This window comes from Bubalus bubalis, chromosome 24, assembly GCF_019923935.1.
Source record: "Bubalus bubalis isolate 160015118507 breed Murrah chromosome 24, NDDB_SH_1, whole genome shotgun sequence".
Lineage (NCBI taxonomy): Eukaryota > Metazoa > Chordata > Mammalia > Artiodactyla > Bovidae > Bubalus > Bubalus bubalis.
This window is the reverse complement of record NC_059180.1, coordinates 32,899,605-32,963,003: the sequence shown is the minus strand read 5'-3', so window position 1 is coordinate 32,963,003 and position 63,399 is coordinate 32,899,605. Positions and strand designations below refer to the sequence as shown.

The 63,399-nt window shown below is 48.5% G+C and overlaps 1 protein-coding gene and 1 non-coding gene across 2 annotated transcripts; one reads left to right on the top strand and one right to left on the bottom strand.

Moving 5' to 3' along the window:
* Nucleotides 1–3,487: 3,487 nt before the first annotated feature.
* Nucleotides 3,488–49,463, bottom strand: EMP2 (epithelial membrane protein 2). Its single transcript, XM_006068149.4, has 5 exons — nucleotides 49,311–49,463; nucleotides 15,021–15,152; nucleotides 11,899–11,989; nucleotides 8,100–8,246; nucleotides 3,488–7,015 (listed from the first exon to the last, which is right to left on the bottom strand). Exons 2-5 carry the CDS (start codon nucleotides 15,096–15,098, stop codon nucleotides 6,828–6,830), a joined length of 504 nt encoding a protein of 167 aa, XP_006068211.1. The 5' UTR covers nucleotides 15,099–15,152; nucleotides 49,311–49,463; the 3' UTR covers nucleotides 3,488–6,827.
* On the top strand, nucleotides 38,289–38,361 carry TRNAE-UUC. Its single transcript has one exon. It is a non-coding gene; the product is annotated as a tRNA-Glu (tRNA).
* Nucleotides 49,464–63,399: the final 13,936 nt, after the last annotated feature.

The following is a 63,399-nucleotide window of genomic DNA, read 5'->3' as shown; positions in this document are numbered from 1 at the left end:
TTCTGTCTGCCCAGTGTCTGAGTTTCCTTCTTTTGTTGGGGGTATTCCCTTCTTTCTTAGTCTTTGTGGGCTGTAGAACTTACCTCCCACTGTAGAAACTGAAGATGCTTGATAAGCATTTCCCAGCCTCCCTTGCAGCAAGGCCATGGTCACGTGACCCAGTCTTCACCAATCAGATGCACCGTGCCCAGCTCTGAATCTAAAGCAGTCAGGGTAGCACAGATGCTTTCCGTAAGATCAAGTTCTTGGTGCAAGCAGCATCATGTTGTGGCAACATCAGTGGTTTCCTTAGAAAACTGAGTTCTGTGGAACCATCCAACGAGGTGTGGGGAGCTGGGGTGGCTACTTGACTTCCTTTTAATAGGTTTCTGATTTAACTTTTTTTTTCTATTTATTTTTTGGCCACACATGCAGCATATGGGATCTTAGTTACCCAACCAGGGATAGAACCTATCCCCCTCTGCATTGGAAGCATGGAGCCCTAACCGCTGAACCACCAGGGAAGTCCCTTCTTTTCTGTTAAGTCAGCCAAAGTCGCTGGTTCTTGCAACTCAGAACCCTGATTAAAACAGAATGTGGGTGCTATAAGCCACAGACACAGTGGTGGAGCAGAGAGCAGCTGGGACCCACTTTCCAGGCTGGGAGGCGGTGGCCCAGGCATTGCTGTTGCAAAACATTTGGTTTACACCCAGGTTTGGAAGCTTTCTGTAAAGGGCCAGCTAGTTAGGGTTTCACACTTAAGTCCATATGGTCTCTTCTGCAGCTGCTCAATTCTGCCTTTGAGAGCAGCCTGGAACAGTATGCAAATTAGTGGGCGTGGCTATGTGCCAATAATACTGTGTTTAGAAAATCAGGTGCTTGCCTGGATTTGGCCCATGAACCATGGTTTAACCCTGGTTTAAACTGTCATCTATTTCACACCAACCATGTACCTGTGATGTTGTGAGCATCAGAAAAACTTGTATAAACACATCAGGATGCTCCTGCAAGAAAAAGTCAATCTTGGGTCAAAGATGGTTCATTTAATGACAAAAATGGAAGAAAATATGGCTTTATTGAGATTCTTTCTGCCTGAGACTGGCAATCTAAATTGGTGGAGAATCCAGTGATTGGGAGATTTACAGGGATAAGCAAGTCAGATTCAAAAGCAGAGGCTGGTAAACTTTATTTGTCAAGGGCCAGATAATATTTTAGGTGTTATAGGTCACATACGGTCTCTTTTTTGCATTTTTTAAATAACTCTTTTTAAAAAAAATATTTATTTAATTTTGACTGCTCTGGGCCTTCGTTGCTGTGCGTGGTCTTTCTCTAGCTGCGGCGAGCAGGGGCTCCTCTAGCTGCAACGTGTGGGCTTCTCATTGCAGGGGCTTCTCTTGCTGTGGAGCACGGGTTCTTGAGCACACAGGCTTCAGTTAGTTGTGGCACACAGGCTTAGCTGGCCCGCAGCATGTGAAATCTTCCCGGACCAGAGATCGAAGCCTGCATTGGCAGGTGGACTCTTAACCACTGGGACCACAAGGGAAGCCCCAAATAACTCTAAGAATGAAAAAGCATTCCACATTTGAGGACCACAGAAAGGCAGGGCTTTGGCCAGCTAGCCGGTAGTTTGCTAAGCCCTGGTCAAGACTAAGGGTCTGTGGTGTGAAGGCAAAAAGCTGGGCAGAAGATAGATGGGGTGATAGGAAAAGATATGTCAGATCCTGTAGCATTCTTCATCAGACAAAGGATCAGCCTGGGGACACGGCTTGGACTGAAGGCTCTAAGAGACTGAAGCATAAGACTGAGAGGTAGGAATTCTCAGGTCCAAAGATGAAGTCCATCTCATTCATTAAGACCATAAAGCAAAACCACCCTACAATGCTGCTACTGGATCCCTGACTGTCAAAATGTGTGTGATAGTAAATTTCTGTTTTAAAAAATCCACATGAGAGCTATTAGCCTTGCATGGTCAAAGGAACTGAGAGCCTTCAACCCCCAGGGACTACTGAGACCCTTTGCACCCACAAGAAGGAGGAAAGGGCCTCCTCCCCATGCCCACCTTAGATAAGGCCTTGGAGGACTGTGGACTAGAGAGATCATCATGCTGAGTGGAACCAGACACATCCTGCATTGACACACCCCTGGTCTTACTCCCACGATGGAAGGGAGTTCTTGGAACTGGTAACCAGCAGGGAAGCCATGCGTGGATCGCTGGGCACTGATGCTTATCCCGCTCATCCATTTTCCAAACTGGATCATTTATTGTAGACCTCCTGTTCCTTTCTCCCTATTCCACACTGGGTGCCTTTAGGAGCCTGTGATGACCCTAAGTCATAGAGTCATATGGGCCACAAGGAGCCACACTGGGCCTGATGGATATCAACACATCACCAAGTGACCCTGGCGTGGTTGTGACTTCAGGGTGTGTATCTCCTGGAAAGGGGTATGGTTCATTTCATGCATGTGTAACTTTTGACTACTTTTGGCACTCCTTAGAAGGTAATGGCACCCCACTCCAGTACTCTTGCCTGGAAAATCCCATGGACGGAGGAGCCTGGTGGGCTGCAGTCCATGGGGTCGTTGGGAGTTGGACACGACTGAGCATCTTCACTTTCACTTTTCACTTTCATGCATTGGAGAAAGAAATGGCAACCCACTCCAGTGTTCTTGCCTGGAGAATCCCAGGGACGGGGGAGCCTGGTGGGCTGCCGTCTATGGGGTCGCACAGAGTTGGACACGACTGAAGTGACTTAGCATACAGAAAAGTGAAAGCTCTAGTTTAGTTTTTTTTTTTTTTTTTTGGGTGGGGGGAAGAGTGTATTTTTATGATAGTCTTGTTTTCATCATCACCCAACCCTTTAAAGCAGAAGCCTTTTAAATACAAACTGAAGAACAGGACTGGCTACATAACTTGCAGAGACCATCACAAAAGGAAAATGTGGGGCTGTTTGTCCAAATATCATTAAGAATTTTAAGTCGGTGCTAGCCCATCATTCAGAGAAGGCAATGGCACCCCACTCCAGTACTTTGCCTGGAAAATCCCATGGATGGAGGAGCCTGGTAGGCTGCAGTCCATGGGGTCGCTAAGAGTCGGACACGACTGAGCGACTTCACTTTCACTTTTCACTTTCATGCATTGGAGAAGGAAATGGCAACCCACTCCAGTGTTCTTGCCTGGAGAATCCCAGGGACGGGGGAGCCTGGTGGCTGCTGTCTATGGGGTCACACAGAGTCAGACACGACTAAAGTGACTTAGCAGCGGCAGCAGCAGCCCATCATTAACTAAGCGTGGGGCCCTTCGAGGTGTGGGCGGGCTCCTGTGTCACTGTCGGTCATTCATCCAGAAAGCTGACCCAGGAAAGCAGCAGACTGAGTGAGAAACCCTCCCTTGACCAACTTTCAGCCCCTCCCAGGCTGCTGTACAAGCCACACGTTAGGACCCTGCCACTCAACATTGCAGCTTCTCTCTCTAGACATTGGCAGCATTGGGAACACTGGAGTCTACTGCTCTGGGCAATGTGGTTTTAAACTTTATTTTTCCATGTACAGTTTCAGATTATACAAAACATAGAAAATGGACTACTTTAAAGGCACATTAAGTAGAAAGTATCTAACTACTCTTAAAATCACATTTGTCCCCAAATCAAGATTCAAACTTAACACCTTTCCCTAGCATCACCACTGCACCCCACCCCCAATATACAAAACTGTCCAACTTGCTGTATTGTAAGTAATCGTTCAACTATTAGCGAGTTTAGTAATTCCCATCCAGGCAGATTTTTAATGAGGCTACAGCATCTATTCAAGCTACCGCATTTAGTGTGCTTACATACAGGCTTGGGGGGTTAGGTTTCTTCATCACCAGTGAATACAGAGCACCCTAGGGCTTCATCCTCTTAATTAGGGATGCGCAGAGACACACAACCCATTGCAGAGAACGTGGGGCAGGGCAGGGGGAAAATGTCTCCAATTTTCCTGTATTCACATATGAGTATATACATTCACGCAGAGCAACAAATCAAGCATTCTCCAAACTTATTTGAACAGAGACCCAAAGTAATTTTAATGCGAGTAGTAAAAATGAGTTAGTCTGTCTTCATTCATAGCCCCTCAATGGAAGAATTACAGTACTTTATACAAATGTCCTAAAATATGCAAACTACAGTTCCCGCAAATGCAGCTGTCATGGGTGATACATTTGGTCCTAATACTTGCCTCTCGGATGTCTTAGCTCATCGTCTCTGTTGTCCTTGAGTAACTGATCATGAGTGCCATGTGAGGGCTGAACCTACTGATGGGTAAGAAGGCTTGAGTGCTGTCTTGCTCATGCCATCACCGCTTTTCCATCTCTCCAGGGCACATGTGTCGTGGGGGGAAAGGAAGCTCTGTTGCTTCACAAAACCTTGGCATCACAGAGGGATGTGGGCACTGGATGCTATACAGGATTAGTGGAGAGACCGGCCCGGAAAATCTATGGGTCATTTCAGATACCACTCCCGGAGCCTTTTGGAAAAGGAAATTCATTCATTGCTTGGGGATAAAGCTTTCTGATTTCTGATTCGAAGGGGTTCTGCTTGTTTCCACTGTGGCTATCAGAGAGTTACAGGCAAGCCACCCAAGCAGACAGCTTGGGGGCACTTACACCCACCTTCCTCCACAAGGTGTATGTAGCATCCCGCCAAGCCCAAGGGTGTAACCTGCTCTCCTACCCCAATCAGGACTAATGAGAGTTTTCCACTGAGGCAGGAAGTGGTCATTTGTCCTGCCTCTGGCTCCATGCCCCTCTGCAACTTTGCTGGTGGCCTCTCTGCAGGGAGAGGGGCCCTGTCTCAGGCAGGATGTCTGGACTGGCCTATATTTTCAGAGCCTTGCACAGTGCTTGGAACACAGCATTTAGTATTCTGCTGAAACCGAATGGAGGGAACGGGTAGATGGAGAGAAAACCTGATCCTGCATGAAAGAGGTATCCATGGAGACCCTGGATGACTTAAACCAGACATTTCCCCAGCTCCACAGGAAGTGGGCTGATGCTTCATTTAGCAGGAGGTCATTTACACGGCACCAGGGCTGACATGCGCAGACAGCTCCCAGGCACACCTCCCGCAGCAGGCTCACAACACGGGAGGGAAAAGGCAGCGAGGGGCAAAGGGCTTCCCCCATAGTCGCGTCCTGGGGTCCCCGTGCTGCCCGATCCTCTCAGAGCCCTAACGACTTGGAGTCCCAGGCCGCATTTACCGGGACCCTGGCAGGAGCGTCCCATGAGAGGCACCCACTGAAGTGTGAGAACCACAGCAATCTGGGGCCCTCCCGGGGCCTCATTCTCTGTCAGGACCCTGGGCCCCTCCAGGGAAGGAAGGGTTTTCCGGGTGCCAGGTGGACTGCACAGCTCCATCCGCGCCACCTGCCTCCGCTGAGCAGAGCGATATTCAGGCTGATCTAAATCCTCCGGGAGCTTTTAAACGCAGGCAGGCACGGTGCGGGTCCCCTCCCATCCCATGGACCTCTCTTCTGAATCCTTGGTTGTGTTCTCAGCAGGCTTCACTGCTGTTTGTAATTCGTTTCCCTAATCGTTTTTTGTTTTTGTTTTTGTTTTTTTCCCTAATCGGTTTTTTATTCTGTCTCCTCCGTCAGATAATGAGCCCCATGAGGAGACAGGCTGTCTGGACACGGTTTCCCCTATGCCTGGCACAAACACTTCATCACTTATGTGGACAGATGAATGAATGGTGAACGGTCCTCTCTGGCTCCAGAAGTGGGGCTTAGTAGAAGTCAGGCAGCCTTAGAAGGCAGGGCAGGAGGAGAAGGGAGAGGCCTTCTGAGTTAGGGTAGGGAGAAAGCTGTATCCTCCCCTCCCCACCCCTTGCCCCAGGGTGTTTGGCTATCAGGATGCAAGCCCTGGGACTGGACTTTGGGTGGTCCAGATGTGAGCAGCTGTAGAAGAGGCAGTGAAGAATGAGCCACTGATGGAGGCCAAGGTTCGGGCTTTCAGTGCAGTCTAGACCCACCTCCCCATCTCCACACGATGAGATCTTTAACATATATGAGGCAGTTCTGCTCACCCAGCCCTGGGACCGCTGTGGTCCTCAATTTTACGGCACCTGAGCATCACCAAGGAGCTTGTTACAAATGCAGGTTCCCAGGCCCCATCCCCGAAGATTCTGATTCTGTAGGTCTAGGAAGGGACCCGGAGAGCCTGCATTTTACAAGGTGCCCGGGGGATCACGTGTGAGCCTAAATCAGACACCCAGATTAAAGCTCACCTTCCTGAAGGCAAGCAGTTGACACCGTCAGCAAACGTGGGTGGCACTTTCTGAAGCCCGTCCATGACAGGAGGGTTGGGGCTCTGGTCTGGATGTAGACAGAACACCGGGGGGCCTATACCCGTTTCTTGTGTGGAACTTGGCTAAGCATCCAAGGAGGTTTTCTCCAGTACCCGGACCCCCTCTCCCCACCTTCCACCACTAAACACACAGAGATTCAGTACAGGAAGCTGAGGTGAGGGAGCGGGGCTCAGTGTAGCCCAAACCTAGGGGAAGATGCCCCCAAGACCTGGCTTTTTCGGAGTCTTGTCCATCCCATTATATCCCCGTGGTTATCCTGCTGAACACTTGGATTTGAGCATTGCAAGATTTTTGGCTTTGTCATGTTGAGGCTTTCGGATGGGCAGGAGTTCTGAATTCCAGCCTTCATAGTCTATTCTCTGATCTCAAGAACATAAAAACTCTTCTTTTGGCTTTTAAAGGAAACAATGTGTTTGCTAGAAAAACCACACACAAAAAAAAACTGATTATATACAAAACGGTTATGTGGATTCTGAACCGCGGTGAAAGCCACCCAGCTCCTGGACTCTATTTGCGCTTCCTCAGTATCAGATACATGAGGCCGCTGATGAAGGTGAACGCAAAGGCCACCCAGGCCAGGATGAAGGAGTAGCCGAAGCTGCCGCCCAAGGTCGGGGCATACAGTTGTTCGTTCTTCTCGTGAATGTCTTTGCGCCGGTCTGTGTAAATGGAAGCTGCGATCATGACACACAGGCCTGTTGGAAGAAAGCCAGGGCCCAAATAAATCACAGACCACAGTGTGCTACCGGGGACCCGAGGGGACTGCTGTCGGAGCTGAAGACAAATTTCAGGTTTTATTATTAGCAGGCATTTATTTTAGTCTCTTGGAAAGATTACAACTAGTATTTCGTGGCAGAATATTGCCCTGTAGCCATTCAGCTGCCCATTCTTGCTGGCTGAATCCAGTGTCGTTGGGACAGCCAGCTACCCGGCCCAGAGGGTCATAACTGCTCCAGGACATGGGTCAGCCAGGCAGGAAGTAGTCTGCTTTGCAGGACGCATATGGTCTCTATCGCAGCTACTCATCCTGTCCTGTTTACTTGTTATAGTTTATGGTTCTACATATCCCAGTTCTGGCCACAGAAAATTCTATAGTGAAAATTATTACTGTATTATCCTGAAAAGAGAGAGATGAGAGAGGAGAAAGCGGTTTTTGATGCTGTATTTTCCCTTGCTTACTGCTTTAGAAACTCTTGGTGGTGGTGGTTTATTAGGTCAGGATGAATGTCAGGAGCTGCAGCAGCCCTTTTGGGGCCATGAGGAGGCCATCACTGACACTCTGAAGATGACAGCATGGAAGGATGGAAAGAGTGGAGGGTTCCTGATGCTACTGCTGAGCTGCCAAAACAACTCTGGCACCTTCCACCTTCAAGCTATTTGTTATATTAAAAAAGTAAAGTTTTTGTGCCTGAAGTCATTGCAAATTGGATTTCTCTCTTAATTGCAGCTGAAAACATCCTTACTGAACCATCAGCATTCACAGATATTAGTGGTACAATGAGGCTAAGTACCCAGATTTTCCTTGCGGGGAGAGCTATGCCTCTCTCCTCTCTACCAAGGCAGCAACTCCTACTTACCCTACAGATCCTAGCTCAGGTTTCACATTTTTAGGACACCTTTCCTGACGCTCTAACTAAATCCAAACTCTGAAGTGCAAAAAACATCCCAGCTGCTGACCCCTCCTTTCCAATTCCTCACCTGCCCCTCTCCTCCCACCAGAATACTCATGGTTGGCTGGGAAGGGAGTGTTTATTCTGGGAAGCCCATCATTTCACTTACAGGCCATGAGCTGGATGATGGAGGTTAAAACAAATCTCTCTCCCTGCTTGAGGCGGAATAGTTGGAGCACGAAGATCAGAAAGGCGATGCAGCAGAGGATGGTGGACAGGATCATGGTGGCCTGGACCGCCTGCACCGTGGAGAAGTCTGTGGGAAAAGGGGCAAGAGTACATGACTAAGGACCACAGGCCACCTGGGCCCCTAAGGGGCATGGTGACAGCTCCAGAGCAAAGATGGAGCCAAGAGGCCGTGAGGCTTCCATTGGCACAGAATGAGCTCATGTGCAGCCGGTGAGTCATCCCGACACCCACTCTGTCCACTTGTGCAATTGACCAGATGACCCCCAATGTCCTTATCTGGAAAACGGTGCAAGAACCACCCACTCTGCAGTCTTCCTAGTCTGGGTATTGCCCCCAGATGCCTGGCTCAGTGGCAGGTTTTTGTTTTTTTTAAGTACAAACCCTCAGATCCTGAAAGATTCTGGATCAAGAGGCTGGAATGAGATGGGTTGGGTGGGGATTGGGGGTCCTGCACCTTATAAAGACCTCAAAAGGGATTCTTAGACATATGGGGCTCACGGGGCTGAGGGACCTTCTGAAAGTGCCCTGTCGATACAAAATACCCTCTAAATATAATAATGTGAGCCTTGTGATTGTTATTCAGGAAAAGGAAAGTTGAGGGTCTTTTCAGATTAGCCTTAGTGAGCAGGGCATGAAAGTTTGGGGCTTGGCACCGGGAAGTTTTAGGAGACAAGGGAGCTGGTCTTGGGTGGAGGGCATGGCATGTAGGAAAGACACAGGTGAGGCTGTGAAGAGATCAAGTGCATGCACTGGATTCACCTGTGTGGGCCTCAGTTTCCTCACCTGTAACACGGGGACAGTAAGTGCTCCACTTCAGCAGCAGGGGAAGGTGGAAGGCTCGCAGCTAAGTGAGGATTCCAGGCAGTGAGTGCATGCTCGTGCATGCTCAGTTGCTCATTTGTGTCTGACTCTTTGTGACCCCATGGACTGTAGCCGCCAGACTCCTCTTTCCATGGGATTCTCCAAGCAAGAATACTGGAGTGGGCTGCCATTTTTTTTTTCTCCAGGGGATCTTCCCAATCTAGGGATCAAACCCACATCTCCTCCACTGGCAGGAGGGTTCTTTACCAGTGGGCCACCAAGGATGCCAAGGATTCCAGGCAGTGCTGGCAGAAAGGGAGTCGTGTATACGGGCTGGCTGGTACCACCAGGATGCTACTGGTGAGGGGCATGGTGCCCAAAGCAGCAAAGGAAAACTTAAGGACAGATTTTTTTTGTTGTTCTTTTTTCAGTTTTGCTGGAAACTGACTGAAGGGAAGTATGATTTTTAAGTACTTAATCCACTATTTGGGCTTCCCTGGTGGCTCAGTGGTAAAGAACCTGCCTGTCAATGCAGGAGATGTGGGTTTGATTCCTACATCGGGAAGATCCCCTGGAGGAAAAAAAAAAAAAGTGGCAACTCACTCCAGTATTCTTGCTTGGAGAATCCCATGGACAGAGGAGCCTGGTGGGCTACAGTCCTTGGGGTTGCAAAGAGTGGGACACAACTGAGCGTGCGTGCACATGTAGGAAAAAATGAACTGTTTTAAAGCAAGTGTCATGATGCTTTTTCTATAAAGCCTACACAGTAAATATTTCAGGCTTTGTGGCTATACAGTCCCTTGTTCATTGTCTTGTTTTATTTGGCTTTTTTCTTGTTTTGGTTTTTTACAATGTATTAAAAATATAAAAAACCACCAAAAAACCACTCTTAGCTTATTGGACTGCATCTGGCTGGTGGTTTGACAACCTGTTATTCTAAAGAAAAATAAAGGAATTTCCTGGTGGTCCAGTGCTTAGGACTCTGCACTTCCACTGCAGGTGGCCTGGGTTTGATCCCTCCCTGGTCGGGGAACTAAGATCCCACAAGCTATGCTGCGTGGTCAAAAAAGATTTTTTTAATTAAAAAAATAAAAATAAAAGGGAATAACTGCACATGGGGAAGTGGTACACAAGTGACAGAAGCTTGGAAACGTTGCTTCAGAGCTCCGCCAGTGTTGCCAGCTGACCACACACCCTGGCAACGATGAGGCTCCAACAGGGAAGAGTGGCTATTTCCAGGGTCATGGCTTGGAATGGCAGAGAAACATACCCAGAGGCGGGGCGGCGTGGATGGCGTCAGGGGCTTAGAAGGCAGGCTTCTGAGCTGGTCATGTCTAGACTGGACTCCTAACTCCATCACTCACTCCTGACTTTGTGACCTTGGGTTTCTGCCCTGTGCCTCAGTCTCCCCATCCTGACACAGGGCCAGGAGACGACTTATGTGAAGGACTTAGCCCAGCGCCTCCCAGTAAACCTTCAGTAAATGACGCCTCCTTTTGGTAGTTTTGCTTTTAGTATGAATATTGCCATTGTTGCTGATGGAATGGTAAGACTTTACGCCCCAGTGAGCAAGGTCCCTTTCTCCCTAAGTAGGATTCTAAGAAAAAAACAAACACAAAAGCAGGATGCTTGTTAAGTCTGAATATCAGGTAAACAACAACAATTTATTTTAGTGTTAAGTGTGTTCCATGTAATATTTGGTACTGCTGCTGCTGCTGCTAAGTTGCCTCAGTCGTGTCCGACTCTGTGCGACCCCAGAGACAACAGCCCACCAGGCTACCCCATCCCTGGGATTCTCCAGGCAAGAACACTGGAGTGGGTTGCCATTTCCTTCTCCAATGCATGAAAGTGAAAAGTGAAAGTGAGGTCGCTCAGTCGTGTCTGATTGTAGCGACCCTATGGACTGCAGCCCACCAGGCTCCTCTGTCCATGGGATTTTCCAGGCAAGAGTATTGGAGTGGGTTGCCATTGCCTTCTCCGAATATTTGGTACTAAATTATCCTAAATTTTTCATTGTTTATCTGAGATATCAAATTCAACTGGCTGTCCAGTGTTTTATCAGCCAAAGTATCGCTTTTGTCAGTTCTGCAACAGAAAACCAAACCATTCACTCCACAGGGAAGAAGAGGGCTTGACATGTTTTTAGATGCGATTTTCTGTATTTACAAAACCCTTAATTTTTCTGAGGCTTCCCTGGTGGCTCAGTTGGTAAAGAATCCGCTTGCAAGGCAGGAGACTCAGGTTTGATCCCTGGGCTGGGAAGATCCTCTGGAGAAGGGAATGGCTACCTGCTCCAGTATCCTTGCCTGGAGAATCCCATGGACAGAGGAGCCTGGTGGGCTACAGTCCACGTGGCTGCAAGGGGCTGGACACGACTGAGCGGCTTCCACTTCACTCCGTCTTTCTCCTGCAGCTCGTGTGCCGAGGCAGCACGGCAGAGGCGTTGCTATCTCCTGCATTGACAGCTGAGGTTACTGAGAGTCCGAGCAGCGCTCAGGTGACCTGCCCCAGCGAAGGTCACACAGCTCTTAAAGGAGCCAGCTTTTGGGTTTCTGCCCACCAAGCTGCGGAGATGTGAGGAAGTGACACAAATGTCTCTGAGCTATTTAGAGGAGTGGGGAGAAGATTCTAGATGAGGGCTGGAGCTGAGAAGGGATTGAGCGAGGGAAGCTCTGCTAGGTCAAGAGAGAAGAGAAGGGTGGGGCCCAGTGTCGCTGAGGTTGGTGCCCTCTAGCCTCTGGCTCCCCCTGCTTCCTGTCCTCAGCTTATGCTGACCCTGCTCCCCCAGCTCTGGGCAGCAGCCAGGCCCCTCTGTACAGGCTGAGACGGAAGGAGGGGTGAGGGGTCAGGCCATAGGGAAGCCCTTCTCCCAAGGGGTCTTTTTCCACTCAGTGCTCTCCCATCAGCTTCACACTCACCTTCAACAGAGTCATTGAGTTCCGTACAGTTCGTGTTGTTGACACACACTCTCCAGATGTCTGCAAAAAACTCCTCTCCTACCCACCAGGCCTGGAACACGACAGGGAAACACAGGGAAAGGGTGTTTGTTCATTATGAAAACAAAGGCCTCTAGGGCTTCCCTGGTGGCTCAGTGGTAAAGAATCCACATGAAATGCAGGTCTGATCGCTGGGTCAGGAAGATCCCCTGGAGAAGGAAACGTCTACCCACTCTAGTATTCTTGCCTGGGAAGTCCCATGGACAGAGGGACCTGGCAGGCTACAGTCCGTGGGGTCACAAAGAGTCAGACACGACTGAAGTGACTGAACATGCACACACATGGCCAAAAAAATAAATGTTAAAAAATTTTTTTAACTAAATTAAATTTAAAAATTAAGAAAAAAAGAGGTTTGGGATGGGAGTGTTTGTTTCTAACAAGCTCCCAGGTGATGCCCATGCTGCTGGGGTGCTGACAGGGAAGGTCCAGGCTCTCCTAGGACTTGGGTGAGGAGGCAAGGCTCAGCTGGTGATAAGAGCAGATGGTGGTGAATTCCCCCAGAACTGCAGGGGCGAAGCTGGAGGGGAGGACAGAAAGGATAATATCTTGGGGGGGAAGCCTGTTACGAATGAAATGATCAAACAAGAGCCTCCTGCCTTCTGTGCAAATGCTTCTGTTTCTCTCTGTGTTCTTGCTGCTCTTTGCGCCCAGATGACCTTTCTTCTGGGCTTCTCAGGTGGCACTAGTGGTAAAGAACCCACCTGCCAATGCAGGAGACATAAGGGATGTGGGTTCGATCCCTGGGTTGGGAAGATCCCCTGGAGCAGGGCATGGCAACCCACTCCGGTATTCTTGCCTGGAGAATCCCCATGGACAGAGGAGCCTGACGGACTACAATCTATGGGGTTGCAGAGTCAGACAGGACTGAAGCAACTTAGCACACATGCATGCCCTTCCTTCTGCTTTCCATCCACCCTAAGACTGGAATCTCCCCAACCCACCACCAGCCATCCAGGCCACAGCTGGTCACTAAGCTCTCACTACGGGCCCCAGCGACACTGCCAAGCACAATTCCTAACACATAATAAGGATGGAGTGACTCATGGACTGGTAAAACCCCACCTGTGTCTTCTCAGTAAGGCCCATGGTAACAGAAACACCCATAGGATGAGCTGGTGCTATGGCTGATGGCTTTTCTGCCCCTAACGTTAGCGTATCCCTTTCACTCGGTCTGGGACCTTTTCAGGATCCCAAGGGCTAGATGCAAGAAATAGAAAAAGATTGTAAAAGCACGTTCAGACCATTCGGTTCACACAGAGTGGGCCCTTTGGATAATGGTAGGTTCCCAAGGCTTTAACAATGTGGCCCCTGCCCTGGCCACTCATGACAGCTCTTCCAGAACCCTCAGGAACCCAAACCCAAACCCAATCATTCATCTCCCTTGGGGCATCTAGAACCAGGGGCCTCTGGAATGCTTCAAATCCCAGCTCCGCCACTTCCTGTCCCGTAAATTCCAGCAGACGCCCTAACTGCCCTAAAGCCCAGGTCTCTCATCATAAAATGTGCCAGCAGAGGAAGGATCTCGTAGACTTGAGATGACATCACAGCAGATGATCAAAGGGCCGAGCGTAGGAGCTCCAGAGTTAGCAGCCTCTAAGTGACAGGTCTTATCCTGGTCCGTGTTGCTATTATTATTTTGATGATGCATTGACAGGAGTCAATTATATGATTATATGCAGACTGACGGGGAGGCCACTTGTACAATGCCCTTTCTGGCTTTCTGAGCAGAGTTTCTGACTCTAAATATGTCCACAGTCTGAAGCCATCAGAACTGAAGCCAGGCCTTTGGATCAGGATGTGGGCCATAGGGAACATCTGGTTAAAAGCTTCATTTTTCTGCCAGGGGGGATGTTAATCTATGCCAATATGTTATTTATCAAATGCACCCCTGCCATATGGATACTCAAAGAAAAAAATTAAATTTTTCATGGGTACGTAGTTGGAGTAGGGAGTGTTCCACTCTGCTGGGAAGGGCATGCTCAGGTAGGCTTGCAACAAGAATCCTGTTGGTAAGGAGATGTCAGAGGCAAGAGGAGAAAAGGTTACCTGGGAATGGGACACCTGCGGGATCTAGGGCAATGGTCCTCAAGCAAGGGTGACTTTGCCTCCCAGGGACATTTGGTAATGTCTGAAGACATTTTGGGGTGTCACAACTAGGGGCAGAAGTGCTGCTAAGCACCCTATGATGTGCGAAGCACCCACAACAAAGTTGTTGTTCAGTCGCTAAGCCATGCCCGATTCTTTCCAGCCCGTTGGACTGCAGCACGCCAGGCTCCCCTGCCCTTCACTGTCTCCCAGAGCTTGCTCAAAATCAGGTCCATTGGGTTGGTGATGTTGTCTAACCATTTCGTCCTCTGCCTCCCCCTTCTTCTCCTGCCTTTAATCTTTTCCAGCAACAGGGTCTTTTCCAGAGAGTCGGCTCTTTGTATCAGGTGGCCAAAGTATTGAGGTTTCGGCTTCAGCATCAGCCCTTCCAATGAATATTCAGGGTCGATTTCATTTAGGATTGACTGGTTTGATCTTCTCGGTGTCCCAAAATGACAACAGTGCTGAGAAAATGACCTGAGGAGAGCTGAATTTAAGCCACATCTGCAAAGGGCTTCCTACAGCTCAGGCATCTGTGGGGGACTCAGGGATGAGTGGAACAAGGTCCCTGCCCATCCAGACTTATATATGGGATGCTTCAAACTCCCACACTTCAGCCAAGAGTCCTCAGGCCTGGGCTGAGGAGATAGGTGTTCCTTGGTAGGGTGTAAAGTGAAAGTTGCTCAGTTGTGGCTGACTTTTATAGTCCAGGGAATTCTCCAGGCCAGAATACTGGAGTGGGTAGCCTTTCCCTTTCCTTCTCCAGGGGATCTTCCCAACCCAGGGCTCGAACCCAGGTCTCCCACATTGCAGGTGGATTCTTTACCAGCTGAGCCACCAGGGAAGCCCTTGGTAGGGAGGATAACCCCAAATTATAATCACCTTGTGGGAGTTCTCAACCCTGCTTCTATTGACTCTAGGATCCAGTTCTGGGAGGGTCAGAAGGAAAGGGAACTTACATTGTCAATGGTGGCGACGAAGAGCAAGGCTGCGGACGTGATGTGGAAGACAATGATGAAGGCCAGAAGCACCAACATTTTCACAGGGCACCGGGGGGCACAGAGCAGCTTTTAAAGCCCAGAGGATACGTGCTAAACAGGGTGAAAGAGATTCAAATTTGTCAGTGACAAAGCACTAGGAAAGTGAAAAATTAAACTTTCATGGGATTTTAGAAAAGCTTAAACAGCTCTTCCCATCTTTCCTTTGCCTGGAGACTTCACTGGACAAAGTCTGGCATGAGGAGCTGCTCTCTTTTACATCCAGAGGCCAGACATTCCTCGTGGAGGAGGAGGAGTGAGGATCAATTACAATCCCTAATTCAGAAGAGCACTGCAGTCTTCAAAGCAGCACACCGAGGGCACCAGGGCAGGAAGGAGTGCTCTGAGTGTGCTAAAATACTGTTTCGGATCCCCCACCCACCAAGCAATGCTGTGGCGGCTTCATAGCACCAGAGTAAGCTCACTGTCTCAGTATTCATTATCACAGTTCCTGCTGCCTTGCTGCGAAACAAAGCAAAAGTGATCAACTAAGGAAACATTTCCTAATGATCTGACTATAAAATTAATCCCAATGTAAGTTGGTGCAGTCACTGTGGGAAACAGTATGGAGGGTCCTTAAAAAGCTAGAGTTGCCATGTGATCCAGCAAGCCCATTCCTGGGCACACGTCTTTGTATCAAAGAGATCCAAAGAGGAAAGCAAAGAAAGAAAACATTCAAAAGAATGCTGTGAATATCAAAGGACAAAAAGCAACACTTGGGAAAACTGATGAAGTCTTTAAATTTGTAAAAAAATGACCATCATCTTGGTCAAACAACACGAAAATGTCAAGTAAAAGTGTCACATCAACTGATCCAGTTGAACGAGTGAATGCTACCAACCCTCCAAATCAATACATGATTCATTCGTCTTTCACTCCAATCATTTGTGACCAGTTACCATTGCTAAAATTTTGTAGAACATAAAATTAATTTTTAGTTTCACTTTTAAAAATACAGTCCAAATCAGACCTTGTTTTCACTATTTTATATTACAGCACCAGTTTTCAGTGGGTTGATTTTATTTCTTTAACCCTCTCTTCCTCTCCCTCCAAATACCCCATCCCCAGCCACACACACATCGTGTTCTGAACCATTTGAGAGTAGGTTGCCTATGCCATTTCTTTGAGAGAGATAAGCTTTCATCTAAATTATTTCATCTGATTGATGACTCTCATTTACAAATTTAGTGCTACTTCTGTCTTGAGTATTACTTTGGAAAAGATGTATGACTTCATAACACACTCTAATGTATTGTCCATAGATTATAAGATAAAGTCAAGCATGTATCTGCTGATACTTTTTGAGTGGACCTGTCTTTATACTTAGAAACATCTCTTAATAGTAGGCTTCTCTGGTGGCTCAGATGGTAAAGAATCTGTCTGCAATGCAGGAGACCTGTGTTTGATCCCTGCATTGGGAAGATCCCCTGGAGAAGGAAATGGCAACCCACCCCAGTATCCATGGGATCACAAAGAGTTGGACATGACTGAGTGACTCTCACTCACTCACTCTGTCTATGCCATACTTTATGTCTAAATATTTCAGTGTGCATCTCTGAAATAACAAGGCCATCGCTATACATAATCACAGCATGATAACCCCCCAATTTTACATTATATAGTACTTTTATCTCATCTACAGTCCATATTCAAATTTCTCCAATAATCTCAGTAATGGCCTTAGGTATTTTTTGGTCCAGGCCAAATCCAAGATAACGTGTTGCATTTTGTTGTCATATCTCTTTATGGTTCCTCAGCCTTGCTTGGCCTTCCTAGCACTGATATTAGAGTACTGACCATTTATTTTATAGAAAGTCTCCTTTTTTTTTTTTTTTCTAGAGGCATCAGTTCAGTTCAGTTCAGGCGCTCAGTCATGTCCAACTCTTTGCAACCCAATGAACTGCAGCACACCAGGCCTCCCTGTCCATCACCAACTCCTGGAGTCCACCCAAACCAATGTCCATTGAGTCGGTGATGCCATCCAACTATCTCATCCTCTGTCATCCCCTTCTCCTCCTGCCTTCAATCTTTCCCAGCATCAGGGTCTTGCCCAGTGAGTCAGCTCTTCCCATCAGGTGGCCAAAGTATTGGAGTTTCAGTTTCAACATCACTTCTTCTAATGAACACCCAGGACTGATCTCCTTTAGAATGGACTGGTTGCATCTCCTTGCAGTCCAAGGGACTCTCAAGAGTCTTCTCCAACACCACAGTTCAAAAGCATCAGTTCTTCGGTGCTCAGTTTCTTTATAGTCTAAAGACATAGAGTTTATTGAACCTTAAACAAGAATTTAAATATATTTCCTTTTAAAATTGATGTATAGTTGATTCACAATATTATTTGAGTTTCAAGTATGAAACACAGTGACTTGATATTTTTAGAGATTATAGTCCATTTAAAGTTATAAAATACTGGCTGTATTCCCTGAGCTGTATAATATATCCTTGCAGCATATTTATTTACTATAATTAAATTTATTTATTTTTAACTGAGGGATAATTGCTTTATAATATTGTGTTGGTTTCTGCTAAACATCAACATGAATCAGCCATAGCATTTCATGGTAAATAGATGGGGAAACAATGGAAATAGTGACAGAGTTGATTTTCTTGGGCTCCAAAATCACTGCAGATGGTGACTGCAGCCATGAAATTAAAAGACCCTTGCTCCTTGGAAGAAAAGCTACAACCAAACTAGACAGCATATTAAAAAGCAGAGACATTACTCTGGACAAAGGTCCATCTAGTCAAAGCTATGGTTTTTCCAGTAGTCATGTATGGATGTGAGAGTTGGACTATAAAGAAAGCTGAGCACCGAAGAACTGATGCTTTTGAACTGTGGTGTTGGAGAAGACTCTTGAGAGTCCCTTGGACTGCAAGGAGATCCAACCAGTCCATCCTAAAGGAAATCAGTCCTGAATATTCATTGGAAGGACTGATGCTAAAACTGAAACTCCAATACTTTGGCCACCTGATGCGAAGAACTGACTCATTAGGAAAGACCCTGATGCTGGGAAATAATGAAGGCAGGAGAAGGGGACGACAGAGGATGAGATAGTTGGATGGCATCACCAACTCGATGGACATGAGTTTGAGCAAGCTCCAGGAGTTGGTGATGGACAGGGAGGCCTGGCGTGCTGCAGTCCATGGGGTCACAAAGAGCTGGATAGGACTGAGCAACTGAACTGACCAAACTGATACCCATGTCCTCTCCTTCTTGAATGTCCCTATCACCTCTCTCCCCATCCCACCCTTCTAGGTTGTCACAGAGCCCTGGTTTGAATTTCCTGAGTCACACAGCAAATTCCCATTGGCTATCTACTTTACATAGGGTAATATATATGTTTCCATGTTACTCTCTCCATACATTCCACCCTCTCCTTCCTCCCCTCCCCACCCCCCGCCCCTGTGTCTATAAGTCTCTTCTCTATGTCTGTGTCTCCATTCAATTCAGTTCAGTTCAGTCGCTCAGTCATGTCCGACTCTTTGTGACCCCATTACTGCCCTGCAAATAGGTTCATCAGTACATGAAAGTCTCCATTTTTAAATGCTTCCTAATGATTAGATTCAGCGTGGGTTCTTTTGGCAAGAATATTACACACTCATGTGACCTTGGTGTGTTCCACCAGGAGGCATAGGATGTCAGGCTGTCCATTATTGGTGATGCTAACTTTGATCAAGAGGTTCGGGGTCACAAGATTTCTCCATTGTGCACTTTTCCTTTGCACATTCCTTTCTGGGGAGGTATGTCTTAAACTGTGATAAAATGCACATGACATTTAGTACATTCACAAGGTTGTACATCCACCACCACTGTCTCCTTCCTGAACACTTCCTCTCCTTGAAAGGAAACCCTGTACCCATTAAGGAGACACTCCCATTCCTCCCTCCACTCCGGCCCCAGCAACCATTAACCTGCTTTCTGCCTATGGATTGGCTGATTCTGGATATTTCATAAAAAATTAAACGACACAAGATTTGCCCTTTTGCGTCTGGCTTCTTTCATTTGGTAGTATTTTCTGGGTTCATCCCTGTTGTAGCACGTGTAGGGAGATATTTTGGGTCGACCTTAAGATCCAGTCTTTCATTAAAATGTCACCCCAATAGTTTGAGCATCCACTGATATTTCCGAAGTAGAATCACTTAAGTGGGCTTTTTTTGGATAAATACCAAATGATATCACTTATATGCGGAATCTAAAAGACAATGCAAATGAACAGATCTACGAAAAAGAAACAGACTCACGGACATAGAGAACAACCTTGCGGTTGCCAAGGGGTGGGGAGGGAACGATTGGGAGTTCGGGGTTGGCAGATGCAAACTATTGTATGTAGAATGGATGAACAACAAGGTCCTGCTGGATAACACAGTGAACTATATCCAGTATCCTGTGATACACCATGATGGAAAAGACGATGAAATACATAAATATACCTAACTGAATCACTTTGCTGGATAGCAGAAATTAACACATTGTAAATCAGTCCATGGGGTCGCTAAGAGTCAGACACAACTGAGCGACTTCACTTTCAGTTTTCACTTTCATGCATTGGAGAAGGAAATGGCAACCCACTCCAGTGTTCTTGCCTGGAGAATCCCAGGGACGGGGGAGCCTGGTGGGCTGCCGACTCTGGGGTCGCAGAGAGTCGGACACGACTGAAGCGACTTAGCAGCAGCAGCAGCAAATCAATTATACTTCAATAACATTTTTTAAAAAGAATAAAACAGCCTTTTTCTGACACTAACTCTCCCACTTAGAGAGCTGCACTGCACAAAACCCTCCACCCTTTCTCTGCTCACTCTCACTCACAGGATGCATTATTCCCTCATGAGACTGACCAAGGCTAGTGAGCTCACACCAGGGCCAGCTGCTCTCTGAGACCCAAGACTCATGAACAGTGATCCAGGAGCCAAGTTCCCAGCCACCATTCTGTGTATGCATCACCATTTGGAAGAACGCAGTGAACCAGCTCACAAATTCTTCCAATTCTTTCAAAAAGGACAAATTCCCCTTTGTCTAGGCCTGCGTCATTCTTAGCTGCCATCCTATGCTGCCTTTAAATAGATGCATTCCTGATTCTCACAAAAAAAGGGGCATTACCACACTGAATGCCACGTTCCTTCAATATCAGCTGCAAGGCCAAAATGCCAGCATCACAAGCAGCGCCAGTAATTCCAAGGTGATAATAGCTTTACATATAGTTCAGCTCAGATGGCATAAATACATAAGGACACATAACTAAACCTTTCTGGAACAGGAAAGAAAGACTTTAACTCTTTCCTAAAGTGTGGAATTCAAATGTTATAGGGCAAGACTTTGGATGGTGCATTGACATGGCATTACATAACAGTGAACCACATAGTAAGAAAGTCCCCATTCTAATCCTTCCAAGTCCATCAAGGAAAAAGACGCGGCTTGGTGCTGGACCATCTCTGTGGTGGTGGTTTAGTCACTAAGTCGTGTCCGACTCTTGTAATCCCATGGACTGTAGCCTGCCAGGTTCCTCTGTCCATGGGATTTTCCAGGCAAGAATACTGGAGTGGGTTGCCATTTCCTTCTCAGGGAATCATCCCAACCCAGGGATCAAACCTGGGTCTCCTGCACTGCAGCCAGAATCTTTACCAACTAAGCTACCAGGGGGAAGCCTATCTCTAACACTTAGCAATTTTCCTTTAAACACAAATAAAAAGCAGACCTTTGGACTGGCCACAGTGCATAGCTAGAATTTAACAATGTTTTTAGACTTTATTATGTTTATTTTTAAAGTTCTTTCTTTTTGTAAGAAGTAAAGATGGAGAAGCTCTATACAGTCAGCAAAAACAAGACCGGGAGCTGACTGTGGCTCAGATCATGAACTCCTTATTGCCAAATTCAGACTCAAATTGAAGAAAGTAGGGAAAACCACTAGACCATTCAGGTACCTAAATCAAATTCCTTATGATTATACAGTAGAAATGAGAAATAGATTTAAGGGCCTAGATCTGATAGATAGAGTGCCTGATGAACTATGGACTGAGGTTCGTGACATTGTACAGGAGACAGGGATCAAGACCATCCCCATGGAAAAGAAATGCAAAAAAGCAAAATGGCTGTCTGAGGAGGCCTTACAAATAGCTGTGAAAAGAAGGGAAGCAAAAAGCAAAGGAGAAAAGGAAAGATATAAGCATCTGAATGCAGAGTTCCAAAGAATAGCAAGGAGAGATAAGAAAGCCTTCCTCAGCGATCAATGCAAAGAAATAGAGGAAAACAATAGAATGGGAAAGACTAGAGATCTCTTCAAGAAAATTAGAAATACCAAGGGAACATTTCATGCAAAGATGGGCTCGATAAAGAACAGAAATGGTATGGACCTAACAGAAGCAGAAGATATTAAGAAGAGGTGGCAAGAATACACAGAAGAACTGTACAAAAAAGATTTTCACGACCAAGATAACCATTATGGTGTGATCACTCACCTAGAGCCAGACATCCTGGAATGTGAAGTCAAGTGGGCCTTAGAAAGCATCACTATGAACAAAGCTAGTGGAGGTGATGGAATTCCAGTTGAGCTATTTCAAATCCTATTTCAAAAGATGATGCTGTGAGAGTGCTGCACTCAATATGCCAGCAAATTTGGAAAACTCAGCAGTGGCCACAGGACTGGAAAAGGTCAGTTTTCATTCCAATCCCAAAGAAAGGCAATGCCAAAAAATGCTCAAACTACCACACAATTGCACTCATCTCACATGCTAGTATGGAGAAGACAATGGCACCCCACTCCAGTACTCTTGCCTGGAAAATCCCATGGACGGAGGAGCCTGGTAGGCTGCAGTCCATGGGGTGGCTAGGAGTTCGACACAACTGAGCGACTTCACTTTCACTTTTCACTTTCATGCATTGGAGAAGGAAATGGCAACCCACTCCAGTGTTCTTGCCTGGAGAATCCCAGGGACGGGGGAACCTGGTGGGCTGCCGACTCTGGGGTCGCACAGAGTCAGACACGACTGAAGCAACTTAGCAGCAGCAGCACATGCTAGTAAAGTAATGCTCAAAATTCTCCAAGCCAGACTTCAGCAATACATGAACCGTGAACTTCCAGATGTGCAAGCTGGTTTTAGGAAAGGCAGAGGAACCAGAGATCATATTGCCAACATCCACTGGATCATCAGAAAAGCAAGAGAGTTCCAGAAAAACATCTATTTCTGCTTTATTGACTATACCAAAGCCTTTGACTGGGTGGATCACAATAAACTGTGGAAAATTCTGAAAGAGATGGGAATACCAGACCACCTGACCTGCCTCTTGAGAAACCTGTATGCAGGTCAGGAGGCAACAGTTAGAACTGGACATGGAACAACAGACTGGTTCCAAATAGGAAAAGGAGTATGTCAAGGCTGTATATTGTCACCCTGCTTATTTAACTTCTATGCAGAGTACATCATGAGAAACGCTGGACTGGAAGAAACACGAGCTGGAATCAAGATTGCCAGGAGAAATATCAATAACCTCAGATATGCAGATGACACCACCCTTATGGCAGAAAGTGAAGAGGAACTCAAAAGCCTCTTGATGAAAGTGAAAGAGGAGGGTGAAAAAGTTGGCTTAAAGCTCAACATTCAGAAAACAAAGATCATGGCATCTGGTCCCATCACTTCATGGCAAATAGATGGGGAAACAGTGGAAACAGTGTCAGACTTTCCTTTTTTGGGGCTCCAAAATCACTGCAGATGGTGATTGCAGCCATGATGTGAAAAGACGCTTACTCCTTGGAAGGAAAGTTATGACCAACCTAGATAGCATATTCAAAAGCAGAGCTGTTACTTTGCCAACAAAGGTCCGTCTAGTCAAGGCTATGGTTTTTCCAGTGGTCATGTATGGATGTGAGAGTTGGACTGTGAAGAAAGCTGAGCGCCGAAGAATTGATGCTTTTGAACTGTGGTGTTGGAGAAGACTCTTGAGAGTCCCTTGGACTGCAAGGAGATCCAACCAGTCCATCCTAAAGGAGATCAGTCCTGGGTGTTCTTTGGAAGGACTGATGCTAAAGCTGAAACTCCAGTACTTTGGCCACCTCATGCAAAGAGTTGACTCATTGGAAAAGACTCTGATGCTGGGAGGGATTGGGGGCAGGAGGAGAAGGGGACGACAGAGGATGAGGTGGCTGGATGGCATCACTGACTCGATGGACATGAGTTTGAGTGAACTCTGGGAGTTGGTGATGGACAGGAAGGCCTGGCATGCTGCAATTCATGGGGTCGCAAAAAGTCGGACACGACTGAGGGACTGAACTGAACTGAACTGAATAGCATTTATAGTAGTGATAGAAAGTCACCTTTTAAAACAACTTTATTGAAGTTTTAGTGAATCATTTAAGAAAAATTATGGGGGCAAATGGATACATGTATATCTATGGCTGAGTCTCTTCGCTGTCCACCTAACATTGTCAGTCACAACACTGTCTATCGGCTATATCCCAACACAAAATTAAAAAGTTTAAAAAAAAGTTTTTTAAGAAAAATATTGTGTCGATAAAAGGGCAGGTGGTCTTCAAATGTTAGCAAAAATCCTGTAGGTGGTTCTCAAGTGCCTAGTGTCTGAGAAGCACTGCTTTAACACCTGGAAGTGATTTCAATTGTAATTCCAGACATTAGGAGTAAGCTCCTACAGAGAAGAGCAAGTTTTTACAAGAAGTTAAGTAAGGTCTTGAGACCAGTGTAAGAGAAAAGTCTAGGGGCATACGATGGTGGCTACTGATTGGCTTGAACAGTTCAGAGTCCAGGAAAATTAGGGAGAAGAGAAGTAAATGTCACCTACTTAGTTCTCCCCCGTGATGGTGTCTGGAATTCAGATCCCCAGTGAAAAACAAAACGGGGTAATCAATGACAAAACTTTCAGACCTAAGGCATGGCTTGGTAACCTCACCAGACCCTTTGGAGGCAACTATTCATACCTAGAGAAAAACCCATCAGCCATGAACAGAGACTAAAAAACGACCCTCTGCTCTTACATCTCTATACCAAAATAAGTTCCCCTTCACCACTAGCCCTGACTGAGTCTTCAAGTTCCTTTCCTTTAAGGACACACTCTCCCAGTTTCCTGTGTATCCTTCCAGAAATATTTGTTAGGTGGGAACGCTTATTCCCCACTCCTCTGGTTTCCAGTGTGGAGGGAGCTGCACCAGGGCAACACTCTTGGCCTCAGGTCCCGCCCCCACTCACTCCTTTGATTCTGATTGGAGGGTGCATCAGTGTCCCCTTTCCTGGATTGGTGGAGCTCAGCTACTGACAGGCTCCCTCACAAGGCTTTTTCTTTGTCCTTCCCCACACCTCCTCCCTAGATAATGAGTGGGTATGTCTGTCTCCCAGAGCCCCAGTTTCCCTTGGCTTCGGGATCCAGGGCTCGGGGCGGGGGGCAGGGTTGTGGAACTGAGAACCCATCCTCCAACCTCATTTTTCCTCCCTTGATAATATCCCTGGAGATCATTTTTTTTCCCGCATATGAGTCCACCTCATTCTTGCAATGGTTGCCTGGGGTTTTGTTGGGCGGTGATGCCAACATCTACTCCACTGGTTCCCCAATGATGGCTATTTAGGGCATTTCCAGACTTTTTGCTACTCCAAACTACACTGCCGTGAATATCCTTGTACTTACTTCTTGGCGTGCTTGCGTTAGTGTTTCTGAGGGTCAGATTCTTAGAAGTAGGAGTGTTAGGTCAAAGTACATTTATTTTACTTTTAATTTTCAATTCAATTCAAATTTAATTTACTGCAAGCATTACTGGACACTGTGCCAGCCTTGATCTTCAGAGGGTCTTCAAGGAGTATAAAGTACGGGACTAACTGTTCCATGAGGACCGAGTGGGTGGACAAGCGTTTTTTGAGTTAATAACATCCCTCAATTCCCCTGGAAGCGTAATTCTGGCCTATACAGACCAGCCTCTGCCGTATCCACAGCTCTCCCTCCCATGTTTCACCCCTGTTCTGTGTCTCATGGACCCTCTCTGGAGATACTGAAGAGCAGACAGCTCCATGGGCTAGATGTTGGATGAAGGTTGGCCCACCAAACCCAGGGTGGCATCAAATTTATCTTTGTCATTCACAGAAATTTATTTTCCTTTCCAAAAACATCATACTGAATGCTGATCCCTCTTGCCTCCCCTTGTCCTTGTGGGCTTCAGCGCTCGGTCAGCCGGGTCTGGTCTCAGTCCCTTGGAGCAGGGCTCCCAGGAGCACTGCGTCCCTTCCACCATCAGCTGGCTCTCTCTTGCACTGTTCAGGTCTCAAGCCAAGCATCCTCTCCCCAGGATCCTGGATCCTGATCACCCAGTAGCCACGCCCCTCCAGTATCTATCCCCTTGGTATCCATCCCATCCCCCTGGCTTATTTTCTTTCCTTTTTTAAATTTTTTAAATTATGAAAATATGATAACACATTTACAGGAGACCTGAAAATACAGAACAAAGTTACATATAGTTCCACTATATATTTGTTTGTTCTAAGTAGATAAATTAAGATTTTTAGTTGGAGTTTCAATATCGAACTCTCAGAAATTAATTGAAGAATGTACAGAGAAGTCAAAGAATCTTGTGGACCTGAAAAGCATTACGAACCAATTCAACATTAAGATTTATACAATATATACAATTTTCTTCAGAGGATCTTCACTGTCTGAAAGTATCTTATTTGTTCACTCGATTGTTATCCATTGCCCCTCTGTTCCCTGCTGTGCTCGGTGCACAGAAAGCTATTTGCTGTCATTTCTAGGAATGTAGAACTATATAAAAGCCCTGGAAAAACTCAAAGCCGTGGGTCCAGAGGCAGGAATTGCGGCCAGAAAGGGCCGTAACACACTGAGATCCCAAGGCAAGGCAGAGGCAGAAGCAGAACCAGGGAGTGTCCTGGCCCCGACTCCAACAGCCCTTCTGGCCTCAGTGGGAGACCCCTCAGAAGGCGGCCAGCAGTCTCTCAATGGTCAAAGACTATTTCCCCAAAGCCTCTGCCATTTCCAAGCACAAATTTCACCAAGTGGTCCGAAAGATGTTGTTTCTCCTTTTATGATTTCTTCAGGGATTGAGCAGGACAGTCTAGGGGCTACCTGGTTCAGGGCGTGTACCTGTCTGAAAGTGAAAGTGAAGTTGCTCAATCATGTCCGACTCTTCGTGACTCCATGGACTGTAGCCTACCAGGCTCCTCCATCCATGAGATTTTCCAGGCAAGAGTACTGGAGTGGGTTGCCATTTTCTTTTCCAGGGGATCTTCCCGACCCAGGGATGGAACCCTGGTCTCTCCTGCACTGCAGGCAGGCAGACGCTTTACCCTCTGAGCCAGTCTAAATGTAAAGGCAGACGTACAGTTGGGAGACTGTACTAGTTGAGTTTCTCAAGTTCCTGTCTAGAAGTCAAAGTCCCAATATTCGCCGAACTTCTCTTTTAAAAATATGTTTTGATCCACATAATGTGATAATTAAGCGGGGGGGAGGGGGGAGATAATAGAATCCAGGGCATATAATGAAAACCACAGTCTCTGCCCCTGCCCCAGTCCTGATCCCCGGAAGCAATCACTTCTAACCTTTTCAGCTGTTTCTTTTCCCAACAGTTCCATATGTCCAAACAATATCCATACACTTCTCTTTCCTGATTCATCTATTACAAACAATATAGACTTCCTGAGTTTTTTCATCATCATCACCCTCCTACTCCACCATCCTGATACAGTCTTGTGTGAGCGGGCTAAGTCGCTTCAGTTGTGTCCAACTCTTTGCTACCTTATGGACTGTAGCCCTCCAGGCTCTTCTGTCCATAGGAATTTTCCAGGCAAGAGTACTGGAGTGGGTTGCCATGCCCTCCTCCAGGGGATCTTCCCAACCCAGGGATCAAACCCGCGTTTCTATGTCTCCTGCTTTGGCAGGTGGGTTCTTTACCAGCAGCACCACTTGGGAAGCCAGTCTTTCCATACACCAGTAATTCTCATTTATGCTATAACCATGTAAACGTCATACATTGCAGAACCAAGTAATGTACTGTGCACCTTTTTCTTCTTTTCCCGAGCATTACTAATTGTCTTTTCCCTGCTCCCTCTGTGGCTCCATCTATGTCCCCCATTTCTTCAGTTCTTGTAAACTTCTTATCACTCCAAGACGTCTACTGCAGAACCCCAGACGGAAAGTAATGCAGGGTTTCAGTTAAGGGTCTGTGATTCGACTCCTCCTTTGCAGGATACTATCTCCAGCAGTCCCTGTCTCCCAGCTCTGTCCTCCTCTGCTCTCCGTCAGGTGCAGCCTCAACAGTTTCCACCATCACAGGACAGAGACCAGTAAATCTTCTCCTTTGTCCAGGGCACAGGATGCCAGCATCAAGGTGTGTAAGAGATAAAGCCCCCTGGGGAGGGGGTGGTGCCCAGAGGGGCATCCCACACGAAATGAGACTCCTCATGATTAAAGGTCAAGTTGCAGTTTACAATGCATATATTGCGTTGGATCTCTGGGTCAACCCTCTGAAGGTGGCAGAGCAAGGTGTCATTATCCCCATTTGACAGATGAAAGACTGAGGCTCACATAGGCGTCACATGATTTGCCAGAGTTCACAGACTCTAACCCCTCTTTTTCCAACTCCAAATCTGGGGCGTTCGCCCTCCACCCGCTTTCCTGTCTCCCGCGCTTCAGGCTTAATGAAAACACAGGCAGCGCCAAGTCATATGTTTTAAAACATTAATTTACTTGGCTGTATTGGATCTTTGTTGTGGTCCGTGGGCTTCTCTCTAGCTGCGGCGTGAGGGCTGAGCAGTTGCAGTGCACAGGGTTAGTTGCCCCATGGCCCGTGGGGTCTTAGTTCCCTGGCCAAGAATTGAACCCACATCCCCTGCATTGGATGGCAGATTCTTAACCACTGGCACCAGGGAAGTCCCCCAGGTCATCTTTGTATCCCTCCCTTTGGCTGGATTTCCCACAACCTCTGTATGAGGCAGGAGGGATTTTGGAAGGTAGTGTCTCTCTGCCCTGGCCATTAGCTAAAGTTGAGATCTGACTGTGCTAATCAAGAGAGGGCTTGATTAAAAACCATGCTTAAGTTGTCATTTGTACTAAAAATAGAGTTTCTTGCACTCTTAATCCTATTACTTCTTCAGCCCAGCTGAAGTGTGTGTTGTCTTTATTGATCTACTCTGAGATTGGTTTTGACTTTGGATAGAGCTTTTCCTTGAAGGGAATTTATTCAGACACAAGAGAATGGAGTCCATTCTGTTCTCTAAATTTATCACAGCGTGCCCCCTTCCTATCCAGAAACTCGGGTGGGGTGTCTCACCTGGATCCCCCACCTTGATTTAGGTGCTGTGTAGGAATCATGGTAAAGTAAGTTCAGACTGAAGGCCTAACTACTCCCCATTCTACAAAATAGCCATAAAAATAATCGCATAAAATAATAGAGAACACAAGATCCTAGAACTTCACATTTTTTTTAAGGAAAAAGAATCAGGAGCTGGAATAGAAGGAGCAGCAAATGTGCTTCTTTGAGCAGGAGCGAGCGTCCTCTGGGCATCACCCTGGAACGAGGGGGGCGGAGGGGAGGGGCGGCGGGAGCGGGGGTGGGCCCTGGGGGTTCTGCCCCAGCACACAGTGTGCGTGGGTCAGCGAATTTCAAGCTCTAGAGGCTGACGGTTTAAAAAGAAAAAAGGCTGATGGTTTGGGATAAGGGACGGTACTCCCAGAAATGTCCCTCCAGACCTCAGATAGCAACCAGGATACACCAAGAACAGGCAACTCCTCAATGCTTCCTAAGCAGAGGTGCCCTCCTGCTACACCTTGGACCCGGCTTTGCTTGAAATGTGTTTGGGTCTGTGTGTGTGTCTTCTGTCTCTATGTGTGTGTGTGTGTGTGTGTGTGTGTGTGTGTGTGTGTGTCTGTATTGGTGTCTGTGTGCATGTGTATTTGTGTGCATGTGTGTCTGTGTGTATGCCTCTGTGTATAGGTGTCTGTGCGTGTGTCTGTGCATTTGTCTGTCTGTGTATCTGTGTCTGTGTGTGTCTATGTGTATGTCTGTGTGTGTATGTTTCTGTATATGTGTCTGTGTATCTGTCTGTGTGTGTGTGTCCGTGTGTGTGTTTATGTGGTTCTGTGTCTCTGTGTCTGCGCCTCTGTGTGTCTCTGTCTCTGTGTGTGTGTGTCTGTGTGTGTTTATGTGCCTCTGTGTGTCTCTGTGTCTGGGTCTGGGTCTCTGTGTGTGTGCTGCACGTCCAGCACTGGGTGTGGAGAAGGTCCTGCTGCTGACTCCCTGGCCCCCCATTCCCCCCAGAAGCACCATCTTATTTGTCATTTATGGTGGGACATCACCAGCAGGGTCTTTCAGGTGAAGAGAGGCCAAGGGAGCTTCCCCAGGGCGATGTGAGTGTCCCCTCCCCTCCTCTCCTTCACAAAAACACCAGCCCCCCCGCAAGGAGCACAGCCCTGGCTGCTGCGGCTAAAGGAAGCTGCTTTGGCTTCGGTCATGACGTGCCGGGGAGCCAGAGGGTGGCGGCTTCCCGCGGGGTGAGAACACGCTGTGAGATGACCACTTGTCCACCTGATTCCAACCCCACCCTCAGGGGTTCTTCCTACCATTTACGCCACAGCCCATTCTCAGCTGAGCTGCAGCCTTTTCCCGGAATTGTAAGCAAGAGGACAGTCCTGAGGTCTAGAACTTTGCAAAACAGACCTGCGATGTTTGGTGTCTGAGGTCCCCCAGCCCAGCAGGGCTCTGCCCACAGCTCCCGCCCAGCAGGCCGGGGAAGGCCACGCAGCCAGGGGCACCCCCGGGCCCACTCTGAAGCTGGCGGTTCCCCCCTAGGCTGGCTGGAACCCAGCACCCCCAGCCCAGCTCCCCTGGCATTTAGAGGGGATGGTGGCTTTGGCCTGTTTTCAGGAAGGCAGAGGTCAGCTCAGCCTCCTGCCCTCGTATCTGGACACCAGCCAGCCTGGAATCGCCAGGCATCAGAGATGACCCGGGGATGGCGGAAGCCCTTTGTGCCCTGGCGGCCCCACTTTATGCTCACTGTGGTTGGGGTTTCTGGGCACAAAGCCAACGCTTGGCTCTGTCCAAATATGGCAACAGGCCGAGGACATTGGGATTTGGCGGTGCTCCAGGGCAGAAGCCGCTGAGGATGGTTCTGTCTGTGAAGGCCTGAGCTTTTCAATCCACTGTAATAATGATAACCATGGCATTGACAATAACGATAGCCCATATTTATTGCCTGGAATGTGACAGGCACTGTTCTAAGCTTATTTTGTACATTAACTTAGGCATTCTTCACAAAAACAGCTATGATATAGATGCTATAGTTAGGTAAAGAAAATAAGGGTCAGAGAGGTTAAGCACCTTCTAGAAGATTACAAAGCTAGCAGAGGCTGGAGCTTGGATCTGAAGACAGACAATCTGAAATCAGAGAAACCCTGTCTTGCCCACCCTAAATCTGAATTTCTCTTCCCTTTTGGGATCCAGGTATCCTCCGGCCTGATCAAGAGATCGGTCCAAAGTCCTGGGTCCACACATGGCTTTGGAGGCTGGTCCTTATTATCTGCCCTCACTCTGGGACACGCTTTGTGACACACATTGGGGACACGGAAAAGTGAAAGAAAGTGAAGTCGCTCAGTCGTGTCCGACTCTTTGTGACCCTGTGGACTGTAGCCCTCCAGGCTCCTCCGTCCATGGGATTCTCCACGCAAGAATACTGGAGTGGGTTGCCATTTCCTTCTCCAGGGGATCTTCCCGACCCAGGGATCGAACCCAGGTCTCCCTCATTGCGGGCAGATGCTTTAACCTCTGAGCCACCAGGGAAGACACGGGACACAGGAAGCAGAGCACAAAGTCACTCATGAGTCCTCCAGGCTGAAAGGCTTCCCTTCACTGCACATGGGATAAATACCTGTCAGTAAAGTGACAGCCCCATCAAAAGGATGGGCAAGGACTAGGATCCACTTTGCAGGCGAGAAGTCAAGTTGAAGGCTTCATCCCCATCATCCAGTTAGCAGGTGGCAGAGTCAGGGCTCAAACCCCAGCCTTCGGATCACTAGCCTGTCACCCATTTTTTGGGGTGCGTTGTCTCCTTTTCTGATCAGGGATTGAACCCCAGGTCCCTGGCAGTGAAGCACGGAGACCTAACCCCTGGACTGCCAGGGAATTCCCCCATTGTTTATTTTTTAATTTATGTATTTTTAATTGAGGGATAATTGCTTTACAATATTGTGTTGGTTTCTGCTATATATCAACATGAATCGGCCATAGGCGCTCTGTTGTTTTTAAAAGGAGCAGTTAATCAGGCAACCAGCATTCACGGAGTGTCCACCAATTCCCAGCTTCTAGTGACACACAGGTGAGAAAGGCGGGCTCCACAGCTCCTGGGAGCTGCCCGGTACGTAAAGGACGGGACATGTAAACAAATAGGCACGGTATGATGACCTGCGTGCTATGAGAACGCAGAGGAAGGGGTGACTAGCGCTGTGTTAGGGTGGGGGCAGCATCTGAGGCTTCATGGAAGAAGTGACAACTGGGCTGGGTCTCAGAGGCCGGGCGGCTTGCCAGACAGAGCCGTGGGGACAGGGTGTTGCAGGCAAAGGGAACAGGATGCTCTGAGGCAAAGAAGTATCACCAGAGTGAGCCTGAGAAGATCTGGGCAGGGCCCCAGGGCTGAGCCAGAACTCCACGCTGGGTGAGAAGCTCGATGGGGCTTGGGAGTTTGAGTGTTACCCTGGAGGCAGTGGGGAGATGGGGCGGGCTTTGAAGTAGGAAAGGAATAAGACCTATCTCTAGAGGAAAAACATTCCATGATCAGAAGGATGGGTGAGGAGGAGGAGAATTGGGGGAGCTGCTGGAGAAGCCCCAGTGAGAAAAGGATCGGGTCCTTGCCCACACTGCTGTATGTAAAATGGATAACCAACAAGGACCTACTCTTATGTTGTTTAATCGCTAAGTCATGTCTGACTCTTTGCAACCCATGGACTTTAGCCTAACCAGGCTCCTCTATCCATGGGATTTCCCAGGCAAAAATACTGGAGTGGGCTGCTATTTCCTTCTCCAGGGGATCTTCCCAACCCAGGGATCAAAGTCGGGTCTCCTGCATTGCAGGCAGACTCTTTACTGTCTGAGCCACCGTGGAAGTCCTGCAGGGAACTCTGCTCAATGTTATGCGGCAGCCTGGATGGGAGGGGAGCTTGGGGGAGAATGGATACATGTATATGCATGGCTGAGGCCCTTCCTTGTTCACCTAAATCTATTGTAACCCAATACAAAATTAAACGTTTTTAAAAATTAATTTATTAAGTTAAAAAGGAAATGGAGAGGGTCCAGATAAAGATAAAAACGTGATGGGTGGTGGGTCAGGCAAAGGATTCTGGGGGCTCAGAGTAGATGTGGGCTCTGCTGATGTCCTTGGCTCAGAGCAGGAGGAGCAGTTTGAAGGATGAGGGGAACAGGTCATTGGTAGTAGAAATGTCCAGTTTCCAGCCGTGGAGATGCTCCCTGGACAGTTGAAAATATGGGTAGCACCGTCACCCAGAGGGAAATAGGAGCTGGGAAAAGAAATCCCCGCATTGTAGGCTGGATGGGAGACCCAGCCACTAGTAACTGTGAAATAGCACCAGGGAGGAAGGGCCAAGAGAGGGGAGGGGAAGGGGGAAACCCAGAGCAGAGGGTGGGGTCCCAAAACCGAGAGAGTAGGAAAAAGGCATCAGCATGGAAAGTCAGCTCGCTGGCAAACCTGTAACCATTTTAGTGAAGTGAACTAAAGCCCTCCTTTATTTTCCTCCTCTTAGCACCTTCCCAGCCCACTTACGCTGTAGTTGCCATCTAGGGGTTAACTATCTCCCCGCCACAGTGTCAGGGACCCAGCAGATTCTGCACGTCAGTGTCCTCAGCACTTAGAACAGTGCCTTGGTTATAGATGGTGCTCAATAAATGTGCTGAAGGAAGGAAGGAGGCAGGAAAGAAGGAGGGAGAAAGGAGGAGCCAGATTTCAAGGGGCTGTGCTAAGAAGTCAAAAATGTTAACAAACATTGTAAATCAACTACACTTCAACAGAAAAAAAAAAAAAAAACATATTGAAAAATAAGTAAATAAAGAAGTGGAGCCAGACTTTTCCTTCCCGTTTGGCCACACAAGAAGAAAGAAGTATTTATCAAGGCTCTGGAGTCCCTTCCCAAAGAGAAAACTCCAGGTCCAGATGGCTTCACTGGTGAATTCTGTCAAACATTAAAGGAAGAATAATACCAACTCTGGACTTACCTGGTGGCCCAGTGGTAAAGAATCTGCCTGCCAATGCAGAAGATGCGGGTTCAATCCCTGGGTTGGGAAGATCTCTTGAAGAAGGAAATGGCAACCCACTCCAGTATTCTTTCCTGAGAAATCCCATGGACAGAGGAGGCTGGAGGGCTACAGTCCATGGGATTGCAAAAAGTCAGACATGACTTAGCAACTAAATGTCAACAACATCAATACCAACTCTACACATAAATTCCAAAAAAGCCTAAGAGGAGGGAATAGCTCCCAATTCATCCCACGAGGCCTGCAGAGATCATCCTGATCCTCAAACCAGGCAACACATTCCACAACAGGAAAAATACAGACCAAGATTTCTCATGTTCATATGTGCAAAAGGTTTTAACAAAATGTTATTAGCAAATCAAGTCCTCTTATTAAGAAGTGGAATCTATTTCCCCACCCACTGAACCTGGGTGATTTCTTTTATCAACAGAAGGCAGCAAAAGGGCCAATTCTGAGCCCAGGACTCAAGAGGCCTCATGTACCTCCTGTCTCGGCTACCACAGGTGTGAGCCCAGCCTGGCCTGATGGATGGTAGAAGACTGCATGGAGCAGAGACGAGCTTTTCTCTAGCAAGGGGCTCCCAAGACCAACCAGCTCCTAGCTGACCCCCAAGCTGGCCACAGAGATGTGAGAGCCCCACAGAGCCGAGCCAATACTGCCCACCTGCAGAATCGTGAACTAAATAAATGTTTTCTCTTTTAAGACATTATGGCCTCCGAGATATTACAGGCTCAGTTCCAGACCACCTCAATAAAGCAAATATCGCAATAAAGTGAGTCACGTGATTTTTTTTTGTTTCCCAATGCACATAAAAGTTATATGGGACTTCCCTGGTGGTCCGCAGGTTAAGAATCTGCCTACAAAGGCAGGGGACAGAGGTTTGATCCCTGGTCAGCGAACTAACATCCCACATGCTTCAGGGCAGCTAAGCCTGTACACCATGACTACTGAGCGTGTACTCAGGAGCCCGTGTTCCAAAATAAGAGAACTCATTGCGAGGAGAAGCCCATGTGCACCGCAATTTGAGAGTAGTCCCTGCTTGCCACAGCTAAAGAAAGTCTGTGAAAGCCTGTGGGCAGCAACAAAGACCCAGTGCAGCCAAAATAAATATTAAAAAACAAAGTTTTTTAAAAAGCTATGTTTACACTACATTGTAGTTTATTAAGTGTGCAATAGCATTATGCCTAAAAGAAAAACAATGTAGATGCCTTAATTTTAAAATACTCTACTACAAAAGTTGCTGACCATCACCTGAAATGAAGTTGCTCAGTCGTGTGCGACTCCTTGCAATCCCATGGACTGTGGGCTACCAGGCTCCTCCATCCATGGAATTTTCCAAGCAAGAGTACTAGAGTGGGTTGCCACTTCCTTCTCCAGGGGATCTGCCCGACCCAGGGATCAAACCCAGGTCTCCCACATTGCAGGCGGATGCTCTACTGCCTGAACCACCAGGGAAGCACCCATCATCTGAGACTTTAGCAAATCGTGGTCATAACATCAAAGATCACAGATTACATAACAAATATAGTAACAATGAAAAAGTTTGAAATATTGAGAGAATTATCAAAATGTGACACACACACAAAGTGGGCAACCCCTGTTAGGAAAATGGTGTTGACAGACTTGCTCACTGTGGGGTGGCCACAAACCTTTAATCTGTAAAAAAAACCACAAAAACAAAACCACAGAATCTGCAAAGTGCAATCAAGTGAAGGGCAATGAATTGGGACGTGCCTGTGCATTTCAGGATGGTTTGTTATGCAGCAAGAGCTAACTGATACAGGAGAAACACTATGTTCTTAGATTCAGGGTTCCTCAAAGACAGAAACCACGCTTTACATATCGCCAGTGCCCAAGGTTACTCAGCAAACACTTGGTGAGTGTCTGCTAATTTGCACAGCTTTGGCAGAAGAGCTAATAACCACCATTCTGCCAATGACTGCTGTCTGACCCCATCAATTAAAGGGCTCCCTGTTGGCTGCTGTCATCCAAGGAGCTCCCTATAATTATGCCACCCAACACACCCTCACCCCAGCCCAGAGCAGGCTGGGACCTGCAGGCACTCAATATGTCATCTGGATTAAGTGGCTGAGGTGAGGCAGGTGTCAGGCTCGGGGAGCTTGTCATCCTCACAGCCATCAGGTTAGGGATGCTCTTCCCTTCACAGAGCATCTTGTGTTAGTGACTTCCGAGTAACCCCCAGGAGATCAGTGGTGCTCACTTAAACAGCTTTTCCATCTTTCCTAAACTGTCATTTAAAACTGGGTGAATTCTGCCAGCAAGTTAGGGACTGGGAGTCAATGCCTACAACTTGGCCAGACCCAGGGAGCCCCAGGACCAGGAAGCCAGGCCTTCACCTCCAGGTAAGTTAACACACGAAGGGGACAAAGAGGAGAAGATGAGCAGGAAGTAATATGTGCAAAACACAGAAGAGCATAAACAGAGCCAGACTGGACCGAAGTCTAGAAGCCTAACAACCGGTGCCTCAGTTTTCTCATCTGTACAATGGGGATGACCATGGTATGCCCACCTTCTAGGACCACCGGGAGATAATAGGCTGAAAGTGCTTAGCACAGCATCGCCCCCCAACAAGTGCTACGCACATGCACCGATCACAGCCACCACCATGGTCAAGGAGATCCTACAACTGCCACCCCCAGACCTTTCCCATCCCCAGAGTCAGCATCGTCCCCTCATCCACTGCCATTCTCGGGGGGCAGTCACCCAGGGGAAATAAACCACCCAGCTGTCTCCAGCAGGAAAGAAGTACAGACAACAGGCAGCTCAAGCCGTGTGGACAGGTAGGGGCCCCTCAGGCACTGTCCTCCCTGTGCTTGTGTCAATGTCCCTCCAAACCAGTCATTCCTGCGCCACGTGCAGCATCTCCGGTGTATCCGTGTACCACCTGTGTTACCTGCAGCCTACTCACTTTTTAAACTTACCTCTTTACAAAAGGAAACCTTGTATCACAACCAAAATGGAAAGGTGGCAGACGATGGGGAAGAAAGAAATATACAATGAAAACAGAACGTTACTCAGTTCCAGCTAGAAACTGTTGCTGCTCAAAATTCTGAGCCCAAGGCTCGCTTTCTCTTTCTTTGCTGAAGCAACAAGACATCCCATGTGTTTGGGGAGCTCTATTAAAGACATAATAGCACAAAACTAAGGTTTTCTCCTTGGAGGGTTGGGAGGGAATTTAAAAAGGAATGATTTTAAAAGGGCTTTGGGAGACCTGGGTTTGATCCCTGGGTCAAGAAGATCCCTGGAGTGGCATGGCAACCCACTCCAGTATTCTTGCCTGGAGAATCCCCATGGGCAGAGAAGCCTGGTGGGCTACAGTCCATGAGGTTGAAAAGAGTTGGACATGACTGAGCGACTAAGCACAACACAGCACTATTTTATTTAATGCTGTGTGTCTAGTCCGCCTGAAGCATCTGTGATGGTTGATTTTCTGTGTCAATTTGGCTGGGCCACAGGGTTTCTGTGAGGGTGTTTTTGGATGAGATGAACATTTAAATCAGTGGGCTTTGAGTAAAGCAGATTGCCCTCCATAATGTGGGTGGGCCTCCTCTGATCAGTTGAAGGTTCAAATAGAACAAAACACTTAAATCCACTACCACCACCACCCCCAGCACCCTTTGGAGCTGAACTGCAGCATCAGCTTTCCCCTGGGTGCCCAGCCTGCCAGCCTACCCCATTGATGTTGGACTTGCTAGCCTTCACAACTGCATGGAGAGCGGTGTATACACACACATATACAGTTGTTGTTGTTGTTGTTGTGCAGTCACTAAGTCATGTCCAACTCTTTGCAACCCCATGTACACCATGTACACCAGGCTTCCCTGCCTTTCACTATCTCCTGAAGTTTGCTCAAATTCATGTCCACTGAGTCAGTGACACTATCTCACCATCACATCCTCTGCCACACAAATGCATACATATTCTGTTGGCTCCGTTTCTTGGAGAACCCTGACTAAAACAGCAGCTCTCCTTTGGGATACCTATGTAGCCCATACAGACTCACTAACCCAAGAGCTGGCAGGCCATGTCCTTTAATTAGGTCAGGGAACCTGGTCAGGGAACTAGATCCCACAAGCCAGGTGGTGGCCACACACACACAAAACCAGGGTGTGACGCAGCCATTAAATGGAATCCTACTCAGCAATGAAAAAGGAACAAAAGGAAGGGATGCGCTCTGTTAAACATCCAAGATTGGGACAGATGCTGAGCCAGCTGGGGAGTGGTCCCCTGAACTTGGAATCACCCTGTAACATATCGCCACTGGCATGCCCCAGGTTGTCAGGGAAACTGTGAGATTGCCTGGCTGGAAAGAAAGGCAGCCCCCAGACCACTTGCCCGTCCAGCTGGGCCACCTCTGATGATATGCATCTGCAGCTATGACACCATCCAGCCGTGGAATTGGGAAATGGACCCCACACAATGAGAATCGCAGACTCATGCAGTCTCAGCTAAGGGTGCTGTGCGATCATACAGAATCACCCCTGCCCCAGCCTCTGCCTGGATTATGTTTATAGCAACCAGCCTCCATTTGTATGAGCCCCAGGACTGGAGACCTCACCACTTCGTGACACAGCACCTCAGAACTGAGCCCTAAACATTAGAAGGTTTCTCCAAACTCCAGTCATCGGCTCACCTCCTTCCTGAGTACCACTGTAAGATTTTACTTCATATTTGTCATTAAATAAATCCACTCTCTAAGAGAAATACATGTATTTCAAGAAGAAATCTTCTGGCTCCCTGGGAATGGAAAATCAGCATGACCCACCACATCGATTGACTGTGAAAATTAATAGCCACCCCCACTAAAAAAATTTCACAAGTTCTGGTTCGGTGTTGTTGTCCTCCAAAGGGCTGCTCTGTCTGGTTAAAGAAGGAAAACTAGAATTGAAGAAGCATCTTCCCTCTGATGGAATCCCTGGTGGCCAAGTGGTTAGGGCTCTGTACTTTCACTGCAGCAGACCCAGGTTCAGTCCCTGGTCAGGGAACTAGACTCTGCAAGCATGTGTCATGACCACACACACAAAGCCAGAGTGTGACATGGCCATAAAATGGAACGCTACTCAGCAATGAAAAGGAACAAAAGGAACTCCTACTACATGTACATCATAGATGAGTCATAAAACCTTGTGCTGAGTCAAAGAAACCAGACACAAAGAGCGAATACTGCCTGTGATATTGTGACTAATAAAAAGAAATATAGCTTTAAAAAAAAAAAGAGAAGAAGGAAAATTACAGTCAGAGACGCATCTTCCCCTTGATGGAATCAGAAGAGCCGAAAGACAACTGAGAAGAGAACCACTTTGTCGCCGAGTGACCTCCCTGGTGGCTCAGACGGTGAAGAATCTGTCTGTAATGCAGGAGACCCAGGCTCCATCCCCAGATTGGGAAAATCCCCTGGAGAAGGAAATGGCAACACACTCCAGTATTCAAGCCTGGAGAATTCCTGCCAGACAAAGGAGCCTGGCAGGCTATAGTCCATGGGGTCACAAAGAGTCAGACACAACTGAGAGACCAGCATACTACAAGATGCGGTAACCAGCAGAACCTAAAATCAGTCCGGGGTCCTGCAGAAAACAGCGCTATGGTGGGCTCTGCCTTCCACGGTGTCCAGTTCTTGCATGTGGTCCCCATGTGCCCCTCATTCCTCCCCGCTGTCCCCCCGCCTACTCAGCGGGGCCCAGCCCAGCCCAGAACCTTTGGTAGGCTCTTGCTTAAACCCAGGAGCCCGGCCCCCTGCAACCTGCTCTAGACCTCTAGGAATTCCACCAGTGGGAGTTTCTTAGGAGCCAGGACAGGGCTGGGCACGGAATTAAAACCTGGGGAAGCAGAGAAACTTCATCCAGTGCTGTTGGGAGTGTAAAATGCTGCAGCCAGTGTGGGAAGTCTAGCTGGTCCTCAGTTAAACACAGAGTTACCATATGTGTGCATGTGCTCACTCGTGCCCGAGTCTTTACGACCCCATGGACGGCAGCCCACCAGGCTCCTCTGCCCACGGCATTTTCCAGGCAAGAACACTGGAGTGGGTTGCCATTACCTCCTCCAGGGGATCTCCCAGGGGATCGAACCTGCGTCTTTTGCGTCTCCTGCATTAGCAGGTGGATTCTTTACCACCTTACCACCTGGTTAGCATCAGATCAGATCAGATCAGTCGCTCAGTTAGCATAGGACCCAGCAATTCCACTCCTGGGTAAATATCCCAGGGAAATGAAAACAGCAGCACAGACAGTTATACTCACTATTTTGTGATAGTGATACGTGCTCAGTCGTGTCTGCCTCTTCGCGACCCCATACACTGTAGCCCGCCAGGCTCCTCTGGCCAGGGAATTTTCCAGGCAAGAATACTGGAGTGGGTTGCCATTTCCTCCTCCAGAGGATCTTCCTGACCCAGGGATCAAACCCGAGTCTCTCACATCTCCTGCATCGGCAGGCAGATTCTTTACCACTGAGCCACCAGGGAAGTCCCTTCAATGTGTATTATACTGTAAAGGGAAAGTCAATATCACTTGCCAAGTGACTGACATTTTAGTAATACATGAAAAAAAAAACAAAGAGAGCATATTACAGTTTGTAACATTGCCTGTATGCTACAGAAATCATCTCCAAATGCCTGTGGGCGTGCAGACCACACTCTGGGAGGGCCGATGATTAAGCCTCTCGGGCTCTGGCCTAGAAGAATGTGACCCCATGTCATGCTAACATAGAGGGATGCTGACTGTGCCACTTGGGCCTGAACCAACTGCGGCGGGCAGGCGGCGGGCAGCCCTTCCCCACGCCACCCGTCTCCACCCTGCAGCCTCCTGCCCGCTTCTCATCCAAGGCAGGGGGCCTCGCTTCTGCCACTCCTCCCGGGGGTGGGCTGAAAAGCAGGAAAACCAGCGACTCCTGGGGGGATGCCCTCCCCCAGCTATTTACACAGCAGAGACTTACTGAGCGCCTACTGCACCCTTCCCAGGTGGCTCAGTGGTAAAGAACCCGCCTGCCAATGCAGGAGACACAACAGACGTGGGTTCGATCCCTGAATGGGGAAGATCCCCTGGGGGAGGAAATGGCAAGCCCCTCCAGTATTCTTGACTGGAGAATCCCACGGACAGAGGACCCTGCCGGGCTACAGCTCAGGGGCTCGCAAAGCATCAGATACAACTCAGCACGCACTGCATACTTAGCTCTGTGCTAGAGGGTCCTGGAGAAACCCCAGGGAACTCAAAAGAGCTGGTCCCTCAAACGAAGACCGTCGGAAGTAATGGAAGTGATCACCGCTTAGAAAGAGGATTCCTTCTCCATTCTACACACACATCTGAAACACAGGAATCAAGGTGGCTTTGCCCAGGGCAGAGGTTGGGGTGAGTTCTGTTCTCTGTGACCAGGCTGTTAAAGGTAGAGGACCCTCGTGTGGTCCAGGACCCTCAGGACTGACAAAGTTGACTTGAGAGGAAGAACACAAGCCTCTAAGACACCCATCAACACATCGGCAGCAAAGATACTTTCTTGGCCCAAAGGACCAGGATTTTTTCAAGAGGACTCAGATGTCTGTTAAAAAGAGGGATGTGATGGGACCCAACCAACCAGCCAATGGAACAGGGTCTGCAGAGTCCGAGAGTTTGTTGTTGTTTAGTTGTTAAGTCAAGTCCACTCTTCGTGACCCCTATGGATTGTAGCCCACCAGGCTCCCCTGTCCATGGAATTCTCCAGGCAAGATTACTGGAGTGGGTTGCCATTTCCCACTCCCGAGGATCTTCCCAACCCAGGGATCAAACCCGAGTCTCTTTCATCTCCTGCACTGCAGGTGGATTCTTAACACACCCTAAATGTACCACATTACCCCCTCCCTAAACTACCACTTGTCTGTTAACAGCATCCAGACGGAAAGCCATCACGGCCAGGAGAGGTACACAAAGGGACATTTCCAGGGGAACGTTCCACGGAGGCTGAATGGCACACGTCCTGGGTACCTTGCCACTGAATTGCCACACAGCCCCCACCTCGTCTGTCTACCATTGCCCCCCACCTCTAAAAGCTCCCCACTCCAAACCTGCAAAACTCATACTGCTTACCGAATTCAGGGAAGACTATTTCATTATTCCTGAACTTCACGGACACATATTAGGGCTTCCTAGGTGGCTCAGACCGGAGAAGGCAATGGCACCCCACTCCAGTACTCTTGCCTGGAAAATCCCATGGACAGAGGAGCCTGGTGGGCTGCAGTCCATGGGGTCGCTAAGAGTCAGGCACAACTGAGCGACTTCACTTTCACTTTTCACTTTCGTGCATTGGAGAAGGAAATGGCAACCCACTCCTGTGTTCTTGCCTGGAGAATCCCAGGGACAGAGGAGCCTAGTGGGCTGCCGTCTATGGGGTTGCACAGAGTCGGACACAACTGAAGTGACTTAGCAGTAGCCTGTGGCTCAGACAGTAAAGAATCCACCTGCAATGCAGGAGACCCAGGTTCCATCCCTGGGTCAGGAAGATTCCCTGGAAAAGGGAATGGCCACCTACTCCAGGACTCTTGCCTGGGAAATTCCATGGACAGAGGAGCCTGGCAGGCTCCAGTCCATGGTGTCAAAAAAGAGTCAGTCATGACTTAGCAACTGCACCACCACCACCACGCTTATGTAACTCTTGAATATATTTTCTCAGAAACAAACAAGACTGGAGTCCCACAGTCCATTCCTTCCTCTCCTTGTTCCCATGGGTAGCCACATTGATTGATTCTGATATGTCCTTCCAGTCACTTTCCTTGCATACATGTAACGCAAATGAGGCCACAGGAACACTGTTTCAGTTTGCTTTTATGTAAATAGCCTATTTTCCCATATATACCTTTGTTACTTATTGACCTTTCTACACTGGTACACAGAGATGAACCTCCAAGTTTTTTTTCTCTGAGATCTAAATTTTTAAACAACTTTGATTGAGAATATAATTGATGTACAATATGTTAGTTTCAGGCGTGCTACATTGTGATTTGACATTTGCACACATTATGAAATAGCCATCATGATAAGTCTAATACTTAAATACATTATATACCCGTGGCTTATTTACTTAATAACTGGAGGTTTGTACCTCTTAATCCCCTCCACCTATTTTACCCCTCCCACCCCCCTTGCATCTTGTCTTTTTTTAATTTTTATTTTTATGCTTTTTGGCCACTCTGCATGGGATCTTAGTTCCCCAACCAGGGACAGAATCTTGTATTGGGAGTGCAAGTCTTAACCACTGCACTGCCAAAGGAAGATCCTGAATTTTGCTCTTTTTAACTTCTGTAAAGCGTTAGCTGCTCAGTCTTGTCCGACCCTGTGACCCCCATGGACTGTAGCCCACCAAGCTATCCATGGAATTCTCCAGGCAAAAATATTGGAGTGGGCTGTCATGCCCTCCTCCAGGGGATCTTTCCGACCCAGAGATTGAATCCAGGTCTCCTGCATTGGAGGCAGATTCTTTACCGTGTGAGCCACCAGGGAAGCCCTAACTTCTGTAAAATACTCCCTAATGTGACCAATGGGTATTTAGTTGCTTCTAGGATACTTCCACTTTTTCCCTCACTCTCTTTTTTCCTCCCAGTGTTGCAGTGTGAACATCATCACTCCTGCTTCCCCAGCCAGGTTCATCAGGATGTGGAGGGAAGCCCCCCTCATCTCCGCCATCCAGCTGGGCCCCCAGGCCTGCCCTCCTCTCCTGCGCCATGCACTGCAGGCTAACGAGACACATGCATCCGCACCAGCAAGACTTCTGCCTGCACCCTCTGCCTTTTCTCTCCCTCCTTTCTGCAAACCCAGAGCCATCACTGCCCAGGGGAATTCTAGGGACTCTTCCAAGCCCATCTCCAGTCCGACAGGCTTAAGGAAACTCTTGCAGACCATGACATGGGCTCCCCTGAAACCCCATCTCGCGACTCCGCTCCTGGAACGTACATGCTTGTACCCACCATCTTCTTCATGGGACTGAAACCTCTTTTGAAGAAAGGGAAATCCCCCTTTGCCTACATGGCTCACTGCCCAGAGTCATGTGATAACAGCCACCAGGATGAAAGTGGGCAAGCCAGATGCTCCCTCAGCTTTCCTTTGGTTCAAGCAAACCACAAACACCTTTAGCCACTTCCACGAACATCAATATTCCAACTCTTCTGATCCCCGGAACAACCGTCCAAGGCATTGGAGGACATGATGACCCTCATCAAAGATGCAGAGACTCCTTTGGAACCTGACTGGCACATCAGGTCTGAAGCTGAATGTTGGGGCCTCTTTGTAGAAGAGGAGCTTGGGCGGGGAGCTCACAGATATTTCAAGATTGTTGTCAAAACGATGAACATCTCTGGAGAAGGAAATGGCAACCCACTCCAATATTCTTGCCTGGAAAATCTCATGGATGGAGGAGCCTGACAGGCTATAACCCATGGGGTCTCAAAGAGTCCGACAGGACTGAGCGACTAACACTCACACTTATGCCATCTCCCCAAAGGCAGTCCCTTTTACACTAAGATTTTTACCAAACCCAAGGATCATCATTGCTTATTAATAACACCTTTCCATTATTTCAAAAAATGCTTTAGAGTTTACAACATCAACTTCAGTGTTTCACCTTACGCAGTAGTGAAACTATGGGTTTGTGTTCTGTTTGTGTTTTTTTTTTCCCCAAATATCAATGGAGAAAAAGACATAATTACTCTTTTTGTTTGTTTCACATTCAGCTATGAACTTCTAAAAATGATCTTGATTACCACCAGTGATAATACGCTTTGGGAAACATTCATTAGAATAAGATGAATGAGACTTTGGGTCACATGTATTCATTGCAAAAATTGTTAACTAACTTCATTTTGGACTTCCCTGGTGGCTCAGAGGGCAAAGCATCTGCCTGCTCATTTTAAGGAAAGAAAGCTCTCCAGAGAAGTTTGTGATCAAAAGTATCAGAAAGGGAAACCTTCAAAGGGACTTCTCTATTGGACAAACTTACTTGATATTAGGCTTACAAGCAGTTTGCATTGAGGGACTTAACCAGTCCCTCTCTGCATCCTGCAGGGTGAGAGATGTTTCACACCCAAATTTCTCAGCTCAGTTTTGGCACCAAATATCCAAATATCTAGAGCTTATATCCCTCAGCTCTAGACCTAGGAGTGCTAGGAAGCTTCTAGAAGTTGATGTTGTCTAACCTGTCCAAGGAGGGCAGGAAGTTGGCGAATCTCTTCACCTTCAGTCCCTTTCTAGATCAACTGAAGCCCAGCTTCCCAAAAAGGTGAGAGTCCTGGGAATTTTAACTATTCAGGTCAACAACTCCTTGTTAAGCCCTGGAGATACCATGTGAACAAACCAAGTGTCCTCAGATGGGAAGACGGCTTTTCTCCAGCCTCCAAGTCTTCCTACTTTCTGCCTGAGGATGGATGATATTCCCAGAGCCCAACAGCTCTGCCTGGGAGTGACCTGAGGCCAGTGGGAACTGACCCATGGCTCTTGGCCCACCTGTCACTGATCAGCACGCGAGCGTGGAAACTCAACATCTTGGATGGATGACACGTGCCATAAGGGTCCCTGGGACCTGGGGGACCATAAGGGGACCTGGCCTAGGAACCCACTGGCAACTCCCAGTCATCCAGCTCCCTGGCAGTGAGTCCCCAGACCCAGTTCTAGTCCAGGTACTGCTGCCAACCGCTGAGTGACCTCGGGTGAGTCACTCCTCCTCTCTGAGCATCCCTAGCAGTTACACTGGGACTTTTAAGGCCCTTTGTTGTTGTCGTTCAGTCACCAAGTCATGTTCAACTCTTTGTGACCCCACGGACTGCAGCACACCAGGCTTCCCTGTCTTTTACTATCTCCCGAAGTTTGCTCAAACTCATGTCCATTGAGTCAGTGATGCCATCCAACCATCTCATCCTCTGTCACCCCCTTCTCCTTTTGCCTTCAATCTTTCCCAGCATCAGGGTCTTTTCCAGTAAATCAGCTCTTCACATCAGGTGGCCAAAGTAATGGAGCTTCAACTTTAGCATCAGCCCTTCCAATGAATATTCAGGGTTGATTTCCTTTAGGATTGACTGGTTTGATGTCCTTGCAGTCTAAGGGACTCTCCAGCATGTTCTCCAGCACCACAGCTTGAAAACATCAGTTCTTTGGCACTCAGCCTTCTTTACGGTCCAACTCTCATATCCGTACTAAGGCCCTTATGCCCCTGAAACACTCTGATCCCAGCCCACAGAGGCCCAGGGCACTCTCACGCCTCCCAGCCTCTGCCCAGGGCTTAGCCGCCTGGAAGAGCCCCAGTGACTGGAGCTGGGACAGCGAGTGCTGCCGTGGTTGCCCAGCTACAGGCCGGTGCTCTTGCTGGGTGGCAGCTCTGCCTTGGGTATTTTTAGAGTCCCCCATCGGCCTGTCCCTAACAAGTGCCAGACGCATCTGACAATCCCCAGCCACAGGCAAGTCCTGCCAAAACTGCGCTTTGGGGTCACTCCTGCAGGAAGCCTCCTCCTGGGGTGAGAAGGGGCGCCTCCTTTTTCCAGCACCCCCACCCACCCCTGTTCTTCCCTGGATGAGATGACGCCAACATCCAAGGGTCAGGTCCCAGTTCTGTCTAAGGTGCCAGCTGCCCTGGTTCCCCAGCTGCTGCTGCCAATCGCCCAGTAAGAGGTCCCTGGAGCCCACCCCCCTGTCTTGGAGTCCTGCCGTCAGCTTCTAATGGCCTCTCCTGGAAGGACTCTGCTTCCCTCTTTGGGGGGATGGCTGTCACCACCCCATGACTAGAGAACCCACCTCTGTGCCACGTTAGCCCCCGAAGCCAGGGTCAGAGGCCTCATTTGCCCACAAAGCTGGGCAGCAGCCCCATGTTGCAACACACATACACACACACACACACACACACACACACACCAATCTGCCTTCCCCAGGACAGTCCGCTGGACTTCTGCCTTCCAAACAAATCCCGCCAAGCAGCCAGCAATCCACCACCACCCCATCTGGCCTGGAAAGGCATTCCTGTATTTTTGTCTCGACAGACTTCCCTTCCTGGTCACGTCTGATGGAGTTCACTGTGACAAAGAGCCAGCCTCCACTATGCCCCTGTCAACCAGGAAGGCCCCGGAGGGCAGGGGAGTAAGTGCAGGCCTGGGATGAGACATGGGCCAGTTGAGCCTTCCTGGGAATCACCCATGGCTGGAAAATCGAGAGTCCGTGCACACACAGACATGTGCTTTAAGCTCCCGCCCTGAAGATAATATGCACAAGGCAGAGACAGAAAATCTAGGTGAAACATTCACTTCCACTCTATAAACAAAGGGCCTCAGACAAGACTTGTGTGTGCAGGCGAGTGGCAGGGAGGACAGGATGGTTGTGCCCCGGATCTACGACTGGCTGCCACGGACCTTTGTCAGCCCCTCTGTGTGCTGTGTGTGTTCAGTCGCGTCCAACTCTGTGACCGCATGGACTCCAGGAGTCCACCGGGCTCCTCTGTCCATGGATTGTTCGAGCAGGAACACTGGAGTGGGTTGCCATTTCCTTCTCCAGGGGATCTTCCCGACCCAGGGAGCAAACCCACATTTCCTATGTCTCCTGCATTAGTAGGTGGATTCTTAAGCACTGTACCACCTGGGAAGCCCCTCATAAACTGTGCCCTAATCTGGGGCCTGGAAGGCAGAAGAGGGCTCGGCCTCTCCCCTCTGGGTGGGGCAGCGCAGTATCAGTGCCTACCAGCCTGGCCGTGCCCTCACCCGCCCTCTGGCCCCGCTCTGTGGCTTCCAACGCAGTCACTGGTTCCCAGATTTCGGATGAATCTCGATTTCCCCACTGGAAGGACAGAGGCAGCTACAGGCTATGTGGCCCACTCCCTGCCTCCCACTCCCCAGTTGTGGCCCACTCCCTGCCTCCCACTCCCCAATTCCCAGCGAGGGTGGAGGACACTGATCCAAAAACCCTAGGTGGGAAAACAGGTTCTGCACCTTCCTGCCACCCCCATGCCCTACCTATGCCTCGGGCTTGGCATCTGCCAAGGGCCCCGTGGGCATCGGGGCCCTGATTTCCCCAGAATGGTCTTCCCCTTGCCTCTCCAAGTCCCACCAGGGCATCTCCAGGTGGCACTATAAGTAGGGACTGGGGAAAACAGATGGAGATCCAAAGTCTAGCTCTTGGCACCTACTAGCCCAAGGACCTTGAGAAACTGACTTAAGGTCTCTGGCCTGGCTCTTCCCACCTGCAGCCTGGGAGCATGGAGGAGCTGGTGCAGGGTGGCGGGGTGGGTGGGGGGTGGCTTCTAGGAGCGCGCCGTGCCCTGCAGAGGCTCCATCAGCTTTGGTTCCCTTCCTCGTCCCTTTCAGACTCCTGGGGAAACCTGGCTCCAGTCCCTTCCTCGCCCTCCTTCCACTTCCTTATACTGAGGCCAAATTCTGGGGAGAGGTAGCTGCAACCGTGACTGGCCTCCCAGATTTCTAGCTGATTCAGACTGAAGCACAGAGGTGGCTGCAGACTCGGTTTAATTGTGGCAGGATATACAGAACATAGCATTAATCATTTTCACCACTTTTAAGTGTAGAATTCAGTGCCATTAAATACATTTACCATGTCATAGGACCATCACCACTATCTACACCCCAAATCTCTGCATCCTCCCCACCTCTGTACCCATTAAACCAGGTCTCCCCATCCCTCTCCCCGGCCCAGCTAACCTCTACTCTACTTTCCGTCTCTATGAACTCGCCTATTCTAAGTGTCTCCTATCAGTGAAGGCATACAATACTGGGGCTGCTGGCTTCTCAAGACCCTCTCCAAGCCCCTTACCTTACTCCTCACCCTGCTGGTCACTTTTTACCTGTTCTCTGCATTTTAGATACAGCTAAGTTCAAAGATCACCCCCACGGCACTTCACATGCACCGCTTAGGAGCCTGGGAGGGGGCACTGACCATTTTCCCAAACCTGAAACGGGGCTGTCATTCTTGTTCCAAAGTCAGAGGTGGGTTCGGTGGCCTGGAGGGAGGGGCTTTGCAATGTGGGGTCTCCCGCAGGTACAGGTGCCCCCACCTAACCCTCATTCTTGAGGTGCCCATGTCAGCCCCCAAACAGGGCCTCCCTGGGATGGATTTGGTGGTGGTGGTTTAGTCGCTAAGTTGTGTACGACTCTTGTGACCCCATGGACTGTAGCCGGCCAGGCTCCTCTGTCCATGGGATTCTCCAGGCAAGAATACTGGAGTGGGTTGCCATTGCCTTTTCCAGGGGATCTTCCCAACCCAGGAATCAAACCCAGGTCTCCTGCATTGCAGGCAGATTCTTTACCTGTGGGTTTAGGACCCTGGGTTTGGGAAGAGTGTATAGCCTTTCTATACACGAACGCTAGCCTCCCGTCGCTCTGGACCTATGGGTGGGGCCCTCAATGCTCCTCCCCAGTCCAACCGCAGGGGAGAGGGGACAGAGGCGTCACCCAAGCCCCTCCAACCGCCCCAGACCGGTCAGCAGCTCCTCGCCGCTGGGGGGCGCCACGGAGCCGCCGCCGCCGCCGGGGGCCAAGAGGGACCCACCGACCCAGCCTGGGCGCAGCAGGTCCCGCGCGCTCCCACGAGGCGGGGGACTCGCGCCAAGGCGCCGGGGACTCTCACCCGACGAGAGGGGGGCGGCCCGGGATCCCAGAGCCCTGGGAGTAGAGTTGGCGGGGGCGAGGGAGTCGCCCTGACTCCTCCCCAAACTTTTCCCGCCCGCCTCGGCGCGAAAGGCGAAGGAAGCAGTCCGGGGGTGGGAAGGTGGAATCCGGGATCCAGGGCGGGCCGGAGGCAGGCGGGAAGCCGGCCCCCGTGCGATCTGGCGGAGGAACAGTGGATTTTCCTCAGGGAAGGGGCCCCTCCCTGCCCCCCACCCCAATCGCAGGGATCTCCCTGCGTCGGGTACTTGCAGGGGCTCGCGCTCCGCGCTGCCCGGAGCGCCCCCCGCCCCGACCAGCGCGCGGCTCCCGGGCGCGCCCCCGACTCACCGGACGCGGGCGGCTGGACAGACCGACGGGCTGGGGCGCGAGGCGAGGCCGCCGGGCTGTTTTGAAGCTCTGGGCTGGGACTGCGCGCTCTCCCTCCTCCCTCTCGCTGGCGCCGAGCCTCTCCCCACGTCCCCCTCCTTCCCCGACCCCGCCTCCCGGGGCGTGATGTCAGGAGCCCGGAGAGCCGAGGGGGAGGGACCGCGGGAGGCTGGTGGGGGACCCGGGAGGGGAAGGCCGGAGTCCGGGGAGCGACCCCAGCCCCAGCCCGCCTCCCTGCGCTCCTTTGGGCCACTTTGGGGCAGAGCTGGTAGCCGGGTGGGGGGGGGGGGGGGGAAGGAAGGAGGGAATGGGCGCTCGAAGGCTCTCTGCGCTGCGTTCGCCCTTCTCCCTCCACCCCGCCCGTCTTCTCCCCGTTCTCTTCCCCTCCTGTAAGGCTTAAGGACCAGCGTTGTGGAATCGACTCCCTACATTAGCACCCCTTCCCTGGCCCTTTTCTCAACGTAGTGATTTTTTCTTTAATCTTTCCTGCCTCAGTTTCCCCTTCTGGAAATGGAAGTCACAGTAGAACCGCTTTCCTTAGGTTACTGGAAGACCGGAAATGGTCATACCTGAGCGTGCCTGGTACATAGTTAATCTAAACTCAGTTAATCTAAGCTCAGTTAATCTAAGCTGCTGGAGATGACAGGGAAGAGAACGGACGTTTTATACACAGTGACGTGTCATACCTCTAGTACACTCAGTTCTGGAGGGCACTTATGGTTGGTTAAGTGCAAGTTCTTCCCTGATGGCTCAGTTGGTAAAGAACCTGCCTGCAATGTAGGAGACCTGGGTTCGATCCCTGGGTGAGGAAGATCCCCTGCAGAAGGAAATGGCAACCCACTGCAGTAATCTTGCCTGGGAAATGCCATGGACAGAAGAGCCCAGCAGGCTACAGTTCATGGGGTCGCAAGAGTGGGACACGACTTAGCAACTAAACCACCACCAATCTAAGTTATAGTTTTTATTTTCTGACAAAGAGTCCCTGACCTTGGTAGGAAGTGGCTGGACAACCAGGGACCCCATCTTAGGACTCCCGCAGAGTCTGCCTCACATAAACCACCACATGTGTTTTGAACCCACAGTCCTGGAATTTATTGTCCCTGGAAACGACATCAAAAGACAAACTTCTCTCCAGCTTCAGTTTCCCCATTTGGGACTAAGAGGGTTAATCTGCCCTGGAGGCTCTTGTGGGATAAAGAAAAAGGTCAGAGGGGCCTGACTCCCATCTGTGGCGAGTGAGCGGTGGTGGGGAGGGAGGATTTACTGTTGAAAAAGTTGGAGAAGTTCCAAAACAGGACCACAACAATATTACAGTATGTTTTTAAGCTTTTAATTGAACAGGTTAATGTTACTTGCACTCACCCCCAAACATAAGGCAATGGACTTGTGCTAATAACAAAAGAATTAGAAACTCTTTTAAGAAATGCTAACTTATTGTGTGATAATTGGTCTGGCTGGGAAACCATGCTTCATTAAATTTTCTGAAGTTTTTTTGGTTTGTTTTTTTTTTTTTGGCTGTATTCAGTCTTCGTTGCCTCATCCAGATTTTTCTATGCAATGTGCCGGCTCAGTAGTTGCAGAACAGAGGCTAGGTGCCCCGAGGCATGTGAGATCTCAGTTGCCCCACCAGGGATCCACCTGGTGTACCCTGCATCAGAAGGCAGATTCTCAACCACTGGACCACTGGGGAAGTCCCCTGATGAGTCTTTCTTCAATCCTTTTGGGAAACTGTGCAAGGGGAAACCCTCCCTGGGTCTAGATTAGAGATCCTTAGGCAATTTGAAGCAGCCTTCTTCCAAGCCCCATCTCGAGGTTCCCCAGCTGGACAAGTGTCTGACATCCCACATTTCTTTTCGTTTTGAAATTCTGTGACTAATCAAGACTTTCATCTCCCAAGCAAGAGATTCTTTGTGGGGCTGGCAAGGGGCCAGGAAGGTGTCCATGTGAACTGACATCCCACATAAAAGGGGAGGAGAGGGGGTCTGGCTGCTGCAGAGGGGGTCTGTGCAGGGCCCACCACCAGAAGGAACAGTGATGCCTGCCTGTCCCGTGGGCACCTGGGGGGACAGAAAAACCCAAAGCTTCTCCCAGAATGGACAGTCCAGGTACAGGCTGGAGAGGTGTGTTTCTGCTGTTTGCTGAGCCCTCACACTGTGCCACAAACTCTATCATGAACATAATACAACAGCCCATAAAGACACTGAGGTTCAGAGGAGCTACCTAAGTAACTCACCCAAAGGCCCTATCCGAGAGATGGAGTGTGAATTTGAACCTACTCTGACTGTAGCAAACCTCGCTCTCCTCCTCCCACTATATCGCTATTTACAAAACACTCACCATGATTTCCGCCATATCCACAGGCCAACTGAACCAGTATTCACTTAATATTTTTCTTTCAATCAACTGTTTATCTAACTATATTTATTTTAAAAAAGGAAGCCCTATATCGCATGGTAAACAGGAAACCAATGCCCAACTACCAAAAATAGAAGACAAACTTGCAAATATAAACACTACGCAGAGAAAACAGTGTTAGTACCTTCTAACCAGATACTGTTGCCTGAAAGAGTCTATGAGCCTGAGGTTTAGGATCTGTTAAAAAGGGAGATCAGCAAGTGTAAGACAGGTGGTTGAGTCAAGCTAGCTCAGGAGACTTTGTCTTGTCATCAGAACTTCTGCAAGATCATTGGCAAAGAGGATACGTTCTCACTCTGTGACTCAAAGCTGGACAATGCTGCCTCCTCCTGTCTCCAAAAAACACCTCCCATTTGCCTGCCCGCGGGGCATGCCCCACACAGGGAAGAACCTGGCCAGACACCAAGACGCTTCTCTAGGACCAGAGAAAGGAATGACGGGTTGCATCTTTCACTTGTTTCCAAACCTTCTCCAGAGCCCCGCCTGCCTGAGCAATTTACCTGCTACTTGCACCTCTTAGTTTTTTCTCTCTTTAAATATACACCTGGGGACTTCCCTGGCAGTCCAGTGGTTAAGAATCCACCTTCCAATGAGGGGCGTGCCGGTCGGATCCCTGGTTGGGGAACCAAGATCCCACATGCTGTGAGGCAACTCAGCCTGCATGCCACAACTAGAGAATAGAGAAGCGCAGCTCTGCAACAAAGGGCCCACAAGCTGCAACGAAGACCAAGCACCGCCAAAATAATATGAAAAAGTAAATATTACATAAATAAATACACACCTGTCTCTCCAGGAAAAGCAGAGGCCGAAACCTACATCATACCCACTATATCCCCATTCCTGGTGTTTCAGTAGAAAGTTTGAAACTTCAGCATGGTGTAGGGGAGAAGTAAGAGTGTGTTCGATTGAGTTCTGGGTCCCAATTCTTCACCCCACTCTGGAGCAGTATATCCACACTGTAGCTGTAATCTCCTGGCTAGTAGAGCGTACTAACCCCCTTGGCCTTGAGTTAAGCCACGTGACTGGCCTTGGCCAATGAGATATTAGCAGACTTGACACAGGCAAAGGCTGGGAATGTGTTTGAGTGGTAGGGCTTGCCCTTCTGTGCTTTTGCCATTTGTTTGAGCAGAATAAACGTCCAGTAGTCCATTGGCCCCAGAAAAATGTACATGGGAGCAGAGGCTCCCTACGTGACCTCAGAACTTCCATGTGGGATGCAGAAGTGCTCCAGCTATGCTGCGGACGTGTGAATGAGAAATGATGTCTGTTCTTGCATATCACTGGGGCATCATGGTTGTCAGTTTCCCAGCTGTAGCTGGTTGATAAAAAGATCATCTCATGTTGGGAGAGAGAAATGTCTAGAAGTTATTTGAAGGCATGAAAGAACATGGAGAAGGCTAGGGCATTGGTTCAGGGGTGGAGATAGAAAGTAGTTGAAAACTTAGTGACCTCTTGCGGGTCTTTTCTGGCTTGAGTGTTTTCAGGTTCTGCTACCTATTTGTAAAATATTGATTTATTTATTTTTATTTATTCGGCAGTGCTGGGTCTTAGTTGCAACATGCAGGATCTTTAGTTGCAGCATGTGAACTCTTTAGTTGTAGCATGTGGGATCTAGTTCCCTGACCAGGGATCGAACCTGCAACCCCTGCATTGGGAGCACAGACTCTTACCCACTGAACCACCAGTGATGTCCAAAGTATTGATATATCTTGATCATAATATATGTCCGTTCTGGATTGACTCTGGCCATGAGTCCGTATCAACTTTACTTCCAGAGGCAGGCAGATGGAACAGCCTCTGCAAGGACCATTGCTGGTCTCAGGGAATTGGGAAGAAAAGATGATGAACCACTCACTGGCTATTAAAAGCTTCTACATGCTCACATTTCATTGGCAAAGCAAGTCATGAAGCCAAGCAGCAAAAACATCTCTCACTAGCCATGTTGTCTTGGCAAGTCACTCACCCCTCAGGGTCCAACTCTATCTTTGCATTCGGCTTACAGTGCTAAATGCTTCTCAGTGTAGGAATATAACAAGCACATCCAAAGGCCTAGCAAGCAACATTTTCTCTTGGCTCCTCTTTCAGATATGGAGTAGGGTCCTGCAAACCAAATCCTGTCATCAGCACTTCTAGACGGGGCTCGGTTGCCTGCCCTTCCTGCCACAGACAGATATCTGGGAAAAGCCCTTTCATGCTTGCTGTCTAGAGATTCAGGAAATCTGAATTCCCAGAGTATGTAGCTGAGAAATACACTCTCTGGAGACCATTTCCTCCCTGTCACCCACCTCCGCAGACAGGGTTGGGGGAAGGATGGAGACAATGGTTTCCAGCAGAAAAACAAGCTCTCATGTCCTCCCACTTAAACTTTGGAGCTCTGGGTCCCACTCCTTCTCTTTGTCATCAAATTTCCTGCCAGCGCAAGAAGAATCCCCAAGACAAATATTGTCAGTTTGACTGATGGCTGATCACCAAAGACAAGAGCCATAGAATCTCCAAACCTCTGGAAATGTTACCTATGCCATGCTGTTGGGCTTCCCAGGTGGCTCAGTGGTAAAGAATCTACCTGCCAATGCCGGAGACACAGGTTCGATCCCTGGGTGGGGAAGGTTTCCTGGAGCAGGAAATGGCCTCACACTCTAGTATTCTTGCCTGGAAAATTCCATGGATGGAGGAGCCTGGCGGGCTACAGACCATTTGGTCTCAAATGGTCAGATACAACTTAGCGACTGAGCACGCCCATGCTGTTTGGGACTTTCACGTCTTTCTTTTTTCCACCATGTAATGAATACAGATGTACTGTGAGCAGAACCTGAGGGCTGAGTCTGAGTTTTTCCCATTATGGAAATGTTTGGCACTGAGATTCAGAAACGTCTGGCTGCTTGACTGCACTTCCAGTTTGCAGCAGGAGTCTTGGCACCACAGGGACAGAGCTTCAGAGTGCTCCCAGGTTTGAATTTGCCTGAAATACAGTCAGAAAGACTAACAGGAAGCATGGGAGTTTGATCCCACCACCCATGCCATTACCACCCAAGCATCTGGAGTCCAGGATGGCCCAGGGGATGTTCTGGGCAAGTTCGAAAGCAAGTCGCCATGTGTCTCCCAACACACAAGGCATAGAGGCCAGTTCTCTTGGCCCATCCTCTGAAAAGACGGAGTACAGTTGAGCACTGAGAAGGAAAATGAGAAGAAAACAGTTCCTGTTGTTAATCGTGTCCCAGGCTGTGCTATTGTTTGCCTGGGATCTTAAGTACAATCATAAATATTATTCCTGCAGTCTATGAGAGCATCCTTTGTACTTTTCTAAATATTTTTAATTTTTTTAAAAAAAATATCCTTTCCTTCCTTTCTGCCAAGCAATTGCTCAGGAAAACAATATTTTTCCAATCATTTGCTTAAAGTTTACTTACTGTGACTCTTTGGTGTGACAGGCACTGGGAAGACAGCAGGGAACAAGCTGGTCAAAAAACCTTTGCTCCCTGGAACTTACTAACCAGCCTGGTCAGCTGCACTCACTATTGTGCTTGACGCTGATACGAGTTTTGTTTTGCTTTGCTTTCCAAGATTCCTGGGTATGTTTGTGTATGTGGCTTGTCTCTTAGGCTGTAAAACCATGGATGCATTCCCCTCAGCTGAGTGACTGTCAACCCAGCCAGGCGACTCCAGCCTCAGGACTGAAGCCGGGCTTACAAATGCCTAGGAATCTTTGGGTATAGAGAAATCGGGGTGCCTTCTATTTCCAACAGAAGGTACACGCACACACATACATAGGCATACACTTGCACACCACACTCATGGTCCAGCAGTTCAAAATTCAAAGAGTAACAGGACAGGAGGAGACCCAGAAATTCCTGTCCATTCAAAGCTTCCAGCAAGAAGGTATTTAAGCCATTCTGGGCACTTCTTGATCGGCAAGTTCTTATATCTGAATAGAATGGAATAGAAGGAATTCCGTCCTTACCTGGGATAAGACTCCTTTTGGACACAGCCCATTTCTGTTTGCTCCCCTGCATGACCGCCCCTGAGAGGGTGATGCCCTGGATAAGGCAGCCTGGTGTTCAGCCTCTGGCTCCTGCAACCAGCACAAAGGAGGTGCTCAAACACAGGACTTTTCTCCCCTCACACTGTTTATAATCTGTAATTGTATTTGTTAATTTTTTATTTATGTGCTCTCTCACTCATTGTCTTCACTCCCCGATAGAACATGAGGTCTCCAAGAGCAGAGGCCACCTCTTGTCTTGCCCGTGGCTTTTTCATTCATGTCTGACACGTCGCAGATGATCAGTCAGGGTCTCTGCTAGTCTTTACAGCACTTTTATGAAAATCAGAAAAAGTGCCCCTTCCAACCTGATGGTTTAAAAAAAAGGCATCCTTTCGGCACATACAGCTTGGTATAAAGAGGGCCATAGTGTATATGTTAGTTGCTCAGTCGGTACTGACTTTGCAACCCCATGGATTGTAGCCCACCAGGCTCCTCTGTCCATGGATTTAGGCAAGAACACTGAAGCGGGTAGCCATTCCCTTCTCCAGGGGATCTTCCTGCTCTAGGGATCAAAGCCCAATCTCCCACTTTGCAGGAGGATTCTTTACCATCTGAGCTACCACAGAAGCCCATAAAGAGGTCACCTTCATACAAAGGGGAGAAAAAAATGCTCCTTCCTCCAAGCAGACACAACTCCAAGCCAGGCATATTGGCTTAGTGAACAGTCTATATTTCACCCCTTACCTCTAAGCTAGAAACTCTTGTGCCCAAACTACTGACAAGAGGCAGGAGCACCGGAATCCATAAATATTTGATAAATGAATTAGTGAATGAAATTCAAGTCTTTGGGGATATGTGGGGGTTTTAAGTCTTGTCTGCAAATTCTTTAAAATACTCAGTCCATTGAGAGTTCGGGCTCATCTATTCAACCAACAGAACATGGTGGGAGTGATGCTATGTCACTATCAAGGGTAGGTCATCAATAGCCATGCCGGCTCTGTCTGGTTCTCTCGAGTGCAAGGATGAGCAGTGTCCTCAAAGAGCTTACAGTCTGGTGGGGTGGACTGTCATGGGGCAGCCATATAATTGATCATCTGAAGTAAGACACTTTTAAGAGTGGAAAAAAGAGTTAGTCGCTCAGTCGTGCCCAACTCTTTGTGACCCCATGGACTGTAGCCAGACAGGCTCCTCTGTCCATGGGAATTCTCCAGGCAAGAATACTGAAGTGGGTTGCCGTTTCATTCTCCAGAGGATCTTACCAACCCAGGGATTGAACCCAGGTCTCCTGCATTGCAGGCAGATTCTTTACCATGTGAGCCAGCAGGGAAGACCCTTAAGAGTGAAAGGGATGCTATTTTTTTATTTTTAATTTTATGTTGGAGTATAGCCAATTAACAATGACTTGTGATAGTTTCAGATGAACAGCAAAGGGGCTCAGCTGTACATATACATGTATCCATTCTCCCCCAAATGCCCCTCCTATCCAGGGTGCCACATAACATTAAGCAGAGTTCCCTGTGCTATACAGTAGATCCTTGTTGGTTATCCATCTTAAATATGGTAGTGGGTACATGTTCATCCCAAACTCCCTAACTAGAGAGGGATGCTATTGATAATTCCAGTGGGACAATAGTCATAAATAAGAACTGTCCTACCGAAAGTGGGGTGCACAAGCACCCTTACTACAGCAAATTAATGAATTAAGCAACCACAAACAAATGTGATGTGTGCTATGAAGGACAAGGAAGATGGTGCTCTTTGAGCCTGCAGTAACAGGATTTGACCCAGACAGAAATATCAGGGAGGGCTTCCCTGAGGAGGTGGTGCTGAAGGGTAGCTAGGAGTTGGCCGGGCAAAAGCTGGGGGAGGAAGCAGCACAATCAAAGGCCCTGTGGGTGGGAATGTGGTAGGTAGGCGGGTCCGAAAGAAGCCAGTGTGGCTGGGAAGGGGGGATGTGAGGATGAGGTTGGAGAAGGCAGTTGGGCTAAGGTAGTTTAAGGACTTCATTCTAGGGGTGATAAGAACAGTTGAAGGTTTTGGGGCAGTAGTGAGGTGGTTTGATTGTTTTTATTTTTCAAGTTTTGCTTATTAATTATTTGGTTGTGGTGGGTCTTCATCGCTGCACTCAGGCTTTCTCTAGTTGCTGTGAACAGGGGCTAATCTTTGTTGTGGTGTGGGGGCTTCTCGTTGTGGGGGCTTCTCGTTTTGGTGGCTTCTCTTGCGGGGGTTCTTGGGTGCACGGGCTTCAATAGTTGCATCACATGGTCTCAGTGGTTGCAGCCCATGGGTTCTAAAGCGCCGGCTCAGTAGTCATGGCACATAGGCTTAGCTGCTCTGAGGCATGTGGGATCTTCCTGGACCAGGGATCAAACTGGTGTCCTTTGCATTGGCAGGCGGATTCTTTACCACTGAGCCAGGAAAGCCCTGGTTGACTGTTGTGTGGAGAAGGTGGGTGGGTGGTGAGAGTGGGCTCAGGCAGAGAGATTAAGAGGTGAGAAATGATAGTAACTTGTAACCCAAGATTCTACTCCTACTTTAGAATGATGCTGGGTCTGGGAGAAGAATAACCCAAACGAGGCTCAGAAGTCCCTACAGGGAGCTGTAAAAAGTAATCTTACATAGAAATCTGAGGGGTCTGGGGCTCACTTATAACGGGCACTTCTCTTGAGCCAGTGTGAAGGGCTCGGCTTGGTCCATTGGCATGTCCAAGGGTGTGGATGTTTCCTGAAGAGCTGTTGTTTCCTAAAGACACAGGGACCAGTTGGCTCAATTCAGGTATAAAGGAGGGCTCATCGGGCAGCTTCTGTGTGAGCTTTGCTTTGATGGTAGATTCACTGGCAAGAAGAGCATCAGAGGGGCAGGGCTGGTTCCCTGGGACACCCGGTCACATTTGAAGCCTCGTGTATTTACTCTACTTATCTGGCTTGCAAAGGGATTTAAGGTAGCTGACGATCAAAGACATACACACAATAGAACTGACACAAAAGGAAATAAAAACTACACAGACTGAGAAGGAAGCAGATATATGAGCCCATTGAGTTTGAAAGGAGACAGAACAAACGAATCACCTGGGAGAACCTATGAACCATGAAAATTCCACACCCCCCACTCCCCTTTCTAGAAGTGCTGGAACAGTAGGTCTGATGGTGAAAACCCCAAATCTGCATATTTAACAAGGTCTTCGCCAATTCCCAACTGCAAAACGTTTCTGATGCTGGCGATGTGTGGACCACAGTTTGAGAAACTCTGCATTAGTCCTTTAACCAAATGTGGTCATAGTCACATTGAACGTCGGGTTTCCCAACACCCTAGTCACGTGTGAGTTGACATCCTTTTGAGAAAGGTTTTCTTGGCCGATGGAAGGCCGCCTTACCTTCCCACAGAGGTGGGTCCCAGGAGAGCTGCCTATCTCTCCACTGCTGGAGAGCACTGTGTGTGAGTGATTTGGTGGGTGGGGGACAGGTATTGTCACCAAGGAAATGTGGAGCACCCACCACTGAAACATCCAGGTCAGGCGTGTCATACTGCTGGGACATACATAGTGAACTTGGCATTGAGAATGGAGACAAGCTGGTACAGCAAGGATTAGGTTTTCCAGCCCTGAGACAGCCTAGCTCCTTGCTGGGAGTGATCCCAGGACCATCCTCGTCCAGCTCTCCCAGGTCTAGACAATCCAGGTCATATAAGTTGCCAGCCTGGTGTGCTACACTCAGCTAAGCTTCTGTACCATCATTAATCCTGAGCACCTTGGAATTTCTCCTACTTCATTATTAATCCTCCTTGGGTTTCAGTAGCCCCTTCCTTGCTTCTGAGACCTCTCCTTGGGTACTGAGCAATGAGGAAGGGGAAGGGCATGGTGGGCTGGATGGCTGAAGAGACAGACTTTCCCTGGCTCATTGCTACTTAGGGCTTGGTCCACAGACCAGCAGCCTGAGCAGCCTCTGGGAACCTCTGAGAAATGCAGGCTCTTGGGACTTCCCTGGTGGACCAGTGGTTAAGAATCTGCCTGCCAATGCAGGGGACAGGGTTCAATCCCTGGTCCGGGAAGATCCCACGTGCCTTGGGGCAACTAAGGCCCTGTGCCACAACTACTGAGCCTGCGCTCTAGAGCCAGCGTTCTGCAGCAAGAGAAGCCACTGTGATGAGAAGCCCACCCTCTGCAACTACAGTAGCCCCCGCTCACCACAACTAGCGAAAGCCCTCTTACAGCAACGAAGACCCAGAGCAGCCAAAAAAAAAATGCAGACTCTCAGGCCCATCCAGACCAGTTGAATCAGAATCTGCATTTTAACAAAATCCCCAGATGAATCATATGTATGTTAAAGTTCAGAAGCGATGGTGTCCTTATTTCTTCATCCAACAACTATTTATCTAAGACCTCTCAAGGGCCAGGCTCCATACAGTGCTGGGAGACAAACGATATGGATGGATGAAAATGACATGGTCCTCAACCCAGTAGAAGGTACAATTTGGTGGAGGAGCCATGAGATAAATAAATAAAGAAACAAACATGTAATTTCAAGGTGTGGTAATTGCTATTAAGGAAGTGAAAAAAAATCAATGATCACAGTATAAAAAAAAAATTGTAAGACAGTCTAACAACAGACGGGGGGAAGGAGTTATATCAGACAGAATAGCCATGGGGATCTAAGAAAGGAAGGACTCTCTGAAGAAGTGTCTTTTGATCCTGGAAAGTGGGTGATCCTTGAGGAAGGAGTTGGAAGATTCTGGAATGAGTGCTCAAGTCTTGTCCAGGATCATGTGATGAATTGGAGTGTAGAGTGTCAGAACTCAGAGTGTAAGATTCTCCTAAAAGGAGAAGGCATTGACCACTTATCAATTTTGGTTCATCCCCTCCCACGCAGCTATAGGGGCCTCCCCAGCTCACCTCAATTCTGCATCACTCTGCAGAGCTTAAGCCAAGGCTCCCAGTCTTACTCTTGGCTTCAGGAGTATGAACGTCTACTAGACATTGGTCCTATAGCTTAGAACCAGCCAACTCCAGGATCTCTTTCATGGCAGATCCCAGATTTGGGGGCCAGAAAACTTGCAAATGAGCCCTTTGGTAGATTAAGTAAGGAGATGTTTTGTTTTTTTCTGAAAATGATTTCTAAACTTTCCCACTCCCAGGAGGAGTAACCTCCTCTCCAACCACTGGCTTCTGGTGCGTGGCAGGGACCCATAGCATCTGTTGAAGTCTTCACATGAGCCCAGATCCTGAGTCACCCTCCCTCCCCACCAGCAGCATCAACATCACCTGGGAGCTTGTCAGAGACGCAGCATCTCAGGCCCCACCCAGACCGAACTGAAGCAGGATCTCCAGAAGATGCACATTAGACTGAGAAGGCTTGCCCTACTCCATGAGGTCATATAGGGGCCGGTCCATGTGGCAGGATCCCAGAGAGAGACAGCTTTTGGTGGTCAAGTTCACGCAGATCAGTAGAGCTAAGTGCCAGTCTGGAGACTCTGAAGATGCTTAGCTATCCTGCAAAAGCCTGAGAGAGCCGACCGCTAGGGAACTGGGGCCTGTGGGTTGTCAGGGACCCAGGCTGGTCCTAACAGGTCCAGTTTATACTTCCCAAAATGAGATCCATACACCCTTGCAGTCCTGGCGATGGTTTCTTTCATGGGATACGTAGGGATGCAATTAGTAACACTAAATCATGGATTAAGAATGTTGTTCTCGGGGACTTTCCTGGTGGTCCAGTGGTTAAGAATCTGCCTTCCAAGGCAGGGTACATGGGCTCAGCTCCTGGTAGGGAAACTAAGATCGCACATGCCATGGGGCATGCCCACGTGCCACGGTTAGAGAGCCCCCTTCCCACAACTAGGGAAAGTCTGCACACTGTGATGAAGACCCAGAGCAGCCAAAATAAAATAAATAAAAATTTTAAAGAAGAAGAATGGTGTTCTCTTTCTAAGTCCCATTCAGTCTCTCTGATGACCACAAGGAGAGAGGCTTAGTTGGTTGCTAGGATGCCTAGAGCAGAGCTTGGTGGAGAGAGCTTGGTGGGTATGACAGGCACTCTAAGCTGCCTGGATCCACATCCAGGCTCTGCATCTCTGTGTCAGTCTGTTTGGACTGAATAAAGGAACACAGATGGGCGGCTCACACAACAGAAATTGTCTCACAATTCTGGAGGCTGGAAGTCCCAAGAACAAGGTGTCAGTGGGGTGAGTCTCTTCTGAGGCTTTTTCCTTGGATTCTTGAGGGACATCTCCTGTGTCCTCACGCAACTGTATGTTGTGTGTCCTAACCTCCTCTTCTTCTAAGAAAACCTAATGAACTCATTTTTACTTGAATTACTCCTCTTAAGACCCAAAGTCCAGTCACATCCCGAGGGGTTAAGACTTCAACGAAACCTAGATGAATTTGGGGAGAATAAAACTTAGCTAGCGGTGGAACATTTACAATTTTTTCAACCTCTCGTTGTGAACTTTCACAGATTTCTCAGCCTCTCTGTACCTCAGTATGCACATAAAAGGAGACGACGGTATCCACCTCATAGGCTGTAAAGGGACCCTAACAAATTAGTTCATATGAGATGCTTAAAACAATAGTTGGCACCAAGTAGGTTCCCCAAGGGCAACAGCCACTATCAGGCATGATACTGGGTTGGCCAAAAAAGTTCGTTTGGGTTTTTCCATAAGATGATGTTATGGAACACATAGGAGATATTCAACAAGCATCTGTTGTATGTATGTGTCAGGGAGGAGGAAATTTTCCTCTATCCTTCTCAGTTCTTTTTGCTGGTCTAAGAAGTAAACTGACATGAGACAAATTAACATGAGAAAATCAAACAAAAGTAAAAAAAAGAAAAGTAAAAAAAAAATGTATATTTAGAAGAGACCCAGGAAAACTGAATTATTCCCCCAAATGGCCAAACCCTCACCTTTAATACCATTTTCATGGGTGTGTATGCTTAGTTGCTCAGTCGTGTCTGACTCTTTGCAACCCTATGGGCTGTAGCCTGCCAGGCCCCTCTGTCCATGGGATTCTCCAGGCAAGCATACTGAAGTGGGTTGCCATTGCCTCCTCCAAGGGGTCTTCCGTGGGACTGAACCCACGTCGATTTCCTGGGATCTCCTCCGTCTCCCACATTGACAGGAGATTTCTTTAACACTGAGCCACCTGGGAAGCCCAAGATGACCAAAAGCCTCACCTAAATTCTATGTTCAGCTAAAGACAAAAGCAGATGTTGAGGGTGGGAAAGTCATTTCTGGGAGGTGACCAGGAAATGCACAGTAAACAAAGGTAGGGTTGTTAAGCAAATTCAAGTCCTTGCTTTCTCCCCAGCTAAGAGTTTCTAGGAGTTTGGTCAGCCTCCTGTTCCAGGTGCAGAGAGAGACACCCTTGCAAACGGAAATTCCCCTTCTAATGCAAATGTTCCTGACAAAAGGGTAACCCTACTTGGTTTTCAGAGTTTTCCAGAAAATAACCAGCTTAAAATAATTAATATGTCAAAGAGACATATTTTAGGGCGGCAAATTCTTATTGTTGTTGTTTAGTCACTAAGTTGTGTCCGACTCTTTTGTGACCCCAGGGACTGTAGCCCACCAGGCTCCTCTGTCCATGGGATTCTCCAGGCAAGAATACTGGAGTGGGTTGCCATTCCCTTCACCAGGGGATCTTCCCAATCCAGGGATCAAACTCAA

What these genes read in the sequence shown, in the direction of transcription:
- EMP2 (XM_006068149.4), bottom strand. Translation starts at nt 15,098, where the DNA reads ATGTTGGTGCTTCTGGCCTTCATCATTGTCTTCCACATCACGTCCGCA. An exon ending in TCGTCGCCACCATTGACAAT is followed by an intron (nt 11,990 to 15,020) that starts GTAAGTTCCCTT and finishes GTCGTGTTCCAG; the next exon opens with GCCTGGTGGGTAGGAGAGGA. An exon ending in ACTCAATGACTCTGTTGAAG is followed by an intron (nt 8,247 to 11,898) that starts GTGAGTGTGAAG and finishes CTTTTCCCACAG; the next exon opens with ACTTCTCCACGGTGCAGGCG.